The sequence below is a fragment of the Cetorhinus maximus genome, chromosome 2 (assembly GCF_964194155.1).
Source record: "Cetorhinus maximus chromosome 2, sCetMax3.hap1.1, whole genome shotgun sequence".
Taxonomy (NCBI): Eukaryota; Metazoa; Chordata; class Chondrichthyes; order Lamniformes; family Cetorhinidae; genus Cetorhinus; species Cetorhinus maximus.
Window position 1 is genome coordinate 22,194,782 of NC_135880.1, and position 72,089 is coordinate 22,266,870.

Genomic DNA, 72,089 nt, shown 5'->3' on the forward strand with positions numbered 1-72,089 from the left:
CAATGACCGCTACCATCTAGAAGGACAAGAGCAGCAGATACATGTGAACACTTCCACCCGGAAGTTCCCTTCCCACACACTCACCATCCTGACTTGGAAATATGTTGCCGTTCCTTCACTGTCGCTTGGTCAAAATCCTGGAACTCCCTCCCTAACAGCATTGAGGGTGTACCTACACCACAGAGACTGCAGTGGTTCAAGAAGGCAGCTCGCCACCACCTTCTCAAGGGAAATTAGGGATGGGCAATAAATTCTGGCCTAGCCAGTGAAGCCCACATCCTGTAAAACGAATAAAAAAACCTAACATCACCAATGAACACTTGATCTAGTCATTTATCTCATTACCGTTTGTGGTATCATGCTGTGTGCAATTGGGTGCCATGTTTCCCTACTTTACAACAGTAACTATCCTTCAAAAGTACATCATTGGCTGCAAAGTGATTTGCAATGTTCTGCGATTTTGAAAGGCACTAATATAAATGTAAGTTATTTCTTTTACAATGCTCACAAGGCCTATAGCTTGCTTTGGGATACATTAGTCTGCCTCTGGGGCTGAATTGGAGGATATGCCAATAATTCGTCAACTTTTGCAGTTCAAGCTTCATGACAATCCTGGGCTAGTTCAGGCAGTTATGAAAAATGAAATCTTCATTTTACATCTAATGTTAGACTCTTACCTCTGAAGCTGTGGAAAATCCCCACTCCAGGACCCAAGCTCATAATTTAGATTGACACATTGACATAATGAGAGGAAATGCTGCACAGTCTAGATGGAACAGTAAACCAAGGCCAAATACTTCTGTTGAGGTGGCTGTAAAAGATCCCATAACCTGAAGAAGGGCAGGGAGCGTTCTTGGTGTCCTGGTCAACCTTCTACCCTCAACCGCTCACATAGATTGATGGGTCCTTTGCTGTTTCTGGGACCTCTTGTGTGTGCAAAGTATGTGCTTGCCAACATGATAAAGGTGGCTGGATTTCAAAAATAATTATGAAATACTTTGGGACATCCTGACAACATGAAAGATGCAAGATAACTGCACTTTTTTTTTCTTCTCATCAGCAGTGTTCCAATGACTACAGTAAAAAAATAACTTCAACTGCAAATCCTTATAAAGTTTTGAAAAGTGCTTCTGCAGCAAAAAAATGGCCAACAAGGAAGATTGTAAGAGGGGTGTCTAATAGTAACTGAGTAATCTTTGGAACCATTCAATATGATGACTCCATCCAATGTCCAACAAGAGAAAATGAGGCATGTTGGTTATTTGCTTTGGGCAGCTTGTGTTAAAAATATGCTTTATTTTCACTGAATTTTCTGCAATGTACATTCTTTTGGGGTCCTTTGGAAAACAGACTGGGTGTTTTAACGCTTTTGAGTCATTAAAGCCACAAGACATTCTGAATTTTGCGGTCTTCATGCCGCTGGATAATTACAAAATAGCACAAGAGCTGAAAAAAGTCCGCCATGAAGGACGTCTATTTGACAGGAGTAACCATGACAAAGGAATTGACCTGTGAAAAGTTACAGTTAAAGTTACCTTAGCTGCCAGGAATTACGTCACAGCCCCTATTGTCAAGAAATTAAAGGATTGGGGATTCTCATCCCATAAAAATCTTGTTTGAGTTTTGTCAAGGCAACTAATAGTTGCTGACGTCTGTAGAAGCTGCACAGCTTGTAATAGTTGTGACTCAGTTAGTAGCACTCTTGCCTCTGCCTCAGAAGGCTATCAGCTCAAGTCCAACTCCAGAGACTTGAGCACATAATCTTGGCTGACACTTGAGTGTAATACTGAAGGAGTGCTGCATTGTGATGGTTCAGGGGAGACATTAAACTGAGGCCTCAACCAATATAGATTTTTCTTTTCCTACCTATTTCCATTATTTTTAAATGTATTTCCATCCATTGTTTTATCTCTACCTTTTAGCCTATTTCAATTCCTTCACCCCACCCCCACTAGGGCTATCTGTACCTTGCTTGTCCTGCTTTCTATCCTTAATTAGCACATTCCTTAGATAATATTACCACCTTCAACACCTCTTTGTCCTTTTGTCTATGACATCTTTTGGCTATCTCCACCTATCACTGGCCCTCTATCCAGCTCTACCTCCCCGCCCCCCCACCCCTAAACCAGCTTATATTTCACCTCTTTTCTATTTTTACTTAGTTCTGTTGAAGAGTCATATGGACTCGAAACGTTAACTGTGTTCCTCTCCGCAGATGCTGCCAGACCTGCTGAGTTTTTCCAGGTATTTTTATTTTTGTTTCAAATACTTCTGTTGAGGTAGTTGTAAAAGATAGATATAATAGATTCTCAAGTACTGTTTACAAAAAGAGAGTGGGGAGTTCCTCCTGGTGTCCAGGCCAATGTTTACCCCTCAACCAGAAACTGAACTAGATAATTTTTTCATTACCACAGAGATAGCTGTGCGTCCTAAATCTCAACAATAATTACACAACAAAAGTGTACAGTGTTTTTGGACATCTTGAGGTCATGTAAAGAGCTATATAATTGCAAGCTCTTTGTTTTCTTTCTACTTTTGGAACCCATGCCACAAGTGGTCAAATTAACCAGTGTAATTTGTGACTGTTAAGCGAAATGTACAGACATAATGTGTTATCAGACTGAATGAATATGAAAATAAGGTCTGGAGAAACAAGAACAGCTCCACGAGACTGCTCTTTCATTCAATAAATTCATGGTTGAACTTCTACATTGCTTCCCTGCCCTACTCCCATATCCCTTGATTCTCTTAGGTGCTCAAGAATCGATCAATCTCAGGCTTGAACATGCTCAGTGTCTGAGCATCTACGGTCTTCTGGGGTAGAGAGCTCCACAGATTCGCAACTCTCTCAGTGCAGTAGTATCTCCTTATCTTAGTCCTAAATGGCTGATCGCTTATCCTGAGACTTTGACTCCTAGTTCTAAACTCCCTAACCAAGAGAAATAATGGCCTGGATTTTCACCAGACCAAGACGATTAGGGAGCCCTTTAAAAATGGTGTGCAGGGCCCAATTCCAAGACTCCTGCTCCCATTCCCATTTCCGTCAATTTTCACCAGTAAGAGAAAAAGATGTGGGCAGTTAGCCTGCATGCATCACTCCCGCCCTTGGTGGCTGCCTTCCAGGGGTGAGCAGTTTAAATCTCCCTGCAATTTTAATGGAATCGGGCCCTTTCAATAAGTAGACACGGTTCACGACCTCTCAGAGAATGTGTAAACCACAGGGGTGGGGAACCTCAGTCCCAAGTGGGAAACCAAAACAGAACAGTCACCTACACCTGGAATTCTTTCATTGACAGGTTGTGTTCACATTTTGATTAACTGGTTTAAGACATTATTAAAGGATTATCGGTCTTTGATGTGGTTAGTGAATAGATTTTTGTTTGTTTTTACAACAGATTGACCACTTAAGGGGATTTACATTTTTTGAATGGGTTTCATGAATAAAAGACTTTTTCAGTAGGAAATGTGTTTGACTATTAAATTGTTCGAAGTTTAATTTTTATTCATCTCCGTTTCAAAGTCATGGCTCCTGAGGTGGCCATAGCGGATACTGGGTGAATACCTATAGAGGGTACATGGAGGAGGCATGGAGTTATGAACAGACAAGGGGGGCATGAGGAATATGAGGGGGCATGGGGGGGGGAATGTGGGGGTGAGGGTGGCTGAGGGGTGAGGGTTTGAAGCCCTGACAATCATTAACCAAACTAGGCCAATGTCCCAGTAAAAGGAGGTAGGCATTCAAGCCTGCCAGCCTCACCAACCACCCATCTCCGTTGCTGCCCCAGGCCTGCCTCCTCCAACTCTATCTCACCCCGGCTTCCCCGACACAAAAATATGGCAGGCTGGAGTATTTTAAAGGAGATGGATCTGCCAGGTTGGGAAGCTTTCCAGCTCGATCTTCCCACTTCCTCCATGAAAATCCAGTCCTATCCCCCATCATCCAACATGCCAAGCCTTCTAAGATTTATATATGTTTCGATGAGATCGCCTCTCGTCCTTCTGAGCTCCAAAAAATCGAGGTCAATTCTACCTCATCTCTCCTCATTGGACAACCCACTCACCACAGGAATCAATCCACTGAGCTTTCTTTGTACTCGCTTTAAGGCAAGTATACCCTTCCTCAGGTACGGAAACCAAAAATGTATACAACACTCCGGATGTGGCCTCACCGAAGCGGTTTAAAATTGCAACAAGACTTTCTTACTCTTATACTCCAACATGTAAAGGCGAACACACCATTGGCCTTTCTAATTGCTTGTTGTGCCTGCATGCAAGGGAAGAATTGTGGAATATTTAAAAGCAAATACTTTTCTCATGAAAAATAAAATTACTGTATTCAGTTTCTTTGACCTTCTCATGGTGCAAGTTTTCAGTGATTGCCATGCATGGGCATTTGCCCTTTTTTATATATATAAGTCGCAGAAGGCATATTATGATAGTTTTTTCTGTGAACTATAAGCGATAGGGTAACAAAAGTCTTCTCAAAACCCCATGCATTATTTCACCAGCATCTGATTCCATGTTGATTTAAAAGGATTACCCGAGAGCTTGGGGTACGTGTAGTTCCCCATTGCTTCCTCCATGACAACATTTCGGCCAATCAAAGTCGACTTGCCAACCAATTAACAGCCTTTCTCCTGTAGTATAAATTGTTGTGAGAGTTTGAAATTTGGCATTCTTGCTTTTGTCCTGATAGGTGCAAGATGAAAATCTTTGGCAACATGTCTCTCTCTTTCAGCAATATTTTAGAAGTCCAATGCCCAGCACACAAAAAGAGTTGAGGATAAGGAAAGTTGTCTCTCTTGTAGCTAAGCACTCCCATTTATGCACCCAACTCCATTGTGAATGTACTTATTGTGTTTGGCCTTGATGACCCGTCTGGCAATATGTTTTTGCGAGAGATAAGGCCATATCGGTGTGGTGCCAATCTTCAGACCTACTTGGCACATGTGATTGAGGAACCACACTTATTCAGTAAAGACGTTGTTCCTAATATGTGCAACAAATTTACATTTCACTACCTTAAATGTTGTTCTCTGATCCTAATACAGGCATTGTAGAAGACTATCAAAATGGTGGTAACCGCCACAGATACCCATAGAAAGGCCAACATTAAAGGGACTTGTGTATTCACTTCATTTTCTTTAGGGTTTTCTGCAAGGCTCATCTTCTTAAATGCTGACGAGATCCATTAAAAATTCATTCTTCTTCGAAAGTAAGAATAAGGTCAAAGTTTTGTCATTGCAGATTCAGAGCTCAAAGGTTGGAATTGCTAAATGCTCAGTATGCCACTGACAGCAAATTAATCTTTAGCATCACAAGATTATATTCAATATATATATATTATATATAGATTATATGCCACCCTTAGTAGCCTTGAGATCAGAAACCCACAAAATTTAATGTTGTTCACTAGGAGCATTAGGTTTCAGATTCCAATCTATGTGTTGTGGCAGAGAGGAATGAAGCGACAGTAATTTCCTGAAGAAGAAATATTGTGCAAGCGGGAGCTGTCACATAAAAACAATAACATGTGTGGGTGATTGTGAGTCTGCTACAGTTGTTACAATAACACTGATATCTTTTATATGAGCCATTAAATCAGCTCTCATCTGGTGTTAACTGTTGATGATCCTTTGATACTATTTGAGGAAGAACAGGGAGTTCTACTAGTGTCCTGCCCAGCATTCCTCACTTAACCAATGACAACAGCAGATTATCTGGCAGCGCCTGTGAGAAAAAAACATTTCACAGACTGGGGCGAGGATGTAAGTGGGTGGGCATGGAAATTCACACTGTCAGCCGGAATGCCAGTCTGCCAGTTGAGCTACTTAAACACCAGTTAAGGCCTACTAAATTCCAGTTGGCCTCCTGACCTCCAGCAGAAATAGGAAACAGCCCAGCTGTGTGAAAGCGGCTCCCTGACAGTAGAACAGTGGCGGGGGTGGGAGGTGGCGGTGGGAGGGAAGGCTAAGGCTCCAGGAAGGTTTTGAGGCCCACACCCTCCAACGACCACCTCCGTCTGACCAGAGCTGTGGCCGCTGGCCATCCTGCGGAGGGCTCAGCTGCTCAGTTTATTTTTATTAAAAAGTTGGAGAGAAGCAACATCCTTCTTGAAGTGCCCTCTCTCTCACTTACCTGCAAAGCAAGCTGCAGCTTCTTCCGAGCTGGAGGGTATAGGAATTATGGTTTTACTTAGTTTGTAATGTACCTTTAAGGATAATGCTTATTAAGTAAGATCGCATCATCTGTAGTAACCAATAAGAGAGTAACACGGGCTACCTCAGGAGGCAATGTGTAGAGATAGAGTTGGAGTTCAAAACACACGTGTAGCTGTGCTGAGGACCTTGTAAGTAAACTTAGGGCAAAATTTTTAGCTCGGTGGGTGGGCGCATGCCCAACCCGCTTAAGCGTAAAATGACGCGTAAAATGAAGTTAATGTACAGTTGCACGATATTTTGTTTGGTGGGCACGCGACAGAGTCAGCAGCATGCCCGCCGGCAATTAAAAGGCCTGTTAAGGCCATACAAATGTTATAAATTCAATTAAGTTTTTAGCCAGGCAGCCTTTGTACTTTTTAGGAAACCTCAGCCACGGATGGGATGAGGTTTCCTAAAGCAAATAAAAATAAAATAAAACATGTAAAATTTAATTCATAACATGTCCCTGCTCATGTGACAGAGTCACATGAGGGAACGTGTTTTATTACATTATTTATTTCTTTTTTTCTGAAAATGCTTCACCTCCCTGAGGCAGCGCTGTGCCTCAGGGAGATTATGAAGTGCGCAATTGCTCGCATACATGAAGGCCACGCTCACCCCGCTCGCCCTCCTCTCCCCCGCTCGCAGAAGCAGTGATGAGCGTTGCCGCTCGCGTTTCACGCGGGGCGGGCCTCAATTGGCTCGCCAATGTGAAACCGCCTTCCGGCCTCGATTGCGGATGGCGGTCGGCTTCCCGACCACCCCTTGCCGAGCCCGCCTGACAAGGGCAAGATTCTGCCCTTAATGTTTCATGACACTCAAGAAGTGTCTGCAGATCAACTCTATCAATAGCAGCAACTCAGCCATCCTCACAACAGAGGGCTTCTTATTGTCCCTCCAGCTTCTGGAGCCCGCCTCCCGTCCTTAACTGGACAGCGAGCCCACCCTCTGGCCACTGATCGGTCAATTTAGGGAAATCACTTTGAGTGACTGCTTCCCACACAGCGTGAGCTTCCGATTCCCTTTTAACCCTGACATCGGGGCTCCGACGCCTGAGGGGAAAACCCTGCCTGTTAACTCCGTTTTGGTTTCCGCTGCTGCTTGGCTTGCAGAGTATTCCCAGCATTTTCTGCTTCCATTTTAAATCTCGAACTTCAGCAGAACTTTTCTTTTGAATAAAAACAGATCAATTGGGACATACATCTCATTTTTGCTTGTGGGACTTTGCTGTGTGCGAAACAGCTTTTACTATTTACTTCTGCAACAACTATTCCTACACTTCAGAGTACATCATTTTATGAGAGGTGTAATAAGGCATTATGTAAATTGCAAACTTAGCTTCGCTTAGCTTCAAAAGAGCTTCCATTTTCAAAGGTAGAAAATGTTTCAATATGAAGCACATATCATTATCAGGACTAACATCTCAGTACTCCTATAAATGCTGGCAGAATATGGATACTAGCCTGTGAAGCCAACACAACCAAAGCAGAAACAAAAGTAAGAAACTATACAGAAAAGAACAGGTTTGGTTTTGCCCGTCTTGCACATGGATATGCTGCACGCCAATGCAATGAATACCAGGAAAACTTGGAGTGGATAGAAGTGCATGTCTATAAGTTGGATTGACTGCCCAGTTTAACAGAAAATCAGGCAGGCTTCCTTATACATGTGACTCTGCTGAAGTTGAACCTCCCCCTCAGTTTAACACTTTGGCTTTGCAATTCTTCATCAGAAGTCAGGCTTCTGAGCTGTTGTATAATTTGAGAATTATACGCTTTTATAACAATTGAACATTTTCCTGCAATAACAGTGCTCTCAAATAGGGCACAGTGCAACCTGGAATGTAAATTTTAAGCATGCAGGGCCGCAGCTCCATGCATTCTTTAAACAAAGTGACAGTGCATTATCGCATTATGGGACAGATTTGCTTTGACAAGCCGCTGCACCAAAAATAATTATTTCATTGCTTTTGCTCAGCTCCTTGTTTTGGTAGTTATCATCAAATCGGTCGATACTTAAGGCTTTTCTCAAGCCTGCAATCACATGCAAGTGCTTTGTGAAAGGAAAGCTTTCAGAGCTACTTCTTCTGCTGGTAAACAGAATCCCTCATTAGTCTTGGAGTTGACTTCCTAAGAGTGGCTGCTGGCTGTGATCACAAAGAGGTTCATTAGCATGATAAATGCCTCATTCTGTTAAAATCCGGCAGCAATTTTGGACACCAAGGCCTCTTTGCTCATCTACGATTTTGAAAAGCATAAGTAAGTAGAGATACCTTGGTGTTCAGCTTAACAAATCTTTAAAGGTGACAGGGCAAGTTGATACGATGGTTAAAAATAAATTTCAATCATTTGGATTTATAAATAAATAAAGGGATAGAAGGTAAAAGCAAAGGGGTCACTGGGGTCAATTCTGGGTGTCATACTTCTGGAAAGACATATGGGCTTCAGAAACAATACGGACGAGGGTTAGCAAGATGTTGGGCAGAATCATCCCAGATTTGCACTAAATGCTGTAGTGGGCGGGTAAAACGACATTTTACCCGTCGGCCGCGATGGCGGGTTTTCACGCCGTATCGCCCCAAACACGCCACATTAATTATGCACTCACAGCAAACACACTGTTTCCATGGCGGGCGGGCTCTCATTTGCCTGTCCGCCATCACCCCGCCACTGCATTGCACTGGGTGCCATATTTAAAGTCTGGCCGCAAGCACACATCTCAGTGCTTCCAGCTCACCACTACTATACAGAAGACATGGCCCTGAAACTGAAGAAGACTGCAGCCCTCAGGTTCAGCAATACGTCCCTCGAGCGCCTTTTGGATGCCATGGAGGTCCGCTGGGGTGTCTGCTACCCTGGCTCTGGCCGTAGGATGGGAAGCCACAGCACAAACCTGGCTTGGTGGGGGGCAGTGGCAGCGGGGGTCAGCGTAACGCCCTTCAAAAGAGGACAGCCAACCAGTGCCACAGGAGGATGAATGATCTCCTTCATTCCGCGAGGGTAAGTCACTCTTCTCATCACTCTCAACTCACACGCTCATAAACCCAGACACAGGGCCCTCACTCACTGCCAGTTCAAGGGACATCACCATTCACTCTCTCACGCGCACCTTCATTGTACTCATCCCATCCATGGGACCGCTCATCACCCACATAGGCCAGGCATACTTATCATCTGACCAGGCAGGCGACCTGCTTACACTCCCTCCATCTCTATTCATGCAGGACAAGTTGGCACACAACAGCAGGGGGAGGTTGCAGACCGGTGGAGGAATGCCTGAAATCAAGGTCCTCACCGATTTTGAAAAAGAGCCATCCAGCTGGTCAGTGATGATCTGGACCGTTCCTGTGCTGATGGTGAGGTCGGTGGGGCTGTACCAAGTGAGGGTCCAGCAGTGCAACATCCATCAGGTAACCATGCTGTGAGTGATGTGTCCTCTTTCACAGGCCACTGCCATGCACTAATTATCTCCCCTTGCTTCCACAGGCACATCTGGGAAACAGCCAAGAGAGCCCATAACCCAGAGCCTCCAGTTAATTCCCGAAGACACCTCTGAAGAGGAATCTGAAGGCACCCTCCCTGAAGACCCACCACAGCGCTCACCCACATCCTCCACCAATGCAAAGACACACACCTAGGTGGGACCCAGCTTTAGAATAGAACTGGGGGTCACAATCTGGTAGCACACCACACTGTCTGATCCACAGTAGGCGGCGGCAGGGACTTCCCAGGTGTCCGGCACTCAGAGGACTGCCAGAGGCCTGAAATTTGCTGAGTCCGAGTCAGGTGATGAGCCTCTGGATTCAGTCATATCACAGTTGCTGGAGCTGCAAAGGCAAGCTCGGGAACATCAGGAAGAGATGTCCGCTGTGCTCCTCAGATTGTAAGGCACGATGGAGGAGTCCATCCGCCTTCAGTCTGAGGTGATAGTGCTGGCATGCCAATGCACCGAGGTCAACATTGGCAGGATGGCAGCCTCCATGGAGACCTTGGTCCAGGACGTTGCTCCTGCACTGCTGCGCGGGCTTAACTCCATCGCTGAGGCCATACTTGGCTTCCAATAGTGTGCACATTAGAGGGGAATAGGGCAGCCAGATCTTACTTCAGCTATCCCTTCTCCTCAAGGAGTCAGCCTAGGGCACCCATAGGGAGAAGGATCAGCAGGGGCACACATCCGAAACCATCCACCCAGGTGACTCCGAGAGCGTCCGGCCCATCTGGTTCCCCTCTTCCTGTGACCTCAGCAGCTCCAGCTCCACAGGCCGAGGAGGGTGCCACTGCAATCCAGCAGGACCCTCAAAGCAGGCCAGAACCCTCCAAATCTTGGCCCTCCAGAGGACGCCCATCAAGGTCATCACAGACAGGGCATAGCAGTCACCAAGCTGCCTCCACCTCCGCTGTGGACGTCCGGGGAGCACCAAGACATAGCAGCAGGGTTAGGAAAGTTAGAAGAATGAGTTGCGCAGCCTGGGCTTGGGTGTTAATCGCTTGTACACACAGTTCACTATTGTCAATAAGCTCCCAAGAATGTCTCCCTGTCTATGGCTCCTTGTTCTGATGAGCACTGTTCTTATCAGATGTGAAATCTTTCTGCACAAGATAAAGGCAGGCATCTCAGTCCAGGGCCTCTTCCCTGTGCTTTGTGCAGCCTTCAGACCACAGTAATGGTCCAGCCTTACACCCCCTGGACACGTTACTGATGCCTGCACCTCAGCAGTGCTTGTCATTGCTGCCAGAATGTAGTGAGCAGGCACCACAGAGTTCTCTCAATCTCCCTGTGTGCTCTCAGCACCTTTAAGGTGGGGCTGGCCCCTATCTCTTCAGCATCTGTGACCAGTGACACTGTGCTCCTGAAGGGCTCAGGTGTTGAAGACAGACAAAGGATCAGATACTTCCACAGTTTTGTGGCTGCATCTCTGTGATATGACCCTGATCACAGAGCGCGAGTAAACTGCCCTTGGCTAGACAGGAGTCAGACGTTCTCAGAGGCTATGTGAAGATTTATGGAGTGTCCTCACTGCATGTCGTCATCATCTTCCTGCAATTGAGTGACTATTAGGGCATCCACTGTGTCTCCATGACAGGAGCATTTTCACAGAGGGTATTCGCGCTGCCATAAGCCAGACTGGAGTCAAACGTTCACAAATGCGATGTGAGGATCTATGGGGTCATCTCGCTGCATGTTGTCATCATCCGCCACAAATCTAGCAGGTATGAGGGCCACCCATGCATGCCTGCCTCATCTAGCTAGTGCGAGGGCCTCATCCACGTCATCGTCACCTCCAAGGACCTCCTCACCATCCTCCCCGTCAGTGTCTGCCTCATCGGAGGAGACATGCAGCTCCTCCATCTCCTCCACAGTCAGCTCCTCTCCCCGTTGGAGAGCCAGGTTGTAAAGGGCGCAGCAGACAATGATGATGTGTGACATCCTCTGTGGACTATATTGCAGGGCCCCACCAGACCGGTCCAGGCACCGAAACCTCATCTTCAGCATCCTGATGGTCTGCTTCACTAAGTTGCAAGCTGCTGCATGAGCCTCATTATACCGTAGCTCTGCTGCAGCCTGTGGCCGACGCACGGTGTCATCAGCCACGTCCTCTGTGGGTAGCCCTTGTTCCTGAGGAGCCTCTGTGGACCCTAGAAGACCCCAGGGATCTGTGACCGACTGAGGATGTAGGCACACTCGTGCACACTCCCTGGAAGCTGTGCGCACACTTGCAAGATGCGTTTCTGGTGGTTGCACACCAGCTGCACATTCAGCGAGTGGAAGCCCTTGCGGTTGACGTAGTTGGCCATGTGTTACAATGAAGATCTGAGCGCCCCATGAGTGCAGTTGTTGGCACCCTGTACCTGTGAGAAACCCAAGATCTGGGCAAATCCAATCATTCTTGCATCCTGGCTTTCCTGGTCCCGGGTGAAATGCGCAAAGTTGTGTGCCCTCGCCAAGACGGCATCCGTGACCTCATGGATACATTTGTGGGTGGAGGCTTGTGAGATTCTCACAGAGGTCACCTGCAGCCCTGAAAGGAGCCACTGGCATAGAAGCTGAGCACCGTGGTCACTTTCTCCACCACTGGCAGTGGATAACAGACCACTTCTCTAAACATGCACAGTCTTCGGCGAGATTGGTTCTCGGTCATCTGCAGGAATGAAAGGCAGCGTCTATAGACCCTGGGTGTCGCTAGGCACTGGCCTGCGACAACTCGCTGTGGCTCTTGGGCGATGTGTGCGGGAACCTCAGCCACCCCTTTTTCCTGAGGATGCTGCTTCTGCCTCTGTGGGAGTCTCAGTTGCGCTCCCCTCCGTCGTCTTCGCTCTCTGTAGGCCATCAGGCATACATCTAGTTCACCAGGCTGCATGATCCTGATGTACTCCTATTGCAGGATGAAAGATAGAGACACGTGGTTAGCATGGGTGTACTAAGAACCTGTCCTGGTCGAGGTGCCAGCCCCTTAACACTTCCCGGAGAGTGCTGGCAACTACTTGGATGGTCAGGGATTAGTGCTCTGCAAGGCACTGTTAGCTCGAACCATGGTGGAGACTGGTCCAAACCAGGATGCTGACATTGCAAGGAGCTATAAGGGCCTCCAGCAGTGACTACTCAATGGCCAGCTTTAGCAAGGAGGTTGTACAACCTGTGCAGTCGTCCAACTGCTCTGCAGTTCACTAAAATGCTCACGAATTTGCAGTCTGTGCCGGGGGTGGGAGGGAGCGTGAAAAGCTTTGGAGAACTTGGTGGCACTTTGATGCCTCAGCGTTGCTTGAGATAAGCTAGGAGCCTGACCCCAAATATATCAACGTGGCTGCGCCTGAACTGTCTCAGTCACAGGGGAATGGTCACTTTATACAAGTTTCCCTAATGCGTGGCCACTTCCCTCACCCACCCTTCCCTCACCCCAAATGCTTGTGCGCTAAATTCAACGGCAGGGCTGCCCTTGCCCCTTCCCACTGCCAGTCGCCTCAATGGCAGGGCTGCAATTGCAACCCCCCGCCCTCCGCCGCCAGTTGCCTCAATGGCAGGGATTGCCCTTGCCCCCCCCAACCCTGCACCAGTCGCCTCAACGGCAGGAATGCCCTTAACCCCGACCCCCTCCAATGCCCCTGAAGCATCAAGTACAACAGGCGACCCCTGGAGAATGCTACGCATCATTGCTGTGGACTCTCCTCCGAATTCCCCTCAAAGTGTAGCCTGTAAAGTGCATGCTTTTTATGTGCTGTTGTGAAACATGTGGGCATGCTTTCCCTCCGACATGGATGAACTACCCAGTGACAGGGGGGATGATTCCGGCAGGCTGGCCTGATAATGATATGCTGATGTATTACAATGAGGTCCTCGAAGTCCGATGGCGGGAAACGTGGCCCGGCGTCAGCAGGCTGAACGGACGATCGCAAACTGGTTTCACGCCGTCGTAAAACCGATCGCGCCATATTGTCCGCTCATGCCCTCGAACACGCCCGACACAGGCAGGCACGGAAAATTCCGCCCGTTGCCAAGGATGAGGGGGCTTCAGTTATGAGGAGAAATTGGAAAAGTTCGGTCTGTTCTGGAATAGGGAAGTTTAAGAGGTGACATAATAGAGGTTTTCCAAATAGTGAGACATTTTAGCAGGGTATAGATAGAGAAAAACTATTCCCTCAGATGAGCAAGTCAGTAACCAAAGGTCATAGATTCAAAATCATTGCCAAAAGATTGAGAGGGGAGAAGAAAAGAATTTTGCTTTCACTCTGAGAATTATTAGGATCTGGAACACACTACCTGAAAAGGTTATGGAAGCTGATTCCTATGTCCTATGATGAGAAGCTAAATAATTTGGGCTTATATTCTCTGGAGGTCAGAAGAATGAGAAGCTATCTCATTGAAATGTACAAAATTCTGAAGGGGCTTGATAGTGTGGATGCTGAGAGGTTCTTTCCACTGGTCAGGGAATCTAAAACACAGGGACACAGTCTCAGGATAAGGGGGCAAATCATTTAGGACTGAGATGAGGAGAAGTTTCTTCACTCAAAGGGTGGTGGCTCTTTGGAATTCTTTACTCCAGGGGGTTGTGGATGCTCCATCATTGAATACATTTAAGGTTGGGATAGACAGGTTTTTGGCCTCTCAGGAAATTAAAGGATATGGGGAGCAGGACGGAAAATGGAGTTGAAGCCCAAGATCAGCCATAATCATATTGAATGGTGGAGCAGGTTCGATGGACCATATAGTCTACATCTGCTCCCATTTCTTGTGTTCTTGTGTCCTTGTCATTCCTAAACAAGAGAGTTGGGATGTACTTGAGGATGAGGAAGTTATAGGTTTACAGACAAAAATGAAGGATGTGGGACCAAGCAAAACAGCTCTTTCAAAGAGCCAACATAGGCACAACAGGCCGAGTGGCCTTCTTCTGTGCTGGAAGTGCCTATGATTTTTATAACAACTGTTTTCCCTTTTCAACTATTCAATGAATGAAACTCTAAGAGGTAGATTCTTGCTTGGACGATCTAATAAAAGGTGATGCAAGGGAAGTAGCAAGAACCACATAGCGGCAAGGTACATTGAATTAAAGTGAGATCAAGTTTCATTCTTTCCTCATTGTGGTAACTATCACCTTGATGTGCAGCTGGTTAACTTTATTATTCTTTGATTTATTAGAGTTGGGTCCATCAGGCCTGTCGGTCATTCAAAGAATTTTCCAATCATTTACACTCTCCTGCTCTTCCGTGATAGCCTTGCAAATATTTTCTTTTCACCTGTTCAAAGTTTTAACGGTTAAGTAGAAAAAAGGAAAAAACAGAACTCAGACAGGCTCCTGCCAATGCACCTGAACTTTGTTTCAAAAAACAATTTATAAAATCTATTCTGGGCTATCAGATTACTGAATGGTTATCTTGTTGCTGTACCACTAATATCACAAGCATCAGGGTTTTAACATGATCAGATTATTTTATGGAGCTACCAAAACCTGCAAAAAAATGGGGGAGGGCTAGATTGGAAACAGGAAGACCAACGCTGACCATCTGTAAAGAAAACTATGAACAATCACAGCTGCCAGTTAATAGAAGGGACAGGCATCAGATTAGAGTTAAGAGCAATTAGGCAATGAAGGTCAAGTTAACTTGTCAATTAAGACGGCACCAATTATTTCACACCCTTCATTCACTTTCTGCTGATTTATACTGTTCAGCCGCTTGAGACTGGTCGAATTGGGTTTAAATGCTTCATGATTGTGAAAGTCACTCTGATCAGCCGCAAAAGACAAAATTTGAATGAGGCTTTTGTGAATTCGCTCCTTCCCCTCCTTAATCCTACATTGAGAGAGTTAGTTTAACTGCTGTTTGATCTTATCCATTTAATATTAAGGTGCTAATTTATGCAGTAACTGGGAACATGGTGGATCTTAATTGGGATTTAGACAGAACCATAGAAAGGCTTACAGCTCAGAAGGAGCGTTCAGCCCATTGTGTCCACGTCTGCCAAAAGAGTTACCTAGTTTAATCCCACATTCCAGCTCTTGGTCCATGGCCTTCCAGGTTATGACATCTCAAGCGCATACCCACATTTTAAAATGTGATGAAGGTTTCCACCATCCTTTCAGGCAGTGGGTTCCAGACTATCACCACCCTCTGGGTGAAAATATTACTCCTCTAACTTCCCTCTCGTGCTTCTACTAATAACATTAAACCTATGCTCCCGGGTTATTGCCCTCTCTGCTAACAGGACTAGGTCCTTCCTATCCTTTCTATCCAGGCCCCTCATAATGTTATCCACCTCAATTAAATCTTCCCTCAGCCTCCTCTGTTCCAAAGCAAATAAACCCAGCCTATCTAATCTTTCATCATAGCTAAAATTCTCCATTTCTGGCAACATTCTCGTAAATCTCCTTGGTACCCTCTCAAGTGGCGGTCACATCCTTCCTGTAATGCAGTGACCCGAACCGAACGCAGTACTCGATCTGTGGCCTAGCTCCTGTGTTTTGCATTATCAGAGAAATTCCCTGCTCCTATACTCTAAGCCAGCACCAATAGTTTTACCTGAATTGAATTTGTTGAAGTTTGACTGTAGATTAAGATTAGTACATTCTAGGCTCTTAGCATGTCTTTAATTTTGCTTCAGAGTTGCACAGTAACTCATTGATTACCCCTGTATTTAATAGGGAATATTTTCTGCTACTCCTGTTAGTATTATCCAGATAAATGATACAACCAGATGAATTTCTGCATGAACTTAAACCATTGAAATGCAAGTATAAATTTCTTCAATGTCAAAAGAAGTAAAAAATATGATTGTGAACTATGCAAATCAACAGGCAGAGGAGGATGTTTATTATTGTCATTATTGTTGCTTTGTAGAATTTTATACTTTTGCAACGATTGAACTCTCTAAACTCAGAAATGTTTAACCGAAATTTTGCTTCTTGTACCTTCGCCTCACTTCACTCCTCGGTTGCATACCCACTGGGTTATTGAGTGAACCATCCCGAAGATATGGGTTCAAATTCAAATTGATATGGAAATCTGTTCTATTTTAAAATTCTTATCCTTGTTTCCAAATCCCTCCATGAGCTCTATCGCTCCCTGCCCCTACCCATGTCATCTCCTCCAGCCCTACGACCCTCCAGGATCTCTGTCCCTTGTGCATCCCCGAATTCTTTCACTCCACCACTGGTGGTCAAGCCTTTAGAGGTCAAGGCCCTAAGCTCTGGAACTCTTATCCTAAACCTCTCTGCCTCTCCCTCCTTCGCTAAGGCATTCCATAAAACCTAGCAACATGTGCTAATATCTCCTTATGTGGCTCCATCTCACATTTTGACTGGCCATGCTCCCGTGAAGCACTTTGGGATGTTTTGCTGTGTTAAAGGCACTATATAAATGCATGTTGATGTTCTTGTTGTTCTTCTTGGCAACTTAATGGGTCATGGAATCACAGAACGGTACAACAGAAGAGGAGGCCATTTGGCCCATCTAGTCTGTGCTGTTTTTTTGAAGCACCTCAGTTGGCCTCACTCCTCGACCTGTCTTCATACAGCTGCATTTTTTTTCTCCTTCAAGTATTTCAATGAATCGTACAATAGGACAACACAGAAAGAGGCCATTTTTCCCACTGGATCTTAGCCTGTTCTTTCAAGGATCAATCCAGCTAATCTCACTCCCCCAATCCCTCCCATATCTCTGCATTCTTTTGTCCTTAAAGTATTTATCCAATTCCCTTTTTAAGACCACTACTAAATCTGTATCCACCACAATATCAGGCAGCGCATTACAAATCCTAACCAAAATTTGCATAATAAGGTTTTCCTCATGTCAGCTCTAGTTCTTTTGCCAATCATTTTAAATCTGTGCCCTTTAAATGTTGACCCTTTAACCATTGGAAACAATTTCTCTTTATTTGCTTTGTCTAAACTCATCTTGGTTTTAAGCACCTTTATCAACTCTCCTCTTGGCTTTCTCTGCTCTAAGGAGAACAACTCCAGCTTCTCCTGTCTATCCTGCTTAACTGTGATCCCTCAGCACCAGAAGCATTCCAGCTCATGGACAGTTTCACTGTGTACTTTGCTGCCACAGCGTCAGTTGAACTATATGACTAGTCAGGCCTAATGAGTGACCTCAGTCAGAGAAGCCACAAGAACATCTGGTGTGGAAAGTAAAGATGACTCACTGGTGGAGCAGGGCTGCTCTTCTGAGGTTGGAGGTGAAGAATGTTGCTGGTGCTTTAATCTGTAGCTGGTTGTATTATACTTTAACCGGAAGTACTCAATAATAACACTGGCTGCTTGAAATAAGAATGTGCTTTATTCCTCGTTCATGGTTATATGGATGTCACTGATTGGGACAGCATTTATTGCTGTGGTAATTTGATGTGTAATATACCTTTAAGACAAATGTTGTAATGTAAGATCGCATGACCTTGGTTTCTAATGACAGAGTAGCACGGGCTACCTCTGTAGTCAGTCGTCTTGAGTTAGAGTCTGAAGAGTAAAGACAGAGTTTTGAGTTGTAAGCACACAAGTATAACTGCTGAGTTCCTTTTGTAAATAAACAGAATGTGTTTCTTCTAAGAACAGTCTTAGAACCTTCTCTGATCTTCTCTGTTCTGGTACCAACTCAGTTACCCCAAAACAAGCGTGCAACCCGGATCCTTTAGCCCAACAAACCAGGGCATTGGATCTAACAATTACCCATCCCTAATTGCCTTTGAGAAAGTTGTGTTGAGCTGTCTCCTTGAACCACTGCAGTCCATGTGGTGTAGGTACACCCACAGTGCTATTAGGAAGGGAGTTCCAGGATTTTGACCCAGCGACAGTGAAGGAACAGTGATATATTTCCATGTCAAGATGGTGTGTGGGTTGGAGGGGAACTTGCAGGTGGCGGTGTTCCCATGCATCAGATGCTGTTCCAGGTGGTAAGGGTTGCAGTTTTGGAAGATACTGTCAAAGGAGCCTTGGTGAGTTGGTGCAGTGCGTCTTGCAGATGGTACACACTGCAGTCATTGTGCATCAATGGTGGAGCGACTGAATGTTTAAGGTGGGTACCAATCAAACAGGCAGCTTAGTCCTGGATGGTGTTGAGGCTCTTGAGTGTTGTTGCAGCTGCACTCATCCAGGCAAGAGCAGAGTATTCCATCACACGCCTGACTTGTGCTTTGAGAAGTTGGACAGGCTTTGGGGAGTTAGGTGGTGAGTTACTTATAGCAGAATTCCCAGCATCTGACCAGCTCTCATAGCTGCATTATTTATATGGCTGGTTCAGTTCAGTTTCTGGTCAATGGTAACCCCCGGAATGTTGATAGTGGGGAATTCAATGATGGTAATGCCATTGAATGTCAAGGGGAGATGGTTGGATACTCTCCTGTCGATTGCCCCTTCCATCGCTTTGCTGATGATCGAGACACTGATGGGCCAGTAATTACCTGCGTTAGATTTGTTCCAATTTTGTGGGCAGGACATACCTGGGCATTTTTCTACATTGATGGGTAGATGTCAGTATTGTAGCTGTACTAGAACAGCCTGGCTAGGGCCGTGGCTACTTGTGGAGCACAAGCTGGGGTGCTGTCAGGGCCTATAACCTTGGCAGTATCTAGTGCCTTCTTCATATCACGTGGAGTGAATCAAATTGGCCAAAAACTGGCATCTGTGATGCTGAGCCTCTCAGGAGGAGGACGAAGTGGATTACCCACTTGGCACTTCTGGCTGAAGATAACAGCAACTGCCTCAGCCTTGTCTTTTACACTGATGTGCTGGGCTGCCCCATCATTAAGGGTAGAGATATTTGTGGACCCTCCTTCTCCAGTGAGTTGTTTAATTGTCCATCACCATTCACAACTTGAAGGAGCAGAACAGCAGAGCTTAGTTCTGATCCGTTGGTTGTAGGATCGCTTAGCTCTGTCTTTCGCATGCTGCTTCCACTGTTTCGCATGCAAGTAGTCCTGTGTTGTAGCTTCACCGAGTCGACACCACATTTTTAGGTATGCCTGGTGCTGCTCCTGGCATGCCCTCCTGCACTCTTCATTGAACCAGGGTTGATCACTTGGCTTGATGGTGGGGGATATGCTGGGCCATGAGGTTACAGATTGTGTTTGAGTACAATTCTGCTGCTACTGATGGCCCACAGTGCCTCATGAATTCCCAGTTTTGAGTTGCTAGATCTGTTTGAACTCTATCCCATTTAGTATGGTGGTAGTGCCACACAACACAATGGAGTTTATCCTCAATGTGAAGATGGGACTTCGTCTCCAGAAGGACTGTGCATTGGTCACTCCTACCAATATTGTCATGGACAGATGCATCTGTGACAAGTAGATTGGTGAGGATGAGGTCAAGTAGGTTTTTCCTGCTTATTGGTTCATTCACCACCTGCTGCAGACCCAGTCTAGCAGCTATGTCCTTTAGGAATCAGCCAGCTCGGTCAGCAGTGGTGCTACCGAGCCACTCTTGGTGATAGACATTGAAGTTCCCCCACCCACAGTACATTCTGTCCCCTTGCCACCCTCAGGGCTTCTTCCTATAGGTGTTAAAAATGGAGAGGTATTTATTCATCAGCTGAGGGGTCTGGTGGGGGGCAGGGGGTGGGGTGGTGTAGGTGGTAATCAGCAGGATGTTTCCTTGCCCATGTTTGACCTGATGCCATGAGGCTTCATGGTGTCAGGAGTCAATGTTGAGGATTCCTAGGGCAACTCCCTCCCAACTGTATACCACTGTGCCACCACCTCTGGTGGGTTTATGCTACCGGTGGGACAGGAGGTACCCAGGGATGGTGATAGTGACATTGTTTGTAAGGTATGATTCTGTGAGTATGACTATATAGGATGTTGCTTGACCAGTCTGTTGGACAGCTCTCCTCAGTACTACATCCCATGTCTTGATGAACGCCAAGCTTGTTTTTAACTTGCAGAAATCAATGTTGATGGGCCGGAAATGGCTTTGAGCAGTAAACCCCATTAGTCTGAAAATTGAGGTTCTGTAATGAACACAGAACTGCTGTTTCTATCTGTTCCTGTATCTCGTTGCAAATTGTATCTCATTTCCAGGAAATAATACATCAGATGCAATTAGATAACCTGTAGAAAGATTTCCTTGTTCACTATATATAGAATGTAGTTGTAAATTCACTTATGAAGAGTCACCACAGTTCGTTTACAGCGTAATTCTTTGCCATTGAATGCAGGCTAAAAAAAGGTTGCTAACAGTCGCTAAGAATTCTGGTAACACTTTCAATAGGATCACTGGTGTTTAAGTAATTAATCTACAAACTCACTAAGTGATGTCTGCATGTAGATGCTTAAGGGCTCAAACTGAAAAGTGAAGTTTCAGGGTCACAGAATGCGATGGCCTTTCACCCCTGAACTATTGATATCTTGCCCCTGCAAATTACTTACACTGGCCAACCTGATAAGCAGAGAGAGCATTAACCTTCCAAGCAGGCATAACAAACATGGGTGGATTTACACTTGTGCTGCATTTAATTTACATGTAAAGTCGTTTCCATGGGAAATTTTTAAACCGTTTAGTGCCTGACCAAGGCTATTTAGAAAACCTTAGGAACACATCTTAACTTGGCATCTTGCAATCAGTTTCGTGTTAACATTATAATTCAGGGTACAAACTGTTTGCAAAGTATTCATTTTTTATAAAAACCATTCCAATCAAGTGCTTTTTTTAAACAGAAGAGTCTTGAAATTGTACAAATCCTGTGTCCATTTAATTGGTTAAGACTGGAATTTAATAGTTAGCCTTATCCTACAGAAATATGTGTCTCCATCATGAATTTTAAGCTATTGGTGAACTGGCAAGCGAATAACTCTTTGATGATTAAAGGATTTGATAGGATAGATTGAGAGAAACTATTTCCTCTGCTGGGGTGGGGTGGGGGGTGGGGGGGATGGGTGGAGGGGTCCAGAATAAGGGGTCATAACCTTGAAACTAGAGCTCGGCCATTCAGGGGTAATGTCAAAAAACATTTCTTCACACAAAAGGTGGAGGAAATCTGGAACTCTCCCCCCAGCCCCAAAAAACTTTGAGGGTAAGTCAATGAAACATTTCAAAACTAAGATTGGTAGACTCTTGTTAGTTCTCAGGGCATTAAAGGATATAGACAAAAGATGGATAAATGGAGTTAAGATACAGATCAGCCACTGCTGAACACACTTGAGGAGCTGAATGGCTTACTCCTGCTCCTATGATCTTTTGTAAGCTGTAATTTAAAATCAAAGCAAGGCATGGTTGGCTAATTTACCTTCATACAGTGACTACATGTCAAAATTGGTTGTACAGTGTTTTTCAAAGTCTTGAGGTATGACTATACAAATGCAAACCTTTATTTATTTTCATTGTTCTGATCTTTTCAACTGTGCTGATGTCCTGCATTATGAGACTTAGATATTTACATTGACTTTTCAATTACCTGAAGAGAGGCTCCAAATTGCAAAATTTCACTCAGTACTGCATTGGAGTGTCAACTCAGGCTATGTGTTCAGACAATGACCATCACCAACAAGAAAGAATCTAACCATCTGCCCTTGACCATTGCTAAATCCTCCACCATCAACATCTTGGGGTTTGCCATCACCACAATTTAACTGGATCGGCCATATAAACACTGTAGCCACAAGAGCCGGTCAGAGGCTAGGAATTCTACAGCAAATAGCTCACCTCCTTACTTCCAAAGTCTGTCCACCATCTATATGGCACATGTCAGGAATGTGATGGAATACTCTCCACTTGCCTGTGTGAGGGCAGCCTCAACAATACTCAAGAAGCTTGACATCATCCAGGACAAAGCAGCTCACTTGATTGGCCCCCCATTCACCACCTAAAGTATTCACTCCCTTCACCATCGACACACTGTGCCAGCTTTGTGCACCATTTACCAGGTGCACTGCAACAGCTCACCAAGGCTCCTTTGACAAGGAACCTTGCAAACCCACAACAACCAAAAGGACAAGGGCAACAAATGCCTGGGAACACCACCCCTTGCAAGCTCCCTTCCAAGCCACACACACCATCTTAACTTAGATCTATATCACCGTTCTTTCACTGTCGCTGGTTCAAAGTCCTGGAGCTCCCTCCCTAACAGCATGGTATGTGTACCTACACCACATGGGCTGCAGCGGTTCAAGAAGACAGCTCACCACAACCATTTGAATTAGGGGTGAGCAATAAAGGTTGGCCTTGCCAGTGACGCCAAGTCCAATGAACAAAACAAAACTTTCTGTGGTGGTTCTTGAACTAACACCCGTCTGAGGTTGCAATCACTGTTCCTAGCGGAGGTGATGGTGCAGTGGTCTTATTGCTGGACTAGTATTCTAGCGACATAGGGTAATGCTGTGAGCACCTGGGTTCAAATCCTGCCATGGTGGAATTTGAAATCAATAAAAAAATCTGGAGTTAAAAGTTTAATTCCATCTAATGGTGACCATGTTGTAAAAGCCCATCTTGGTTCACTAATGTCCTTTAGGGAAGGAAATCTGTTGTCCTTACCTGGTCTGGCCTACATGTGACTCCAGACTGACTGCAATGTGGTTGACTCTCAAATGTCCTCTGTAATTAGGCATGGGCAATAAATGCAAATCCTGATTACTTAAAGAAAGTAAATCCAGGGCTGACAAGAGAAAAAGTTTTTTTTCAAAAAGAAGCTTTAATTTTTAGCCATGGATCAATACTTTTTTCAGAACTTTATTAGAATGACCACTGCCCAACTGATAACAGCTGGGACAATCCAATTTGAACTTGTCTGTAACGGGCATCATTCAAGCCAGAGAACAAAGCAACCAGGTAAACAGCAATATAATTTAAGAGATTTACATGCAAATGTATTCCTGTTATCTATAAAAGGCATTTTGTCAGGGCGCTTGTGAACCCGGCTAACTGGATTTCCTTTCTTTAAGTAATCAGGATTTCCAGAGCTGTACTCTTTGCAAACGCCACTCAGTTGGGAATCTGCACCAGATTGTGGAATCACGCCAAGATGCTTAGCACTCTGATGGAAAATAAATTTGGTTGCAATTTGCATTAACGTTGTGCCGAGAGCTTTCTTCTAACGGCACAGAATAAGGTGCTTGATTGATCAAAGGATTGACCTTCAGTGTAGCTGATTTAATGCAGGGGACAATATTTGCATTGGGTCACTGCAGCAAGAGCATGTGGAAGCAATAGAGCACATTTATGTTTCACCACTGGGGAGACAACGAGATTGACCACCAGTTATACACCCTGCACAGTTTGCCTTTACATTGGAGTCAATCACCAATTTTCTGCACAGACGTGAAAATTAAAATGCATCCAATTGTCTCCACATGCGCATAGTGCAATGTTTCTTGTGTTATATGGCAGCCACTGTGGTTCCAGAAATGAACTGCCTACTGTATTGGCAGAAAAAGAGTGCTCCTGGCCCTGTGCCTGAGAAAGGTGTTGGGCTCTTTGTCTATGCAAACGAGACCCCTTACACCTATTTGAAGTCCCCTTTGCAAAATTGGCCTGCTGGCTGCCCACGTTCAAGGAAAAACAGATTTATATGTGGCCCAACTAGTTAAAGCTCCTGCTAAAGGGCGCCATCAAAGTGTGTAAGTTTGTTAAAAAGTACAAACCAGAATGTGGAGGCTGGCGGGGGGACAGGAGTGCTCCTCCCAGCTCCATGGCAGTGCTGAGGACTGTTTCCTGCTTCTGCTCAGCCCCATCCCACTAAACTCTAACTCCCACCTCTGGATCTACCTGAGCACTGCTGGCAACACAGACAGCAACACTCCGATGCCATTTTGCTGATGATTATTGCTGTAGTGGGAGTTTGCTAAGTTCATACTGGCTGTCACCTTTCCTACATTACTATAGTGACTCTACTTCAAAAATACTTCATTGGCTGTAAAGCTGTGGTTGTAAAAAGGGCCATATAAATGCAAGTCTCTCTTTATTCTTTTTGTAAGCTGCCTGGGGTGCTCAGCGCGCATTAACAGCTTACCAGCTGTATATGGCGAAAGTGCCTCGTGCCTACTCTTTGCAGCACAGGGATCGTTTCTGGGAAGCCAGTGCAAACCAAGCCAATAGCTTAGCCATGGAGTACCAGAAGTGACTGGTGTTCCTTGCAAGACAATTAATCAAATGAAGATGCCCCTTTAATGGAAGGGTGCACTGGGCACGGGCAGGGAGTAATCCTGAGGTTAAATGCTTGGTAACATTAGGTATACTGGGCACTAAATATGGAAATGCAGCTTGAAGCTAAGAAACTGTCATTGATAATCTTTTCTTTAAACAAGGCGATATATGCTTTTGGGTTAAGGCAACAAATAGTGGCTAACCTTCAACTGGTTTTGAATGGAATGTTGTTTTTGCTTTTCTACTTAATCTCTTTAATCTGTTATTGATCAGCAAGGATCATGGGGCAATGCAACCAGGCATGAAAAAATATAAGGCCGCTTTCTTTAGAGCCTGGCGTTATTTGTTCACATTATACGGTTAAACCTAATTACGAAAGCTAAGCTGTAATTTTCTGCTTTTATGTCTTCCTCCAGTAGACCTTTGTTGCAGTGAAACATGTGCCCTTTGAATTCACAGCATACTTTCAAAGCAGGCAGGCTGGGTGTAAGTTCCCCGTGACAATATTGTGCTAATGCAGAACAAGTATCCCTCAATGCAGATTGCCAACATACTATTTCATTAATCTTTTAGTGACAATTCTGAGAAAGAGCAGTATGCACAGTCATAGAAAGAGTTAAAATAGTTCCCAGGTGAGTAAAAAACCCATACAGGAGTATGTCCTCCTTCACCAACTGATTTAGTTTGCTGTCTGCTGCAACTTTCTAGCCCTGCAGATGCCTAGAACTAATTAGCAATAATAAGACCACTGGGATCAGCACTATGGGTTTATTGTGCTGGTGAAAGGCTAGACCGGAAACAATTTGACACCAAAAACCTCAGGTGCAAAATATTGTAGATTTTTACGCTTGATAAATCTGTCCATCACTCATCCTTCTTACACCTTTTGTCTGTTAACATGAAAACTGTGCTCTCTCACTCTCTATGGTTCTTTTGCTTTGAATGATCTGTCTTCTATAGGGCAATGCTGGCGTCTACCCAAACTGACCTCCCTTATTGTTTTCTGTGTCATTCATAGCCGGCCTCCTAACAACACCATTGTCACGTTGAGCACCTGGTGTTGGAATCTGGCCCGGTTTTATGGGGACTCTTCTGGACTATAAATCACCCACTCACTTAAAAGCCAATAAGTCAACATTTTGTGTCACCCTGGTTCACTCGTGGACTCAGGTATTTGCTCTTTTGTTCAACTCGGCTTCACAAGCAAAGGACAAAGAAAAAAAATCCGTTTAGTGACACTCATTTCTTACTAAAACTGGCGGGAAAGGCAGTGTTTAATCAAGTACAGCCATTTCACCGATAAAATACTCCTTCATTATGACTTTAAGGGATACACTCAATAGTCATAGCACTTGAGATGCAGTGGCCTATAAATTGGTTTGCACCGCCTATCAATATGGAGAGCGGATTGGAGTCTGTGCAGACTGAGGCACATTTGATATTGGGCCTCAGGCCTCAGTTACACTTATTGGATGCATTCAGGCTGCTCGCCTTGTGTGGTGGGGGAGATAATTGAGAGGGCAGGAAGCAATTGAGAGGGAGGGAGAGGGCTGACTTGGAGCTGGCAAACGTCTTCGGGGGTGATCCTGCAGCTCCCGACTCCACAATCAGGTTGGTACTTTTAAGCAAATTTACCATTTGGTGGCTGCCAATCACTGCCATTCAAAAGTTTCTCATCGGATGTGAAATGTTTTGTGAAGCCAGCTTCTGGACAATGGTATGCAAGTGAAACTTCTTTCAGCTTTTCTTTATATTCACTATGTGACAAAATTAGCATTTTGTTAAATTATACAGGGCTATGACCATAGAAGTAGATATGTTGCAACTTTATGTTTCTACATTTCTTCTTCTTTCTCACCTTCAATCCATCATTTTTGCACATCCACAGGCCTTGCCCCATTTGTCTGCATTTGGAGAGTGTGTTATCCTTCATTCGCACAGGGTCAACCCAGGCCAGAATCATCTCCACAGACACCTCTCCAAGCCAAGACTAAACATTTCCAAAGCTGTCATCATTTCCACCACAATGTGAAATTACTTAATGAAACAAATCCCAAAGCTTAGGACCAGGATTATCTCAAACATTCCACCCAGCTCCATTAATTTCACAGTACACATGCTGTTGTGCAACACGTAGAATATTGTATTCCCGCCATTAGTGATGGAACAAATTTTGTGAGCAGGTTGTGGATTAGGTGCTGTCACAATAATTTTGACCCTGAGTATTGCCGAAAAGATACATTTTGTCAAAGCTTTCCATCTTGCACTCATCAGGACAATGGCAAAAATACCAATGCTGGGGGAAGCAACAGCTTTACTTTATACTGTAGGAGAAGAGAGTGCTGATTGGTTGGCAAGTGGACTTTGATTGGTAGAGGCGTTGGCATGGAGAATGCACCAGACATTGGTATTCTTGTGATTGTCCTGATGAGTGCAAGACGAAAAAGCTTCGACTTTTCTGTCTTTTTTCAGCAATACTCAATTTTCACCCTCTCGGCCTCAGTATCTGTGATATACATAGCATCTCAGAGTCAGGAACCAAAAATCTGCCAGAACAGACATTACGTTCTAACATTATTGCTGCCAAATCAAAATGGAAAAAACCAGCAATATTTAAAAAAAGGTGTAAGGAGAGTCTAATTTACCATATATGCCTTTCCTCAAAAGTAAAATGGTCCTGCCACAGGCTTCTCCCCACTTACTTGGAGGCTCACCACCACCTTCTCAAGGGCAATTAAGGATGGATAATAAATGCTGGTCCTGTCAGTGAAACCCAAATCTCACGAATGAATAAAAAAAAAGTTAATCCCTTGAGATGACTGCGGCTTGCAATTTAAAAATAAAATGTAATGTTTATTATTAAATGGCAGTTATCTGGCGCAGAATGGCCTCCTAAAACTTTGGAGGCCAATATCTAATTAGTTGCTGTGTGAAGGACACTAATCCTCGGTAGTCTAGTGGGTAGAGATTGGGGAGGTGATGGGCGTTCAATACCCTTCTGCACCAAAGGCCTGAATTTATAGAAGAAATGATGGTCAACTAAAGAGGAGAAAAAGTAAGATGGGAGGTCAGGGGTTTTCTGCAAAGGGGTGTGCATTAAAGGAGAAATTTTTTAAAGAAGGGGAGGGAAATGGAGGGTTGGAAGTTTGAGGAAGAATTTACAAAGAGGGGAATTCTGAGGGGATGACCTCTCACCATATGTGCTGGATACAACAATGTTTTGCATTTATATCCCAGGCGCATCATCAAACAAAATTTGGCACTGAGAAGATCTTAGGACAGGTGTGGGTTGCTTTTTATGGAGAGCCTGAAATGGTGAGCGGGAGCCAGGGGGGGTTTAGGGTGAGAATTTCAGAGCTTAAGGCGAAGGGCCTAGGCAGCTGAGGGCACAGCTACCAATCATGCCTCCTGAGAATCTCTAGCATTGATGCCACTCAAATGTGAGAGGTCAAGGAGAGATTCTGTTATTAAAATAACATTGGTCGGTACTTGTATCTGTGGAGTGCCCACCAGCTGGAGAAATGCTGCACTTTGTGTCGGACGTTGCCAGCTTTGTTTAAACCATGACCTAGTGAAGAGGGCTAAAAAGTAATTTGGGGAGGCGGGTGGGAAGGCAACCCATAACCTAGGCTCAGCACTGTCACTCCAGGTAGGCTTGATATAATGCCACCCAGTAGGCCAGAATGCCTGCTTACATAGAGTATAAATGCCCCACCAGCAGATCCCCATGGCAGAATTTTGCCCTTGGTGGGCGTGCGGGCCCCACCGGCTCGGCGGCGGGCGGACAGCTGACACCCGCCACCGAAACGGAGCCTGCCGCCATTTTGAGTGGGCGGGCCAATTAAGGCCCGCCCAGCGGCCTGCCCGACAGGAAGCGCTATGAGCTTCCTGTATGGGGTGGGGAAGGGAATCCCCAACTGTCAAAGTGCGCTCTGTCGCTCATGCACGTGAAAGAGCGCACTGCTCCCTGAGACCAAGTGCTGTCTCAGGGAGATTAGTGACAGTCTAAAAAACTTTAAAAATAGAAAAATATTAAAATTATTAACATGTCCCCCTCATGTGACAATGTCACACGAGATGGGACATGTTAATAAGAAACACATTAACTTTATGACTCTTTTTAAAAACGGACATGAAACCTCATCCCACCAGTGGATGAGGTTTCATGTATTATCTGGAGCCTGCTGGGGCTCCTGGCCTGCCTGCCAGCCTTAAGGTTGGACGGGCAGGTCTTTAACAATTTTAATTAGCCTGTCAATGGCCTTAATTGGCCATTGACAGGTCGGTGGGTGGACAGCTGATTTCGCTGTCCGCCCGCCTTCCTGAAAATTGAAAGGGACCAGGATGACGTTGGGGGTTTCTCCCGACGTCATCCCGCGTTATTTTCCTGTCGGTGAGCGGGCCCCGCCCCCAAATCGCCGACAGGAAAATCCTGGCCCCTGTTTACGCCTCAGCCAGCACTGTTGTTTTTATTTGGGACATACAGAGGGTCTTACATAAAAACCCTGCCGAAACTGGTGGAAAGGCCCAGATATAGAGGCCCTGAGCAAAATTCCTCAATCCTCTGTCACAGTCCAACCTTAGGTCCAGCGGGATCTCCCAGGTGAACTACAGAATTCTGGCCCCCAGCTCCTTGGATTCACAAATCAGAACCATCAAAACTAAAAACAAACTGAAGAAACAAAATGATTCCTCAACTGCATGTTAAATCGAAAGTAAAATTTATAAATGTCAATGTTATTAAAGTGTAGAGAGTTAGACGTATAATTTTATTGAAGCTACTTAGCAAAAATAAGTCATGTATATATATTTTTTATTGGATCTGCTTAGCAGGGAAAGGTAAATGTCAAGGTTACACCACCAGTCACAACGTTCATACCTCTCCAGCACATGATGCTGAACCTGTGCCAAGCCTTTGTGATATTTATAGACTGCAGAGGGCTTGTTTAAACCACACCATTCATGCAATTAATGAACAAGTAAATTGATTGTTAATCCACCCTTTCCATCCACTTGGACAATAATTAAGGACTGTCTTGTAAACAACTGTTGGCGATTCCTTCTTTTCCCCTGGGAATACGAGGTGTCAGCTGTGGCTCAGTTCATAGCACCCTCGCCTTTGAATCAGAGAGTTGTGGGTTCATATCCCACTCCCAGAAACCAAGAACTGTGATTGTACTTGAAAGAGTTGCAATCTGTGACTGTTGGTAACTCGAAAGAGTTTCCCTGGGAATAATTGGAAATAGTTTGGCTTCAAGAGGCGATGATCAAAATTGACAGCATCAACCAGCAGCTGAAATAAAAAGAAAAGTGAGCATTCCACCAGGATGGATCATTTCTGCCTAAGTTATATTTTTTTCCAGATTCTTATTAATGTGCCCCGCATTCCAGGGTTTTGTGCCTTTATTCCAAATTTCCACTGTTATGGGTTTTTCTTTTATCTCTTTATTATCTCCATGACATCGACAGATGTTGATGTAAACTTTAAAGAATTGACAGCCAAGAAAGGTGGTGATTGAGCATGGAAAATAGAAGTGGACAGGCAGAAATAAATAATGGAAATCAGTGTCTGTGTTTTAAATGTACGTCTAGTATATTGCAATACTACACAGGTCAGGAGCCCTTGGGCCACATCCTGCAGACTTGCTGTGCACTGTTAGGTTGATTTTTTTTATTCATCGATGGGATGTGGGCATCACTGGCAAGGCCAGCATTTATTGCCCATCCTTAATTGCCCTCGAGGAGGCAGCAGTGAGCTGCCTTCTCGAACCGCTGCAGTCCATGTGGTGTAGGCACACCCACAGCGCTGTTAGGGAGTGAGTTCCAGGATTTTGACCCAGTCACAGTGAAGGAATGGCGATATATTTCCAAGTCAGGATGGCGAGTGACTTAGAGGGTGTTGTAGAGTTGATCATCCAGGCAACTTTTCTTGGTGGACACGTTTAACTTTATTTACAAGACAGCATCAGCAACTATGTGGGCAGAATTTTGAGTTCGGCGGGCGGGTGTGATTGGCGGACCCGGGGGTTGCTGGGAAAGGTGCCACAGCCTGCAATCGGCCCCTGACCACGATTTCACGCTGGCGGGCAAATTAAGGCCCACCAAGCATGAACGGCGCCTCCCCAGTGGTCGCGAAGGGGCGGGCAAGGGCGGGGGTGGGGGCCTGTCGGCCTCCGGGTTCAATGGCGACCCAGCAGCCGGTTTAAAACAGGCACAGTCAGGCCCTGGAAGGCTGCCAGCGATGAAGACATCTTCGGTGTTGTCAACAGGAGATTATAAATTATGGATACAAATGCGGCCGCAGACGCCAGGCGGGAGGGAAGGTTGGGTGGGCACTCGGCCCACCCCCCCCTCCCCGGTTTTCTGATGAGTGTCTCCCGGTCCTCCTGGAGGAGGTGGCTGCCAGGAGGGACACCCTTGTCCCCAGGGATGGAAGGAGGAGGCCACCGCACCTCACAGAAAGAGCTTGGGAAGAGGTGGCAGTGTTGTTCAGCAGCCATGATGTTGTTTGGCGCACATGGGTCCAGTGCCACAAGAGGTTTAGCAACCTGCTGCGCTCAGGGAGGGTGACTACCATGTTGGCATGGATCAGTGTGTTGAAGTGTTAAAGGCTGCCCGTCCCCCCGTGGAGCTCAGTGGTGTTGGAGTCTGAGTGCCAACTGTCAATGATGCCGGAGCTGGCCCTGGCTGCTCAGACTGAGTGCCTTGTGGCTCGAGGGCCATGGCCTGGATGTGCCCTGTAAGGTGCTCCTCAGTTGAGGTTGGTCAGGCTGCAATGGCGCTGCAGGTAGAGAGTGGATTAATCAATGCTCCTCTGTCCTTTCAGGAGAAGTTGGCCCATAACAACATTGGAAGGTCATGGACCGGCAGAGACCCCAATAACCTCCTAATCCTAACCAAATACGAGCACAACACCTTGGAGCTGGAGAGCCAGCATGCACCTCGGTCAACCAGCCGCGGAGAGGCTGGGTGTCAGACGAAAGTAAGAGTGCGGTGCACAGACGTAAGAGTTTCAGATGGCGCAAACATTCTTGTGTAGTCTCATCATTGATGGGAGCATGAAAACTGGATTCCCCATTGATCATGGAAAGGTGATGGCACCATGATGCAGATCTCCATTTTTTCGCCAGTGTGCCTGGCACGCACAGTGACAGTGTGATGACTTAAACTAATGATATGTCATTGTTCTTCCTTAGCTTTGCCACCATGCACCCAATCACAGGACCCTGAAGACCCACCCCTGATGCCAGAGGACTGCCAGGCTCCACATGCATCACAACCACTGTCTGAACCAGGCACCAGCACAGATGCCAGCACCTCAGTGGGCGTTAGACGTTCAGCCAAAATGTTGGTGCACAGCGGTGAGGGCACTTCACACTTGCTTGAAGTGCAGGCGGAGGCAGAGAGTTGGAGGACTGCTGGAGACCAGGACGATACTTAGTTGAAGACAGATGATGAGCCTTTGGAGTCATCCATTAGGCAGTAAATGCTGGACGTCCAGTAGGATGTGCAGGAGGATCTGGCAGAGATCCATGAGGGTACGCGTGCCATGATCTCTGTTGTGGAGGAGTCCATGCGGAGAATGAGCCCTATATTGACCCTCATGGCCCAGCACAAGCATGACTCTCATGGAGATACAACTCCATGGATAGAATGAGGGGTCCCTGGGGATGTACGTGGACCTACAAGCCCTCACACAGGCACTGCCCTCAGGCGGTCAGTGACCGTGTGGGAGATGGATGAGGCACCCAGTATCCTAGTTAGATGCCCATTCATCATGGTGAGCAGGGAGGTCCAGAGTGACCTCACATTGGCGCACGAGCTGCCTGTCATCTCTGCGGACTCCACTCAGGGCATTCTGGATGATGGTAGCAGCTCCTCCACCGCTCTGCCAGCGATTGTGGTATCTGATGAGTCTGTGGCGACTGGGGTGATGCCAGCCATGGAACTGGCTGCTCCCTCCCAGGTGGGGTCAGCAGAGGCTCCACTGGCCAGAGGATGACCGCCAAGGTCATCAAGGCCAACCGGACAGTAGAGTCAGCAGGCTGTCTCCAATGCTGGTGCCAGCGAAGGGTGAACACCAAGACGTAGCACTCACAAATGTAAATTTAGGGCACCATGAGCACAAGAGGGACTGGTCATGGGTGATCTGTAATGTTTTGTTTATATTTACTGGTCTGGGGTTGAAGACCAGAGAAGGTTCTGTTAATTAGTTTTGACTGGCAACATGAGATCAATTTTATTTTGTTGTTATGGCCTGAGTATGCTTCACCTTTTTTATTTAATGTGGTGCGGGATGTAATGCTGGACGTGGGTGGCTCTATTCTATATTGCACAGGCACTGAGTGGACTCTGGAGTCAAAGGAAAGAGTCATTTCAGACGTCCGGGATGGAAGCAGCAGCGTGAGGTGGTAGAGCTTATTTGGCAGCCTAGCTGCTGGAGCATTGGATCAAGGCATCCCTGGTGTCCCTGCCTCCCTGGAAGTTACAGAGGTCTGCCTCCACACCCTCAGCATTCTCTTCATCATGCTCCTCTTCTGACTCACTACTGCACTACTGGATTCATCCTCTGTGGCCTGTGCAGCTGCATCAAGATCCCCTTCCTCCAGTGGGTCCCCCCTTGCCAGTGCCAGATTGTGCAGCATGTGACCACTATGAGTGGCACCCGCTCTGGGGGGTATTGTAGTGCTCCCCCTGAATGGTCCAGGCGTCGGAAGCGAATCTTCAGAAGACCTATACTTCTCTCTATCACCGCCCTTGTGAAGCCATGGCTCCTGTTGTAATGCTGCTCTGCCTTTGTCCTTGGCTGGCGGAGCCTTTTTCAAGGGATAGCCCTTGTCACCCAGCAGCCATCCATCCAGTCGGGCTGGAGCACTGAAGAGCCTCAGCACCTGGGAGTGTCTCAGGATGTATGCGTCATGGGAGCAGCCAGGGTACCTTGCACAGACATGCAGAATATGCATCTTATGGTCACACACTATCTGCACGTTCATGGAGTGGAATCCCTTCTTGTTTATGAAGGCACCCGGCTGACCCGCTGGCGCCTTGATGGCCAGATATGTGCAGTCGATTGCACCCCGGGTGCGGGGGAACCCAGCAATCGCTGCAAAGCCTCTGTCTCACTCAACCTGGTTGGCCTTGTCTGTATGGAAACAAATGAATGTCAATACTTGCCTGAACAGAGCTTCTGTCACCAGCTTGACGCAACAATGGACAGCTGATTGGGAGACTCCACACAGATGCCCCACTGAGCCCTGGAAAGAGCCGGAGGCATAGAAGTTGAGGGCTGCTGTGACTTTCAGAGCCACTGGCATGGGTTGTCCACCCACACAGTTGGAGGTGATCTCAGGCCCAATCATCTGACAGATGAAGGTCACACTCTTCCTTGAGAGGAGGAACCTGCTTCAGCATTGCACCGTGGGCATACTGAGGTAGCTGCATTGCTGCCTGTAAACCCTGGCAGCAGGATAGTGGCATCTTCTGTGGCCTCTAATGCCTTGGACTGCCTGCTGGCCCTGCGCCCCTTGTGCCTGTGCCTCTCCTCCCACAGATCACTCCCCTGGGAGCTGCATTGGGCACCTTCTGCCCCTCTCTTCCTCCTCAGAGGAGGTGCCACCAGCAAAGATCACAATCCCCACTACTAGGGTAACAGAAGGCTGTCTGATACCTGGAAGGGTCCACATGGCCTGAATTTTCCGGGGTCCTTGGAGGCACCAAGGAGTCCTGAAATGAAACCTGGAAATGCTAACAATGAAGCCCTGAACAGAGATGAAGCTGCCATATGCCAATGTCACCAGCAGCAAACTACCTACGACGAGCATGAAATCGCACTGGCAATGGAAAATCGGCGTCAGTTGCCTTTTTAATGGCCTTAACTGGCCTCTTAATTAATGGCGGGTGCAGCTCCAGCATCTGCACATATTCACTGACCAAAATATCACGCAGGTGCATGATGACATCGGGACACTCGCTTGACATCATCATCCGCTATTTCACGCTGGAGTGGGTTGGACACGCGCCCGCCCGCTCAGCGAAAAATTCTGCCCCATGTGTGCATCTAACTCTATAACTAAAGAAGAATTCTCTCCTCAAGGGTCCCCGCTCTGCTCATTCATTGGTTTACGTGGATCATATGACCTTACAACACCGGATTATTCTTAAAACTACAGCCCTGCGTTTATCAAAACTAAAATTACTACATTCCTCTCCCTTTAACTTTTCTGTACATTTTGTATTTACAAGGATATTCATCTTGTGACATTGCAATATTTACACAGGTCATGGAATTACAAGTTCAGTCTTTCAGGTGGTTTCTGGATCCGTGTAGAATGTCGTAGCTCCACGACTTCCGATTCTTTGAAAGGAACCTCGTTCTCTGGAACCACGTTAACATCAGTTACCTCATTAGACACATGCAGTTCAGTGTCTTCCACTCTGACAGAGACATCGGGCATGTCTGTCCTTGGTTCAGCAACTTCAGCAGGAACCACAGATTCAGCAATGGTTGCAGATGGAACATCATATTGTTGGAGTATCTCCCTCCTTCTTAAATGACCCATGTCCTTACAGGTGATCTGGCCCTTCACTTCCACGTGGTATGACAATGGTCCAGTCACAGTGCTACTTTACCAGGTAACTACTTTGGTCCCCCACCAAAATTCCTTACCTATACAGCTTCTCCAACAGTAAATTGGCACTCACGACTATGCAAATCATAAGTCGCTTTTTGGTTCCCTTGACTTTTCTCCACCTTCCCCTCCAAACTGGGGAGTATCAGGCTTAGTCTTGTTTGAAGACGGTGCCTCATCAGTAACTCTGCAGGTGTTGCACCTATCACAGCGTTTTCTTTTGTGTTTTTTGCAACTCTTGGTTGAGTGCAACAAATGTTTTCTGCAGCTCCTTGGCAAGTTCTAGATTATGAATGACTTCTTCATATTTGTCCACAGTATCTGGAATCCTTTCCAGTTAAGGCCTTGGAAGTAACTTGTACTACTTTGATTTTATCTGCAGCATCATCATCCAGCAACCCATTGTGAAGGACTGGAATAATATCAAAGTAGGCACAGTTCAATAATTGGCTTATTGCCTCCTTCAAGTGTTTATAGTTGCTACCAGCCACCATTCTATCAGCTCCATCTAACAGGTCCCACATTTGATTTGACTCAAATTCTACTTGATCTTCAAGGGGCATTCTTTCTTCCCTTTCAGGGCAAACAAGTTTGCAGAAGTCCTTGAGGAGGCTGATTTCCTTCTGAGAAATAATAAATGCACCATTAATGCCATCCCTGAAGTCATTCTGAACCTGCCCCTGCTTGAAGTTCTCCAGTGCATATTTAATATATAATACTGTATGAAGACATCACTTCTCCATTTCTGTACTCATAAGTTGTTCATGTCGTAGTGTGGGGGTGTTATTCCACAGTGAAATAGGAAATGAGCAAGTTTAGTTTCCAATGATTCACCTGTTAACTTTTTCATTCCCACCTTCTATTGTCTTTTCCCACCTTTTTATTTTTTGTCTTCTTCTTTGTACCACAGAGTTTATTCTCGGCCTTCTTTTTGACGCCGCTGTCAGCCAGACTACTGTCAGATGCAATCTCAACTTGTCTTAGTTCAGTAGTTGAGCTACCCATGATTTCCTTATCTACTCTCATCTTGGAAAGTTCTATGACTTTTGCTTTCAAAGCCTCTTTAGCTTCATTCAGCTGATTCTTCCGCTCTTCTGTCTCCTTCTTGCATCTGTTGGTTTCCTCCTGGAACCTTAAACATTTCTGCATCTTCTCTGCCAACTGGTTCCTCAGTTTGTTCAGAGTGATGTTAAATTCTTCCTGTTTCTTTTTGTAGTTTCCCAAAGGTACAAACTTTGGCCTGAGAGATCCTTCTAGTGTGTGAGGGTCTTTCAACAGGTTTTCCTTTTCTTTGCGAAGTTCACTCACTTCATCTTCAATTCTGTCATTCAGCAGAGTCTCCTTGGGTTTCTTCTGCTGTTCTTCCATGTCGTTGTTTAAAACAGTCTTCATTTCTTCAGGTTGCTGCATGGCCACACATTCCTTTTTCATCCAGTTGTGGTCCGTGGACTCTCCAGGATCTTTCTGAAGTACCTTGCATTGTTCCTTTTTCAAGACAGGAGCTCTTCCTGCTTCCTTTTGAAATCTCACTGGCCAATCAAGATTAATTTCTTTCAACCAATTTCGACCTAGAAGGCTTGGTCCTCTTCTTTTTAATACCATCACTGGTAGTTGTGCTGACTGGTGTCTATAATGAACAGTTACTCTGGTGATACCTTTCATCTGGATTTCTTCGCCTGTGTATGTTTTCAACTTGGTAGAGGTTTGCTCCAGATTTAATTACTGAGTACCTTTATTTAAATATCTGAAAGTGTGTTCCCCTTCTACAGTGGTAGAAGCACCAGTGTCTACTTCCATTTTTAATGGTTTACCATTCACTTGCAATGTGAGAGTAATTGGCTCTGTCTTCCCAACTTTCATGTTGAATAAGAAATAAATGTCAGAATTGGCTGTTTCTGTCTCTACTACACTATATACTTCATGGGACTTCAACTGTTGCCTGGAAGTCTGTTTTAAGCTTGCTTTGCAATGTTTCAATATGTGTCCAGCTTTGTGACAAAAATAACACTCTACCTTTTAAAAATACCATTCATTAGGAGTATGATTTTTTCCATGTCAATAAAAATTAGTTTTTGACTTTACCGCTAAGCTGATTCCTCTAAAATTTTGGTTAGCGGGGGCTGTTTCCCGCTTCGTGGTGGAGTCCTGGCTTTTCGCGCCACGTTTGGCTGACCGTTCCCACCCAACTAGCAAAACGGCACCATTTTGCGCACCTTGAATCACTTGTGAATCCCTTATAGTGCTTTCCATCGCAAGCGCTATTTCTAACGCTTTCTTAAAATCAAGATCCAATTCCGCCAGCAATCTTCGCTGAATAGCATCCTCTTTCATGCCGCATAACAAACAATCCCTGAGTATGTCATTCAGGGGTTTCACTGAAATCACAATATTCCGTTAGTTGTTTTAATTTTACCGCTTAGGTAGCAATGGTCTCTTCCGGGGTTCTATCCCGTGAATTAAACCTGAACCTCTGCATTGTGACTGAGGGTTTTGGTTGAAACTGTCCCTTAACGAGGTCTACAAATTCACTGAAAGTCTTTGAATCTGGGGAACTGGGGGCCGTCAAGCTTCGAATGAAATTGTAGGTCTTGCTCCCACAAATACTCAGGAGAATCACTCTCCTCTTTTCCTCCCCCCTGATTTCGTTGGCTTGAAAGAAGAATGCAAGACGTTCTATATATTGAGACTAGTCATCTGTGAATGGCTCAAAGGGATCGATTCTGCCACACTGTGGCATCTCGGATGAGTATATCTTCCTTCCTTTTTAATTATCTAAGATGGGCGAGGGACAGCACTGGATCTGATTTATCCTCATTGCCAGTTTGTTTTAGAACTGATCTTCCAGGTAACTATTCTTGGTGGACACATTTAACTTTATTTACGAGACAGCAGCAGCAATTGCCGGCAAAATTTTTTGTTTGGCAGGCGGGCATGCGCCCAACCCGCTCGAGCGTGAAATGACACGCGTTGACGTCGGGCGAGCATACCGATGTCAATGTGCTGTCACGCGATAGTTTGGTTGGCGGGCGCATGCCAGAGTCAGCAGCGCGCCCGCCAACAACTAAAAGGCCTGTTAAGGCCATTAAATAATCAATTAACTTAAATTTTTTGCTGCCTGTCCAAGGCTGGTGAAAAGGACAAGCGACCTTTGCATTCTTTTGGAAACGCCACCCATGGGCGGAAATCTCCTCAGGGAGATTTTCAAGCGCTCACTCGTGCGCATGCACGAAATTCGCACTCGGCCCTACTTCCACTCCTCCCCCACTCCACCCATACAGCCAGTGCTGAGCACTGCCGCTCGCGTTTCACACTGGGCGGGTGTCATGAAGCTATTAATCAGCTGAGGGGGCACGGTACATGGTAATCAGCAGGAGGATTCCTTGCCCATGTTTGACCTGATGCCATGAGACTTCATGGGGTCTGGAGTGGATGTTGAGGATACCCAGGGCAACTCCATCCCGACGGTATACCACTGTGCCACCACCTCTGCTGGGTCTGTCCTGCCCCGTGGGACAGGACATACCCAGGGATGGTGATGGTGGTGCCTGGGACATTATCTGTAAGGAATGACTCTGTGAGGATGACTATGTCAGGCTGTTGCTTGACTAGTCTGTGAGACAGCTCTCCCAATTTTGGCACTAGCCCCCAATGTTAGTAAGGAGGACTTTGCAGGGCTGACAGGGCTGAGTTTGCCGTTGTCATTTCCGGTGCCCAGGTCAAGTGACAGGATTAAATATTATGGTGGGCCTTTCCACTTGGAAGCTAGTGCAAATCAGTTAATATGGTTCAGTGCACCAGCATTATTATTCTGAAGGGGCTTGACCGGGTAGACATTGAGAGATTGTTTCCCCTGGCTGGGGAATCTAGAACACAGGGGCAAATGGATAAGGGCCAATTATTTAGGACTGGTATGAGAAGAAATTTCTTCACTTAAAGGGCTGTGAATCTTTGGAGTTTCCAACCCCAGAGGGTTGTGGATGCTCAATCGTTGAATATATTCAAGGCAGATTTTTGACCTCTCAGGAAATCGAGGGATATGGGGAGCAGCCAGAAAATTCATTCAGTTAGTCAGGGCCAGTTAAATCCTTTGAGGAAAAGTTCTGCACTGACAGTTGTCTGAGTCCAAACAGAATTAAACAACGCTTAAGAAAACTTAGAACTATTGCTCACTGGGTGCTGCATATGCCTGCGGTGCCCCAGGCCAAGCTGCTGACAAAAGACAGGATGAGTTCAGTCATGATACGTGTGGAGACATAATGTGCTGCAAGTGCTTCAGGATGAGACAGTGGGCTATCTGACGTCAGCAGCACTTAAACGTCTGCTGGTCACCCTAAAAGTTATCCTGCTACAAATGAAGGGCTGAAATGGATGGTTCAGGGCAGCAGTGCAAAATTATTCCATTTAATGAAGCAGGTTTGAAGCTCTTGATCAGGGAGGTCCCGAAAAGAGGAGTGAAGACCACATTCGGTGAAGAGAACAGTTTGGTTGTGGCAAGAGTTAGTATGATCTCACCAGGAGCCAAACCAGGAGGAAACCTGCTAAGGTAACTACTACTGAGCCTTTGCTTCAGTTTTTAATGTTACTTCACAATGTATTTGGCAATATATTTATAGAGCCTCATGTTAGATGGGCACCGGTGCTGCATGGGAATGCAACCAATGGGTGGGCAGAGATGCAGTTCGGCTCAGATGGACAGCTGAAAGAGAACCCCAGCAGGCAGCATTGAAGATACTCGGGACAGTGAGATGAGTGTGATAGATGAAGGCTCCGCACGCATGGGAGAGTATTTGCATGAGGCTCCCTAAGGCCCTGCCACACACCCGCTTCTCCCTCCAGAATCACTCGTGGGCTGGCTGCGTGCAGCTGAACTACTAGTTGGGGGGATGCAGTGGGAGGACTCGCGAATACATTTTCAGGTTATAAAGTGACAAAATGTGTTGAAACATGCAACCACTTTTTGTGATCAGAATTTCTTAATTGTTCTGGGCTTGCCACTTCTTCTAGGTGCTAGAAACATAGAAAATAGACACAGGAGCAGGTCATTCAGCCCTTCGAGCCTCCTCCGCCATTCAATATGATTATGTCTGATCCTCTATCTTAACGCCATATCCCCGCTCTCTCCCCATACCCCTTGACACCTTTGCAGTCTAGAAATCTATTTCCTTCTTTATTATACTCTGTGACTGGGCCTCCCTCTGTGGTAGAAAATTCCACAGGTTCACCACCCTCTGAGTGAAGAAGTTTCTCTTCATCTCAGCCCTAAACGGTCTACCCCGTATCCTGAGACTGTGACCCCTTGTTCTAGACCCCAGCCAGAGGAAATATCATCCCTGCATCCAGCCTGTCCGGCCCTGTCAGGATTATATTCGTTTCAATGAGAGCCTCTCTCATTCTCCTAAACTCCAGTGAATACAGGCCTAGTCAGTCCAATCTCTCCTCATACAACAATCCCGCCATCCCAGGAATCCGTCTGGTGAAGCTTTGCTGCATTCCCTCTATGGAAAGTATATCCTTTCTTAGGTAAGGATACCAAAACTGTGCACAATGCTCCAGGTGTGGTCTCACCAAGGCCCTGTACAGCTGCAGTAAGACATCCTTGCTCCTGTACTCAAGGCCTCTTGTAATGAAGGCCAACATACCATTTACCTTCTTAACTATTTGCTGCACCTACATGCTTCCTTTCAGTGATTGGTGTACAAGGACACCCAGGTCTCTTTGTACATCAACATTTCCCAATCTATCACCATTTAAATAATACTCTGCCATTCTGTTTTTCCGACCAAAGTGGATAACTTCACATCCACAGCAGGTGTGGAGACAGCTTGTGCAATTGTTGGCCCTGTTATCTCTGATGACTTTGGCGTGCGTCATCAGGAGAGCAGTGGAGGTGTCAGCTGTGGCTCAGTTCATAGCACCCTCGCCTTTGAATCAGAGGGTTGTGGGTTCATGTCCCACTCCCGCAAACCAAGAACTGTGATTGTACTCGAAAGAGTTGCAATCTGTGACTGTTGATAACTCGAAAGAGTATCAGGAGAGCAGAGGCCTTGAGGGCCTGGCTTGCTTTGGCTGTCTTCCTGTGGGCCAGCTGTTCCCTCTGCAGTGATAGAGGATGGGGTTGAGGGGGTCACAGGCAATGGGGACTCAGAGGGAGTGAACAGCCAGTTCCAGGGGTGACCAACTGCTGCTCCTCTTCCCTTTAGATGCCTGAGGGCCTTGGCCTGACTCCTTGAGGGGAAGGAGCACCTGGAGGGATGCGAGGTGCCCCATTTCCCTTTTGCGTTGCCACTGCAGGAACTCACCAATGGCTACCGTGATGGAGTGCAGGTCTGCGTGCAATTCTGCGCTCTGCTGGACCAGGGTCTCCATGGCATCTGCCATCCTTCCCATGGAGACTGCCATATGTGTACGTGTGGGCACCACTTCATCAGACAGCAGGCGGACACGCTCCTCTGACTTATGTGTCACTCTGTTGAAGGCTTCTGACAGCTCTGGTTGATGTTCCCCTGCCTTCTGTTGACTCTCCACGATGAGTTGGAAGGCTGAATCCAGAGGCTCGTCATCTGCCTCTTCCCCAGCAGTCCTCCAAGTGCCAGGGAGCGCAGCTGAACCTCCTTCCTCCTGCTTCAAACACTTGTCCATGTCGGTGTAGACTCGATGGGCCGAAGGGCCTCATCTGCACTCTGTGATTCTGTGATTCTGTGTAGCTACCACCAAATTGTGAACCCAAACCTGCTCTAGATCTAGGGTCCCACGCAGAGCTGGTGCAGGTGTGGGTAAGTGCAGTGAAGGGTCTTCCAGGCTGCTTATTTCCAACTCTTCAATGGAGGAGGTGTCCTCTTCACTGAAGGTGAGGACCTGGATGGAGCTGAGGGATTGGCTGGCTGAGGGCTTCGGTTGCTTGGCAGAGCTCCATGTGAACCGAAGTAGAGATAATTATTGCAATGCAGCAGTGTTAAAAGCAGGAGAGAAAGCACTCAGAGTTGAATGAGAGAGGGATAATGTGGTGCAGCATTCTCCCGTGGGTGTCCGCCACCAACCTCACCATCGCCGCAGGCACGGCCCACATCCTCACCAGTCAGCGCGATGACACGCTCCTCAAAGTGAGTGAGGGGCCTAATGTGGGCCATTCCATCCTTGGCCTGGGACCTCTCCCTGCTGTTGTGAGTGAGCTTCTCCTGCATGAATACAGCTGGAGAGAGTGCAAGCAGGACGCATGGCACTGCGTGAAATGTTTGCGTGGTGACCGGAGCCACGGACAGGATGAGGATTGAAGTTCCAGAGGATATGAGCCTGATGGAGATGTGAGGGTGTGTGTGAGAGATAGTGGTGTTGTCCCTTGAGGTGTGAGATCCCTGTGGATGTGTGATGGGTTTGGGAGAGTGTGTTGAGAGTGATGAGATGATTGACTTATCCTGGCGGAACGGATGAGAGCATCATCCTCTTCTTGCACCAGATGGCTGTCCTCCTCTGTACTCCAATGGTGCTGACCGCCACTGCCACCACCTCCCAGGCTGGATTGGTGACTCTGGTGAAACTCCTGTGGCTGGAGCAGGGGTGGAGGACATTGCGGTGGCCTTCCACTGAGTCCAGCAGGCACCCCAGGGAGGCACCACTAAATTCTGGGGCTGCCGTCTTTTTTGCCTTTGGGGCCATTTGTCCCCCCGAGCAGTCCTTGCTTGTGGGCATGAAGTGGGCTGCGCCCTGGTGCGCTTTAAATGTGGCGCCCGGAGCAAGGAAGCGCTGAAGTCACGGCGTGGCGGGCAAATCCGAGCCCGCCCGCCAGTGATCCGGTGTGCTCCCTGTGAATGCATTATTAATGAGGCGGGACGTGCCGGCAAGGGGATGCTACAGCGCCAAAACCTGCCATTGCGGCCGCTGTGTAAAACGGCTATTTTCAACACCTGCTACCGCACTTAGTGCAAATCTGGGATGATCCCGACCATGTTTTGGGAGCCACTGAAGGTGACAGGTTTTCAGTCTGGGCCCCTTGACTTCCAAAGATGAAGGTGACTTGTTAATTTAACGTGCTTTTCAAAGAAGACCTCAGTGAGATTCTTAGTTGGCCTCTATTGCCGAGTTATGAGGACTATTTTGATGAGGATACCTCAGATGATTATATGAATGCATGAACATACAATTTAGGAGCAGGAGTAGGCCACTCGGCCCCTCAATCCTGCTCCGCCATTCAATAAGATCCTGGCTGATCTGACTGTAACTTCAGCTCCACTTTCCTGCCTACCCACGATAACCTTTCACCCTCTTGCTTATTAAGAAGCTATCTCCCTCTGCCTTAAAAATATTCTAAGACTCTGCTTCCACTGCCTTTTGAAGAAAAGTGTTTCAAAGACTCATAGAAACATAGACATGGAAACAAGGAGCAGGAGTAGGCCATTCGGCCCTTTGAGCCTGCTCCGCCATTCATTATGATCATGGCTGATCATCCAACTCAATAGCCTGCTCCCGCTTTCTCCCCATACCCTTTGATCCCTTTCACCCCAAGAGCTATATCTAACTCCTTCTTGAAAACATACAATGTTGCGGTCTCAACTACTTTCTGTGGTAACGAATTCCACAGGCTCACCACTCTCTGGGTGAAGAAATTTCTCCTCATCTCAGTTCTAAATGGTCTACCCCGTATCCTCAGACTGTGACCCCTGGTTCTGGACTCCCCCAACAACGGGAACATCCTTCCTGCATCCACCCTGTCTAGTCCTGTTAGAATTTTATAGGTTTCTATGAGATCCCCCCTCATTCTTCTGAACTCCAGCAAATATAACCCTAATCGACTCAATCTCTCCTCATATGTCAGTCCCGCCATCCCAGGAATCAGTCGGGTAAACCTTCGCTGCACTTCCTCTATAGCAAGAACATCCTTCCTCAGATAAGGAGACCAAAACTGCACACAATATTCCAGGTGTGGTCTCACCAAGGCCCTGTACAATTGCAGCAAGACATCCCTGCTCCTGTACTCGAATCCCCTGGCTATGAAGGCCAACATACCATTTGCCTTCTTTACCGCCTGCTGCACCTGCATGTTTACCTTCAGCGACTGGTGTACAAGGACACCCAGGTCTCATTGCACATTCCCCTCTCTCAATTTATAGCCATTCAGATAATAATCTGCCTTCCTGTTTTTGCTACCAAAATGGATAACCTCATATTTGTCCACATTATACTGCATCTGCCATGCATTTGCCCACTCACTCAGCTTGTCCAAATCCAATGACTCACAGTCCTCTGAGAGAAAAAATCTTCTCCTTATCTCTGTCCTAAATGAGTGACCCCTTATTTTTAAACAGTGACCCCTTAGTTCCAGATTCTCCCACAAGAGGAAACACCCTCTCCACATCCACCCCGTCAAGTCCCCTCAGGATCCTAAAAGTTTCAACCAGTAAGTAAGAGTCAGAGAGGGGAGACTTTGGCCTGAGTGAGATGGAGACCCAGTGAGTATCATTGGGAATTTGGTTCAATGTGGGAATTTGGTGCATTGGGGGAAAGAGGTGCTTTAGGTAAGGTTTACTGCAAGAAGTAAAGTGTGTTGAGTGGGGAGGAGGTGTAGGGTAGGGGGGAGGTGCTTTATTTTTCTCATCTATTCTTTTTCAGCCTCCAGTATTTGATTTCCACTTTGGGGAAGCAGAAGGAGCAGTTAAACCAGCAACTGGTATTATTAGTTTTATCAGCATTGTAAGTACTCTATTGTTTTAAAGAAACATAGAAACATATTTAATAGAAGCAGGACTAGGTCATTCGGCCCTTAGCGCCTGCTCCGCCATTCAATATGGCTGATCCTCTCTCTCAACACCATACTCCTGCGCTCTCCCCATACCCCTTGACGTCTTTAGAGTCCAGAAATCTGTCTATTTCCTTCTTAAATATATTCAGTGACTTGGCCCCCACAGCCTTCTGTGGCAGAGGATTCCACAGGTTCACCACCCTCTGAGTGAAGATGTTTCTCCTCATCTCAGTCCCAAATGGCCTACCCCATATCTTGAGATTGTGACCCCTTGTTCTAAACGCCCCAGCCAGAGGAAACATTGTCCCTGCATCCAGTCTGTCCAGCCCTGTCAAAATTTTATATGTTTCAATGAGATCCTCTCTCATTCTTCTAAACTCCAGAGAGTATAGGCCTAGTCTATACTCCTGCCATCCCAGGAATCAGTCTGGTGAACCTTCGCTGCACTCTATGGAAAGTTTATTCTTTCTTAGGTAAGGAGACCAAAACTGCATACAATACTCCAGGTGTGGCCTCACCAAGGCCCTGTACAGCTGCAGTAAGACATCCTTGCTCCTGTACTCAAGTCCTCTCGCAATGAAGGCCAACATACCATTTGACTTCTTAACTGTTTGCTGCACCTGCATGCTTGCTTTCAGTGATTGGTGTACAAGGACACCCAGGTTCCTTTGTACATCAACATTTCCCAATCTATCACCATTTAAATAATACACTACCATCCTGTTTTTTCTACCAAAGTGGATAACTTCACGCTTATCAACATTATACTCCATCTGCGATGTATTTGCCCAGTATTGTAACGTTCACTGGCAGTGCCAAAACCTATTGGGAGGTGTGGGCTTTATTAATTGTAATTAATTCACAATTATCAATTAATTAACACATATTGGAGATGGCAGGGCAGATGCTGTACTGCGATTGCAGGATGTGGGAGCTTCTGGATACTGGTACGATCTAGGGCAGACACATCTGCAGGAAGTGTTTGCTGCTGCAGGAACTTCAGCTCTGAGTTATTGAGCTGGAGGCAGAGCTGCAGACACTGCGGCACATCAGGGAGGGGGAGAGTTGCCTGGACACTTCATTCCAGGAGGTGGTCACACCCTTTAGGATAGACTCTTCTGATTTGGTCAATGGTCAGGGGCAGGACGGTGTGACTGCAAGTGAGGTAGGTAAGGGGGCTCAGAGGGCAGGAGTCCAGGAGCCTCTGCCCTTGCAATTGTCCAACATTTTTGAGGTTTTTTTCAGCTTGCTTGGATGAGAGTGGGGCGGATCAGCTAACTGGCCATGGCACCATGGTACAGGAAGCCATTCAAGCGGGTGGAGTTACAAGGAATGTAGTGGTAGTTGGGAATGATATAGTCAGAGGGATTGACACCGTTTTCTGCAGCAAAGAGCTTGAGCCCAGATGACTGTTTTGCCTGCTCTGTGCCAGGGTTCGGGACATTTGCTCGGGGCTGGAGAGGAATTTGCAGTGGGAAGAGGATGACCCAGTCATCGTGGCCCATGTTGGTACCAACAACATAGGCAGGACAAAGGAGGAGGCTCTGCAAAGTCTGTATGAGGAACTTGGCACCAAATTAAAAAGCAGAACCTCAAAGGTCATAATCTCTGGATTATTACCTGAGCCATGTGCAAATTGGCAGAGGACAAATCGGATTCGGGAGATGAATGCTTTGGTCAATGCTTGGTGTGGGAGAGGTGGGTTCTGGTTCGTGGGGCACTGGCACCAATATGGGGAAAGTGGGATCTGTACCATGGGGGCAGTCTACACCTGAACCGTGCTGGGACTGGTGTTCTTGCGAGCAGCATAACTAGGGAAGTAGAGAGGATTTTAAACTAAGTAGTGGGGGCAAGGGTACAAATTTGGGAAGATGTGGTAAATCAAAGAGTAGAGATAAGAGAGAAAGGTATTATTGCAGGAAATGAAAAACAGACCTGATAGTAGGACAAGTAGAGAAACAGCAGATGGATTCTGAGGAGGTGCAAATGCTCATAGTGGAGTAGCGGGAGGATGGAAGTGTGGAAAAGCTAGAAAAGAGAATTCTGCTCTTGTAGCCATTTCTGGGTGCTGGCGCACCCTGATGCCCAATGTGGTTTTTAATGAGCAGGCCAACTATTGGCCAAGGTGCACATTCGCCCTCCAATTAAGGACAGGGGTGGGCTCCCAAGGCTGAAGGGCCAACAGGAGGCCCTCCAACACTGAGAGATCAGCAGCCCCACCTTCAGAGGTAGGAGCTGCCAGCGCAATAATATTAAGGGTATTTTATTCAAGAAACAAAGTGCATTCGCAGCCCAGAGGCTGAATTGCAGCATGACTTATATTGAAAAAATCATTAATAAACTAAATAATCAGGTTACCAATATACATTAATATGACAATCAGGTAATAATAAAAATAGACAAACCAGATCAGTAGGTAACAGGAAAGTGGTGAATAAAATATCAAAAGAAGGAATATCAAATTAAAATTATATTAAAATTACCAACTGGTACACCGGCCGGGATTTTCCATGCCTGCCGGTGATGGGCGTATTCGGTGGCATGAGCAGACAATATGGCGCGATTGGTTTCATGATGGCGTGAAGCCAGTTCGCGATCGTTCGCTCAGCCCGCCAACAGTGGGCCACGTTCTCCACCATCGGATGTCGGGAACCTCATTGTAGCACATCAGCATATCATTATTAGACCTGCCGGCCAGAATCGCCCCCTCTGCTGGATCATCCGCCCACGTCGGCGGGAAAACACACCGGTGCAGAACACGCCTTCACAAGCGTGACATGCAGAAGTCGGGGCTTACCGCCAGGCTCACATTGTGGACATCTGAGGAGCAGAAGATGTTGGAGCCCAACACCAACAGCACTCGGGAGGAATGTCCATGGCATGCTGGGTGGATTCTCATGGACATGTCTCTGCTGCGAAGGGCTACGATCGGCTGGGAGAGGGGAATGAAGGTGTCAGGATAAGGAGAGGTTGGGAGGGGGGAATGAAAGCGTTGGGAAGGGGTGAGCTTAGGAGTGGGGGAATGAAGGTGTTGGGGGTGGTTGAGGTTGGGAGGGGGGAATGAATGGGTCGGGGGGAGGTTAGGGGGTGAGGGAGAATGGTGGGGGGGGAGGAGGTAACGGGGGATACGACCGCAACTGGGAGGTGGATGTAACAGGGGTGGAAGGTGCAAGGGAAGAGGTGGGAAGAGAGAAGGGTGTTCGGGGTGAGGAAGGGGTGGAGAGGGAAGGATGTCCTGGGGAGGAAGGGGAGTGAAGAAGGGAGGGTATCCGGGGAGGGAAGAGATGCAGAGAGGGGAAGGAGTAACAGAATCACAGAATCACACAGTGCAGAAGAGGCCCTTCAGCCCATCGAGTCTGCACCGACACATGAGAAACACCTGACCTACCTACCTAATCCTATTTACCAGCACTTGGCCCATAGCCTTGAATGTTATGACATGCCAAGTGCTCATCCAGGTACTTTTTAAAGGATGTGAGGCAACCTGCCTCCACCACCCTCCCAGGCAGTGCATTCCAGAGCGTCACCACCCTCTGGGTAAAAATGTTTTTCCTCACATCCCCCCTAAACCTCCTGTCCCTCACCTTGAACTTATGTCCCCTTGTGACTGACCCTTCAACTAAGGGGAACATCTGCTCCCTATCCACCCTGTCCATGCCCCTCATAATCTTGTAAACCTCGATCAGGTTGCCCCTCAGTCTTCTCTGCTTCAACGAAAACAACCCAAGTCTATCCAACCTCTCTTCATAACTTAAATGTTTCATCCCAGGCAACATCCTGGTGAATCTCCTCTGCATCCCCTCCAGTGTAATCATATCCTTCCTATAATGTGGCCACCAGAACTGCGCATATTACTCCAGCTGTGGCCTCACCAAGGTTCTATACAACTCCAACATGACCTCCCTACTTTTGTAATCTATGCCTCGATTGATAAAGGCAAGTGTCCCATATGCCTTTTTCACCACCCCACTAACATGCCCCTCCACCTTCAGAGATCTATGGACACACAAGCCAAGGTCCCTTTGTTCTTCAGAACTTCTTAGTGCCATGCCGTTCATTGAATACTTCCTTGTCAAATTACTCCTTCCAAAGTGTATCATCTCACACTTTTCAGGGTTAAATTCCATCTGTCACTTATCTGCCCATTTGACCATCCCATCTATATCTTCCTGTAGCCCAAGACACTCAACCTCACTGTTAACCACCAGGCCAATCTTTGTGTCATCCATGAACTTACTAATCCTACCCCCCACATAGTCATCTATGTCGTTTATATAAATGACAAATAATAGGGGACCCCTATTTGTTGAGGAAGAAATAAGAGTAGAGGAAGGAGTCAGGAAGGGGATTAGGAGTAAGGCTGGAGGAAGAAGTGAGGCTGGATGAAGAAGTGAAGCTGGAAAAGAAGTGAGGCTGGAGGAAGGAGTTGGGAGTGGGGAGGGACTAAGGGTGGCTGAAGAGATAAGGGTGGCAGAAGGAGGCATGAATGCGGATGGAGTCCGGGGCGGGGGGTTGGGACGACTGGGAGCGGAAAGGTTTCCAGGGGCACGTGGTATGAATGAAGGGTGATTATGACTGAGAGCAGAGTGAGGTGGTAGGGTGGGAGGGTGAGGGTTCGACAGTAGCAATAGGAGGGACAGCGAGTGTGGTTGGTCTGGACCCGTAGGCAGGCACGGACCCTGGGGGTGGAAGGAGGAAGTCGGGAGGTGCATGTGGATGGTGGTGGGATCTTCAGGAAGGAAAGAAATGTGAACGTTCACCTGGACATCCGTGAAGGAAAAGGGTTGTGACTGGTAGGTAACTGAGGGGAGGTGGAAGGTGATATTGGAGGTAGGGGAGTAAACTGTGATGGGGGAGAGGAAGAGATGGGGAAGCGAAAGTAAAACCAAATTAGCAACATGCTGTCCAAATCAAAAGTGAAACGATAGTCATGATGGACGAGATCAGGTGCGGCATGGGAGTGTGACCAGTGGGTGGGCGGAGATGCAGGTCAGCTCAGATGGACAACTGAAAGCGAATCCCAGCAGGCAGCAATGAAAATGCTCAGGACATTGAGATGAGTATGAAACCGCATGCGTGGGAGAGTGCTTGCACGAGGCTCCGAAAGGCCCTGTCGCATACACACTTTTCCCTCCAGAATCACTCATGGGCCGGCTGCTCCATCTGTGGTGACCGGTCTTCCAGGCTGCTTACTTCCATCCTCTGCATTGGAGGAGGAGTCCTCTTGGCTGCAGATGAGGATGTGGATGGAGCTGAGGGAGTGGCTGGCTGAGGGTGTCAGTCGCTTGGCAGAGCTCCCTGTGAACCAAAGTCGAGATAATTAGTGCATGGCAGCAGAGTCAAAAGCAGGAGAGAGAGCACTCACATTTATGTTGAGAGAGGGGTGATGTGGTGCAGAATCCTTAGATCGGTGTTCGCTGCCGACCTCACCGTCACCACTGGCAGGGTCCACATCCTCACCAGTCAGCACAATGGCACATTCCTCAAAGTGAGTGAGGGTCCTATGTGGGCCATTCCACCCCCAGTCTGGGACCTCTCCCTGTTGATGTGAGCCAGCTTCTCCTGCGTGAAAACAGATGGAGAGAGAGTGAGCAGGACACATGTCACTGCATGGAATGTTTGTTTGGTGAGTGGCACAATGGACAGGAAGGAGGATGTGAGCTCAAGAGGATATGAGCCTGATGGAGATGTGAGGGTTTGTGTGAGGGTTAATGGCATTGTCCCTTGAGGTGAGATCCCTATGGATGTGTACTGGATTTGTGAGTGTTTGAGTTGAGATTGATAAGAAGAGTGAGTTAACCTGGCGGAACAGATGAGACCATTCATTCTGTTGTGGCACTAGGTAAGCCTGGTTAAAATGCCACTGCCCATCCTGCAGCCAGAATGGGGGTAGAGGGCATCGTGGCAGGCCTCCACGGCATCCAAAAGGCGTTCAAGCGGCTTGTCATTAAACCTGGGGGGTGCAGTTTTCTTGCCCTTGGTGGACACCCTCCCTGCAGTAGTCATGGGCTGGAAGCACTGAGATATGTGCGCGTGGCTGCACTTTAAATATGGCGCCTGGCGTGATGAAGCGGTGAGTTGATGGTGCAGTGGGCGAATGAGAGCCCGGTCCCCCATCGAAACTATATGTTTCCCGGGAATGCCGGGAGGGCACCTTAAGGTGGAAGTGCCCTCTGAAGAGCTTTTACAAACTTTGTAAATTCAGAAAGGCAAACAACTGCCAGCCCATCACTATGGAGGGACAATCCTCTACCACTGGGAAGCTGCCTCCATCCTTCCACTGTGTTTTATCCTCAGTTGACATGCTGACTGGAAAATTCCTGTCAGTGTTTGCGGAGTGGCCTTAATACACTCTTTCATTAACCCAGTCGGCTACACACTGCTTGTGGGCAAGTAACTGTAGCCCAGCACCATACACCCCCACCCCACGTTCGTGCCTGAATCAAAATGGCCTGGAGGAGGAACCATGGCAGGAGATTGACATGCTGACTGATGGTGGAAAACTGCAGCCTGCCTGCCTCTGGTCCCGCCTCCTCAAGCGAACAAAAGGTCTGCTCTTACTGTCTGTGTATAACACAGGCAGTTGGCATCTATGTGCTTGTTTTGTGTATTCCGTTCTCTGTAGCTCTTATATGCATAAAGGTAAGAACAAATATAATGGATAACATTGAAAGCCTCATGCTGTGGTACAATTCCATGGGCACTACCCATTCACAGATATCACGTTGAACTGTCCATTCATCATGAAGGAAGCTGGAACATGAGTATAGAAAGGCTCTTTAATCATGAGGTGGGGTTTCTCACAGATGAGATTGATCTTATCTTCACCAGACATCTCCATAGCTGCACTTTTCAATAACTCTTCCAGATATGTGCTCTAGTTTGGAAGTGACAAGGCTGGTGTCAATCTCAATCAGACGCAACCATTCCACTGCTGTGCGTTGCAGTTACATGCGGTATCAATGCAATCCCTTTCAAAACGTTCCCCATACGTTTTCATTCCAATGGATATACAGAGGAAATGAAGGAAGTCTACACCGAGGGTGAAAGGTGTGCATGAAAGATAAGTCTGATCATGAATTGGGAGCGCTAGGGAAATTAAAACCGTATTAGAAAGATTAAGTTTTCCTATTACAACGTTTCTCACATTGCTGGTATCGAAATTGTTGAGTGAAGTGGAATTTCAACTCTGAACTTAGTGACTTTAAGCACTCACATAAGTGGTATTAACATTACCTCGCACTACTCTACCTAAAGTTACAGACACAATTTTCCACCTATTAATGTTCTGACCAGTAGTAAGTTTGTGAAAAAGGCATGAAGATTATTAAGAATTTACTAACTTCTTGTGCTAATAATGGATTGCAGAGAGTGTGTTGGCAGAACTCCATGTGTGACTCAGGCTGCCCATCTTTACATCCAGTCCAGTCTTACATCTGTTTTCACAAATGCATAGTCACTCAAAAATGCCTGACATATTTAAAACACAACACTTTTACGGTGTCTTTTAGTCAAAATACCAGTGATGAAGTTTCCAAGAAACATTTTGTTGCTTGTGGATTAAAAGCTGCTTGACGTAGAATTTTCATTTACGCTGTATAGTCATATGGCAGCAAATCAAGCTTGTTTTAATAACTGAAAAAAGGCATAAACAATTGGCTGACTATCAGTATCCCTTAGCAACCTGATAACATGCCCAATGTTACATTCATTTTGATGTATCCACTAAGCACCGTGGCACATATCCCAAATAGGGAAGGAAGACCTAAAACAAAAATAAAAATACCTGGAAAAACTCAGCAGGTCTGACAGCATCTGCGGAGAGGAACACAGTTAACGTTTCGAATCCGTATGACTATTCAACAGAACTAAGGAAAAATAGAAAAGAGGTGAAATATAAGCTGGTTTAAGTGGGGGGGTGGGGGTGGGACAAGTAAAGCTGGATAGAGGGCCAGTGATAGGTGGAGATAGCCAAAAGATGTCATAGACAAAAGGACGAAGAGGTGTTGAAGGTGGTTATATTATCTAAGGAATGTGCTAATAGGTGACATTAAGGGTAGAAAGCAGGACGAGCAAGACCTGTCTGTCTTCTGCCACAACTTTTTGTTTCTAAAATGGACAAGGGCATCAATGCAAACCATAAAAGAGAGCAGGCAAATAATTTTATGTCAAGCCTTGCCCTTGGGGATCTGTTGTGATAATAATTTTGATATTTGTTTCAATTGATTATTCACTTTTGCACTGGTTTAAGCTTTATGTTGCCTGTTTAGTTAACTCCATGGTAGCAACCTCACTTCTGAGTCAGGAGATTATGAAAGGCCTGTGCTAAAGACCCATTGAACTATTCAACACAGGACAGTGAGATTCTTCTCATGTACAAGTCAGTATTCACCCCTTCACCGACACCACAAAAACTACATTAATTGGTGATTCATTCCTTGTATGTAGAGTGATTCGAGACATTTCTAAGAGACATGAAAGGTAGCTATATGCATGCATGTGCATTCTTCCTCATTTGTTTCTACTTTATCAGGAGTTTAGGGACATACCATTTGACTTCAGGGTACAGCTCAATCCCTTCTCACTACCTATATCTGGTTTGGAAGGAGCTCTGATTGAGTCAGACAAATGTAGCTAATTAAGTTAAAGCAACATGTCTAGCCTCTTGAACATCTCCAATTTATTACTGCACAAAATAAGAGCTCATGAAGTAGTGGGTAACATATTAGCACGGATAGAAGACTGGTTAGCTAATAGAAAGCAGAGATAAGGCATAAATGGATAATTCTTGGGTTGGCTAACTGTAACAAGTGGAGTGCCATGGGGATCAGTACTTGAGCCTCAACTATTTACAATCAATGACTTGGATGAAGGGACTGAATGTATGGTAGCTAAATTTGCCGATGACGCCAAGATAGGTAGGAAAGTCAGTTGTCAAGAGGAGGCAGAGACTCTACAATTAGTTTTTTATTCATTCATGGGATGTGGGCTTCACTAGTAACGATGGGGATGGGCAATAAATGCTGGCCCTGCCAGCAAAGCCCACATCTCGCGAATGAATAATTAAAAAAAATATAGACAGCTTAAGTGAGTGGGTAAGAATTTGGCAGATGGAGTATAATATGGAAAAATGTGAACACGTCCACTTTGGTAGGAAGAATAGAAAAGCCGTACACTATTTGAATTGAGAGACTGCAGAATTCAATGGCACAGAGGGATCTGGGTGTCCCGGTACATGAATCACAAAAGGTTAGAATGCAGGTACAGCAAATGATTGGGAAGACAAATGGAATGTTGATGTTTATTGCAAGGGGATTGGAATATAAAAGTAGGGAAATTTTGCTGCATCCTCAGGGCCTTGTTGAGACTCCATTTGGAATACTGTGTACAGTTTTGGTCACCCAAGACATAAAACTTTTATAGACGAGTAACTCTGATGAGTTACTAGCTAGTTTAGCTTCCTGCTACAGTAATTAACACCACTTTAACTAGCTGCTTTCAGTTGGTTGATAGATAAATGCCACTCCAAGCACTGTTTAACAAGCTAACCTAACTTACCTATGTCAGATCTTGATTCTTAATCTATCATTAAAACCTGAAAAGAACTTTCCAGAACTTACCACGTGAACCTAATTTGCTACTCACTCAGTCTCCGTCTCACTCCGGCGTAGTTGCCTGTCTCCTCCTTATGGAAAAAAAGATATAATTGCATTCAAAGCAGTTCACGGAAGAACACTTGATTCATCCCTAGGATGAAAGTCTTATCTTATGAAGAAAGGTTGAATAGGTTGGACCTTCATCTATTATAGTTTAGAAGAATGAGAGTTGATCTTATTGAGGGGACATGACAGGGTGGAGAGCAGAGGATGCTTCCTCCTATGGGGGAGACAAGAACTAGGGAAAACATTTTAAAATAAGGGATCTCCCATTTAAGACAGAGATGAGGAGATTTTTTCTTCTCTCGGACGGTCGTCAGTCTGTGGTATCCCCTTCCCCAGAAAGCAGTGGAGGCTGAGTCAATGAATTTGTTCAAGGCTGTGTTAGATAGATTCTTGATAGACAAGGGAGTCAAGGGATATGGATAGCAGACAGGAAAATGGAGTTGACACAATCAGATTAGCTGTGGCCTTATCAAATGGCACACTTGAAGGGCTGAATGGCCTACTCCTGTTCTGAAGGCCTATCTCCATCAACTGTCAAGAACCTGGCCTCTGGAATTCCCTCCCTCCCTGTCTCTCTCTTTCTCTACCTATCTCTTTAACCAAGCTTTCAGTCACTTGTCCTTAGGTGGCTCGGTGTCACTTTTAATTTGATAACCCTCCTGTGAAGCGCATTGGGATATTTTACTGCAGTAAAGGCACTATATGAATGCAGGGTGTTGCTATTGGTTTGCAGAAGGTACAACAAGCTGCACTTTGCATGTGGATGTAGAGCAAAGTTCTTAGTTTAAGCAATAAGTGTAAACTGGAGAAAAATGAAGTTTTACAGGCGGTAGAATATTGAGCTGCTGGGATAAGCAGGTATTCTGTATTTCTTATGTAGCTGTTTCTTCAGCAACTCAATGTTACTCACATCATTACATTTGCTCATTGTATTCATCTCTCATTGTACTTGCATTGTACAGAGAACAAAAGGGAAAGGGCAAGTTAGGGAATGTAGGGAAGAAAGAAGGAACAAAGAGTGATGGAAATGGAACATAAAGACCAATTCCCTGATGGTGAGAAAATTTCCCTTTGATCTTTCTGCTCTGGGCCATATCCATGCTTTTGAAAGGCATGAACCTGCCAGGATAGGTGAGGTTCGTTTATTAAAATATTTTGGATATGTTCCCTGCACAAACTGAGCCTCGTACTGGTGGGTGTGTGAAATCAGGAGTGTGAAACCCTTAAGTGGCTACAGCTCATAAATTAAAAGCATGTAGCCACTTAAAGGTCAGTTGTCACACAAAGGTGAAAAAAGTATTAGAGCCTTTTTGAAAGTAAAACTGAGCAGTGGTTAGGAGCAGTGGGGTTTGCCTTTGCAAATACTGTATCTAGTAATTATGGTTTTGTTAAATGTGGGACTGTACCTTTAAGAATACTCCTGTGATGTAAGATCACATGATCTATGTAAACCAATGTGTTAGCAGCGAGGGCTACCTCCACAGTCAGTGTAGAGATAGAGATGGAGTCGAAAGCACATTTGTAGTTGCTGCTGGCTGTTTTGTAAATAAACCTAATGTTTCCACTTAGAAAGTTGTCTGCAGATCAACTCTTTTCTAAATAGGTGATAAGGCTACACTACAACAAATTGGCGATGAGGATAAATCAGAATAAATCGAGATAAATCAGATTCAGCACTGTACCTCGGCCAGCGATTGTGAGTATCAACATTGTTAAAATAACAGAAGATATACTCACCCAAAATGCTACAATTTGGTAGAATCAATCCCTTTGAGCCAATCACAGGTGATTGGCCTCAGTATATAGAACGTCTCACATTCTGCTTTCAAGCGAACAAAATCACGGGGGAAGGGAAGAGGCGAGCGATCCTCTTGAGTACTTATGGTAGCAATACCTACAGTTTGATTCAAAGTTTGACGGCCTCCAGTGCCCCAGATTCGAAGAATTTCAGAAATTTGATGGGCCTCATGAAGGGGCATTTTCAACCCAAGCCGCCAGTCATGATGTAGAGGTTCCAATTCAATTCAAGAAATAGAGCCCCGGGTAAGACAATTGCTAGCTGCATGGCAAATTCGAAGCAACTAATGAAAGACTCTGAAAGACATGTTCAGAGATCATTTAGTGTGTGCTGTGAAAGGAGACACTATTCAGAGCTAATTGCTGGCTGAAGTGAATCCGGATTTTAAGAAGGCATTAGAAATAGCATTGGCCATGGAAAGAGCTGTAAGAGATTCACAAGCCATACAAGGAACGCAAAATGGCACCGTGCTCCGAATCAAGTGAAAATGGCGCGAAAAAGCAAGGCTCCACCACGAAACAGGGAACAGCTCCGCTAACTGAAAAATAAGAAGAAATAATTTAGCAGTTAAATCAAAGAACAACTTTAATCGATGTGGAAACAATCAGCCTTCTAGCAATTGGCAGTTTTAAAAAGTAGAACATTACTTTTGTCGCAGAAGTGGATGTATAATGAGACAGTGCAAAGAGAGATGTAAATAGGCTTGCAAACAACAGAAGAAGACCAATGAAATCTACAGTATAGAGGAGCCTGAAATAACAAAGTATGACATTTATTCAGTGTTTAACATGAAAGTAGGGAAGACAGAGCCAATATTTGTTACAGTACAAGTGAATGGTAAACCAGTAAAAATGGAAGTAGACATGGGAGGTTGCACTGTCGTAATTGGAGAACACACTTTTAGATATTTAAATAATGGTGAACATCAATTAAATTTGGAACAAGCATCTGCCAAGTTGAAAACGTACACAGGTGAAGAAATCCAAGTAAAAGGTATCAGCAGAGTAACTGCCCATTATAGAAACCAATCGGCACAGCTATCAGTGATGGTACTGAGAGGCAGAGGACCAAGCCTCCTAGGGCGAAACTGGTTAAGGGAAATCAACCTTGAGTCACCAGTGAGATTTCCAAAGGAAGCTGGAAGAGTTCATGTCTTGAGAAAAGAACAAGGCAAAGTATGGCAGAAAGAGCCTGGAGAGGCCAGGGACTGCAACAGGATGAAAAAGGAATGTGTCAGGACTCAACAACCTGAAGAAATGCAGCCTATCTTGAACAAAAACATGGAAGAACAGCAGAAGAAACTCAAGGAGACCCTGCTGAATGATAGAGTTCAAGACAAAGTGAGTAACATTCGCAAGGAAAAGGAAAACCTGTTGAAAAACCTTCACACACTACAAGGTTCCCTCAGGTCAAAGTTTGTGCCCCTGGGAAAGTACAAAGAGAAACAGAAAGAATTCAGCACCTCTCTGACCAAACTAAAGAACCAATTGGCAGAGAAGATCCATCAATGTTCAAACTCCCAGGAGGCAGTCAACAAATACAAAAAAAGACAGAAGAGCTGAAGAATCAGCTAAATGAAGTCAAAGAGGCTTTGGAAATAAAAGTCGGAGAGCTTTCCAAGAGGCGAGCAGATAATGAAGTTTTGAGAGACTCAGCTACTGAACTAAGACAAGTTAAGGTTTCACCTGAGAGAAGTCTGGCCGTCAGTGAAGTCAAAATGAAGGATGAGACTAAACTCTGTTGTAGAGAGAAGAAGACAAAAAGGAAGAAGCTTCTGGAAAGAAAATAAAATGGTGGCTGGCAGCACCTTTAAACACTTGAAGGAGGTAATAAACAATTATTGAACCGTGCCTAATTTGATATTATTCCAGTCCCTCACAATGGTTTGTTGGATGATGATGCTGAAGACAAGATCAAAGAGGTACAAGTCACTTCCAAAGCCTTATCTGGAAAGAATTCTAGATGCTGTAGACAAATATGAAGAAGTTAACAGGTGATTCATTGGAGACCAGGCTTGCACGCTTTCTTTTTCACTACAGAACGAACTCCTCCACACAACGACAGGAGCAACAGTTGCAGAATTGTTGATTAGATGCCATCTTAAGGCAAATTTGGAGGGGAAGGTGGCAAAGAGTCAAGGCAAGCAAAATGCTATACATGGCTTACATAGTCATGAGAGACAATTTATTGTTGGAGAAACAGTGTATGTGAAGAATTTTGGTGGAGGACCGAAGTGATTACCGGGTAAAGTAAGTTCAGTGACCGGACCATTATCATACCATGTGGAAGTGGAAGGCCGGATCACCTGTAAGCATCTGGACCATTTAAGAAAAAGAGAGATACCACAACAAGAAACAATTCCACCTGTAACCATTACTGAACCAATGTTTCCTGTTGAAGATGCTCAACCAAGGACTGACATTTCTGAAATCTCTATCAGAGTGAAAGACACTGAACTGCAAGTGCCCGCTGAGGTACCTAATGTTCGTGCAGTTCCAGAGAATGTGGTTCCTGAAAAAGAATCTAAAGTCGTGGAGCTGCGACACTCCACATGTGCGAGTGCCAGGCATTGACCATCTCCAACAAGAGAGAATCCAATCATCTCCCCTTGATATTCGATGGCATTATATTATACATTATATTATTGCCTCCTCCGAGTGGCCAAGGAACTGCTTCCAGAGTTGCAGTGTGGTTTTTGCCCATTGAGGGGCACCATAGACATGGCGTTCACTGCCTGGAAACTTCAAGATAAGTAGAAGGAACAGTGCCAATCGCTGTACACGACCTTTTCCAACCTCATGAAAGCCTTTCACTGTGTCAACTGCAAAGACTTATGGAGTATCCTGCTCAAATTTGGCTGCCCTCAGAAATTTGTCACCATCGTCCATCTACTTCAGGATGACATGCAAGCTGTGATCCTCACCAATAGAACCTTACCTCAGTGAAGACTTGGCTCTGTCACAAGGCGCTAACTCTCTTCCCCATTTTCCCTAGCTGCAAAACTGCACCTTACCTCCAGCAAATTACCCATAGGTGTGAAGATAATTTACGGAAGAGACGGGAAACTGTTCAACCTACGCCGCCTTTAATCCAAAACCAAAGCCACTCCAACTTCAGTCATAGAACTTCAGTATGCAAATGATGCTTGTGTGTGTGTGTCACTCAGAAACTGAGCTCCAGGCCATATTATCGACTTCTTCTTTGAAGCATATGAGAATATGGGCCTTTCACTAAATACCCAGGAAACTAAGGTCCTCTTACAAACAGCTCCCACAGCACAACACCTCCCCCTGTCGATTAAGATAAATGGCGAGATCCTGGGACATGTGGATGATTTTCTGTATCTTGGGAGCCTCCTCTCAACAAGGCAAACATAAACGACAAAATTCATCATCACCTCCAATGTGCCAGCTCAGCCTTTGTCCAACTGAGGAAAAGAGTATTTGAGGACCAGGATCTCAAGCCCATGACTAAAGTCATGGTTTACCAAGTAGCAGTGATCTCTGTGCTCCTATACGCTTCGGAGACTTGGACAACCTACAGCAGGCACCTCAAAGAACTAGAAAGGTACCTGCCAGTGATGCCTTCACAAGATCCTCCAAATCCAGTGACAAGAAAGGCGGTCCAACAGCAGGGTCCCCTTCCAAAACAATTTGCCCAGAATCGAGGTGCTGTCACTGAAAACCAGCTCTGTTGGGCGGGATATGTCGTTCACATACCTGACTCCAGATTCCCAAAGCAACTGCTCTACTTGGAGTTTTGCTGGCAGCAGGAGACTCCCAGGATAACAGCGCAAAAGCCTTTGAGATGTTCACAAAGCATCTCTGAAGAGGTCAAACATCCCCACCGACTCATGGGAGGCCCCCGCTTGTGACTGACCAAATGGAGAAGGTCCATCGCAAAGGCACTGAACACATGGAGAGACTTCATCAGGAACGTGCAGAGGTGAAGTCAAGGAATCAGACAAAACTCCAAACAACCCACCTACCTAACCCTTCAAGCACCATCTGCCCCGCACGTGTCTGCAGATCACTCATTGAACTTAGCAGGCATTTCAGAACTCATCGAATTGGAGTGGAAACAAGTCATTCTCGCTCCTGCAAGGCTGCCGTAGAAGGAGAATGTGAAAGAGAAGATACATGTATCTTCTAAAGGCATGATGATGGATACATAGGAGCAATTGCTCACTCATTTTAGTTTGGGACATGCACCTATGTGCACATGTGTGTCATTGTGATCAGAGGGAAAGGAGGCAAAAGTGTTGACCATGTTGGGTCAAAGTATCTTTTTTGACACATATGTGTCCTACACAGTATCTGATATTACAATCCCAAGTAGGACTGAGCCAGAAGCATGACAATTGAGAGCCTTATTGCGAATCAAAGTATGATAATCATTAATAAATACAATAAGCAATGCAGGAGGAATTACTTTACACAGATAATGGTTAGAATGTGGAACTTGCTGCAATATTGAGGCAAATAGTATAGATGCATTTAAGTGGAGTGTAGATAAGCGCTTGAAGGAGAAAGGAATGGAAGAACATGCTGATGGGTTAAGGTGAATTAGGGCGGAAGGGGGCTTGTGTGGAACATAAGCACTGGCACAGACTAATTGGGCTGAATGGCCTGTTCCGAAGCTGTAAAATCTATGCAAACTATTCACTATATAACCTGGAGAACTGCTCGTGTGCCATCTCTATGTTGAAATTTTGCTATAAAGTGTTCATGCTGCTAAAAGACAAGCTTTGACCCGAAGCAAACTGAAGCATTTGTTCTGATAATTGGCAAATTAGTGTGTCAAGAGCTGCTGCATGGACAAGTAAGGACTTGCTGATCCCCCTGGCGAGCTTTCTTTCATCCTGTACCTTCAAACGGAATGGATATTGAAGCAATCTCGCCTTAAGGAGTGAGCAAATATGGTCGACAAAAGTTTTCCCCCAAAAGATGAAGATTTTCGGAAAAAAAATCCAGAGATATGAATCAACTGTTTCACTGAAAAGATATTGTAAAGCATGACAAAAATTAACTTCAAAGGTTATTTATGAGCTTAGCCTCCATGGAGTTTTCCTTACACAGGTTCCAAATGGGCTCATGGGGAATTGGAATGCTCTGTATTTACATATTTTTGCGTCAGGTCTGGGCCTTAATGAATTGTATACATCAATAGGTATAAGTACTGAGCTCTCAATTCCCTGCTCCAGTTATGTGTTTGCTTTTGCTGGTGCATTAAATTGGGGAATTGACTTTAATATCTCCATTTATGCCTCAAAATGGTACATTTATACTTGCAAAAATATGACATATCCTAAAAAGTGGAGGAATGCTTTGAACAAAAGGCATTCCCAGTTTTCCTTCCCTCTTAAGCAGATGTAACATACTTCAACTAAACATTTCGCTTTGGCAGAAAGGAGACATTGCTGTCGCTTACAAATCTTTGCTTTACCTCAAATACTTCATGAGGTAGCACGATGAGACTGAGCTAGCCCAAGAATATGCTGCATCAGGAGATGACAGGGAACAAGTATGCCGCAGGGTCTTTTTTTAACAAGATGCTGGTATAGTGGTTGGAGTTATGTCAGATTTCCAGTTGAAAATCACTCCTGACGAAGTTTGCCCAGCTATATTTTGACCCAATAGAAACCATAAAATAATTGTGTTAAAAAGGGGAAGGGACTTCCAAATATCACAAAAAGCTTCATAGCTCATGAGTTAATGTTAAATTCTCTAGGCAAAATTTTCTGTATTGAGAAGGATGACATGTGCTCATTACATTTGCCGTTAAGTAAACCAACCTGACAGTTATGCCTTTTCCAATTTCTTTGATTACTCAGGTAGTACATAGCCACGTGACTATTAGATTACATAATTATTGCGAAATTTTACGGACTCATTTCGGTAGGAGCGGGGCCATAAAATGCAGCGAGCCGTTCAAATGTCCATTGAAAAATCCTACTGGTGTAAAATTCCACCCAAATGGAAACCATTTTGTGTTGAATTGTGCAAGATTACCACAATCCTTACAAACCTTTGGAAGTTGCATCTTAAATTACGTGGCACACCTATATACCTGATAGGATTTCACAAAAGTCTAATTCTGGAGCAATGTAAAAGCATTGAATTGGTGAGCACGGTACACAGTTTGACAACCTAGAATAGCAAATATGGCCGATATTTCAGGATTGATATATTTTACTGTGGTAACTAATGAAGCTGCTAATAGCACCCAATAAGGCCATTGCCTAATTAGCAGTAAAAGGGCTAATAAATTATTAATTTAATGTCACTGCAAGAAAACAGCATAATCTCTTCTTACAAATCACATGTAATTACAAGTAGAGATGACATAGCTCAGATAACTATTTCTGTCCCTAAAGGGACATTGTTGTAGCATTGCAGATTTTGGGAGGGTTACAGAATGGTGTCTCTGAAAGAAGTTTTTGTAATCTTCAGTAGGTTAACTGCAAGCCTTTATTAACAATAGAGCTTTTTAAATTTTCATTTGCAGGATGTGGGTTTCACTGTCTAGGCCAACATTTATTGCCCATGCTTAATTGCCGTTGAGAAGGTGGTGAGCTGCTTTCTTGAACTGCTGTAGTCCGTATGGTGTAGGTACACCCACAGTGCTGTTAGATAGGGAGCTCCAGGATTTTGACCCAGCAACAGTGAAGGAACAGTGATCTATCTTCAAGTCAGGATGCTGAGTGGCTTTGAGGCGAACTTGCAGGCGGCAGTGTTCCAATGTATCTGCTGCCCTTGTTCTTCTAGACAGTAGCGGTCATGCTGCCTAAGGAGTACAGGTGAGTTTCTGCAATGCATTTGTAGGTGGCACATACTGCTGCCACTGTTCGTCGGTGGTGGAGGGAGTAAATGTTTCTGGAAGGGGTGCCAATCAAGCATGCTACTTCGTCCTGGATGGTGTCAAGCTTATTGAATGTTTTTGGAGCTGCACTCATCCAGGCAAGAGTATACCATCACTCTCCTGACTTGTGCCTTGTAGATGGTGAATAGGCTTTGGGGAATCAGGAGGTGAGTTACTCACCACAGGATTATGAGCTTCTGACCTGCTCTTGTACCCACAGTATTTATATGGCTTGTCCAGTTCAGTTTCTGGTCACTGGTAACCCCCAGGATGTTGCTAGCGGGGGATTCAGTGATGGCAATGCCATTCAACATCAAGGGGCGATGGTTGAATTCTCTATTGTTGGAGATGGCCATTGCCTGGCACTTGTATGGTGTGAATTTTACTTGCCACTTGTCAGCCCAAGCCTGGATGTCGTCCAGGTCTTGTTGGATTTGGACATAGACTGCTTCAGTATCTGAGGAGTCATGAATGGTGCTGAACATTGTGCAATATTGAGCGAATATCCCCACTTCTGACCTTATGATGGAAGGAAGGTTATTGATGAAGCAACTGAAGATGGTTGGGCCTAGGACACTACCCTGAGGAAGTCCTGCAGTGATGTCCTGGAGCTGACCTAACTGACTTCCAACAACCACAACCATCTTCCTTTGTGCTAGGTATGACTCCAACCAGTGGAGAGTTTTACCCCTGACTCTGGTTGACTTCAGTTTTGCTAGGGCTCCTTGATACCACACTTGGTCAAATGCGGCCTTGATTTCAAGGGCAGTCACTCTCACTTCACATTAGGGGTTCAGCTCTTTTGTCAATGTTTGAACCAAGGTTGTAATGAGGTTAGGGGCTGAGTGGCCCTGGCTGAACCCAAACTGGGCATCAGTGAGCAGGTTATTGCTCAGCAAGTGCCGCTTGATAGCCCTATTGATGACCCCTTCTGTTACTTTACTGATGATCGGGAGTAGACCGATGGGGCGGTAATTGGATGGGTTGGATTTGTCCTGCTTTTTTTTTACAGGACATACCTGGCCAATTTTCCACATATCTGGGCACAAGATGCCAGTGTTGTAGCTGTACTGGAACAGCTAGTGGCACAGCAAGTTCTGGAGCACAAATCTTCAGTACTATTGCCGGAACATTGTCAGGGCCCATAACCTGCACAGTATCCAGTGCCTTCAGCTGTTTCTTGATATTGCGTGGAGTGAATTGATTTGGCTGAAGGCTGGCATCTGTGATGCTGGGGACCTCCGGAGGAGGCCAAGATGAATCATCCACTTGGCACTTCTGGCTGAAGATTGTTGCGAATGCTTCAGCCTTATCTTTTACACTGATGTGCTGGGCTCCTCCACCATTGAGAATTGTGATATTTGTGGAACCTCCTCCTCCAGTGAGAAGTTTAATTGTCCACTATAATTTATGACTGGATGTGGCAGGACTGCAGAGCTCAGACCTGATCCGTTGGCTGTGGGATCGCTTTGCTCCATCTATCACTTGCTGTTTATGTGTTTTGGCATGCAACTAGTCCTGTGTTGTAGCTTCACCAGTTTAATACCTCATTTTTAGGTATACCCGCTGCGGCTCCTGGCATGCCCTCCTGCACTCTTCATTGAACCAGGGTTGATCCCCTGGCTTGATGATGATGGTAAAGTGGGGGATATGCTGGGCCATGAGGTTACAGATTGTGTTTGAGTATAATTCTGTTGCTGCTGATGGCCCACATCACCTCATGGATGCCCAGTCTTGAGTTGTTAGACCTGTTCGAAATCTATCCCATTTAGCATGGTAGTAGTGCCACAAAACACGATGGAGGGTATCCTCAATGTGAAGGTGGGACTTGGTCTCCACAATGAATGTGCGGTGGTCACTCCTACCGATACTGTAATGGACAGATGCATCTGCAGCAGGCAGGTTGGTGAGGATGAAGTCAAGTATATTTTTCCCTTTTATTGGTTCCCTCACCACCTGCCGCAGACCCAATCTAACAGCTATGTCCTTTAAGGCTTAGCCAGTAGTGGCGCTACTGAGCCACTGCCCCCCACCCAGAGTACATTCTGCGCCCTTATCACCCTCAGTGCTTCCTCCAAGTGGTGTTCAACATGGAAGAGCACTGATTCATCAACTGAGGGAGGGCAGTACAGGGTAATCAGCAGCAGGTTTCCTTTACTATGTTTGATCTGATGCCATGAGAGTTCATGGGGTCCGGCGTCAATGTTGAGGGCTCCCAGGGAAACTCCCTCCTGACTGTATACCACTGTGCCACCACCTCTGCTGGGTCTGTCCTGCAGGTGGGACAGGACATAGCCAGGGATGGTGATGGTGGTGTCTGGGACATTGTCTGTAAGGTATGATTCTGTGAGGATGACTATGTCAGGCTGTTGCTTGACTAGTCTGTGAGACAGCTCCCCCAATTTTGGTACTAGCCTCCAGATGTTAATAAGGAAGATTTTTCAGCCATGACAGAGTTGAGATTGCAATCGCCATTGTCATTTCCAGTGCCTAGGTTGATGCCAGGTGGCCCGTCCCATCCGGTTTCATTCTTTTTTTTGGGAGTGGTTTTTTACAACTGAGTGGCTTACTAGACTGTTTCAGAGGGTATTTAAGGTCAAGGTCAAGCCGCAATGCTGTGCATCTGGAGTCACATGTGGGCCAGACCAGATAAGGACAACAGATTTCCTTCCCTAAAGGACATTAGTGAACCAGGTGGGTTTTTACAACAATAGACAATGGTTTCAAAGTCATCATTAGACTTATAATTCCAGATTTTTATTGAATTTAAATTCCACCATCTGCTGTGGTGGGGTTCGAACCCAAGTCCCCAGAGCATTACCCTGGGTCTCTGGACAATATCACTAAACCACCACCTCCCCCATGAACACCCCCCCTCCCCATTGCCTCATGACAAGAGCCAGATGAAAATGATCTCAGCATCATTTAGTAGATGGACATTGCTGATTGCTGATTTTTAAAAAAAATCATTTACTGCCCTTCCAAGCAGCCTTGGTGAGTTTCTGCAGTGCATCTTGTAGATGACACTTCTGCCACTGTTTGTACAGCATCTGGTATATCTTAGCTGGGTTAACTTCCGAAGAAGTATGTTGGACTTGAAAAGTTAACTTTGTTTTTCTCTCATAGGTGCTGCCAGACCTGCTGAGTTTCTCCAGCACTTTCTAATAGTTATTATTTTGGGTTAACTATTGTTATTTTACTGCTGTCTTTGCATGCACTTAGGACGGAGCAATACATGTAGAAATCCACATCTCCTTAGCTGTACTAACTAACATCTTTTTGTTAGAACAAGATAGTTGGCAACTGCATTCAAGCAATAGAGAATTTAATGTGAAAGCATCCAGAGCTCGCAAAGGAAATTAAACCCCAATGTGAGGTCTTTAGATGCATCCTGCTTTTCAGCATTCATTTGCTGTTGGAACTGCAAGGGTAAATTTACGTGACACAGTTTTCTGGTGGATGTTTTTAAGAACATGATTTTAAATGGTCAACTTTGATTGTTGTCACAAGGCAGAAACAAAGGTCATTTTTGTGTAGTTGTTTGTTGATGGATTAGTCATCTCCTGATTAAGAAGCCCCCATGTGTTTGGTTGCCTTATTTTGGAGAGAATTCCTCATTTTTGGTAGTATGCAGTGTGCGTGTACTTCTGTCACTGGACAGTAACAATGAAGCAATAGTTTCACCAGAAAACTTAGCACTGGAAACGGCAGTGTTTTTGTTGGAATTGGCATTTCTTCATGCTTCAGGCATGTGGCAATATTTTTATTTGTGATGTGGAAGGTCCAAATAATCGCAGATAGTATATCAAGGCTTTTCTCTTGCTGTGTTACTTATTGTTAACTATAAATTCACCTTCTATAAGGATTGTGTCTAGTAATCTGCATCTTTTGATTTAGGGATATTTAATTGTTACCTATATTTTTATATGTGCACTGAACGTTTTGTTGTCTTTCCATTGGTTTGAAGTTCACAGTTCACTGTTTTCATTCAGTTACTAAGTTACTGATTTTGTCACATTCCAAATGCTACATCTTATACCTCCGTCACTGTACAGGTTCAACAGTTAGAAAGGTTCTCACTAGGGCAAAATAGAGTGTGATGTACAATGGCTGTTTCGAGCTCAAGACTGCAGTGCTTTCTCAGTGTAAGTCTTTATTGAACTGATTGTAAAATGGCAGCCTACAGAGAGCGTCCCTCATGGCAGAGGTTGCATGGTTACAGCAAGCCAGATAGTGGTGCATTTCAAAATCCAAACATCCCCCTTTCCCTAATGAACAAAAGACAAACTTTCATGCATGATCATGTGAATTATCCAAGTTACCCGCTATACACCCATTGTTCTCATGCATTAACAACTGTTTGTTCTACTAGTCAATCTCTGCACCTGCATTGCACACGTAGTCATTAAATTGTGCAGGTCTCTTAATGGTATGCGTACACGTCATCATTGGCTGTTCATCTGGGTGATGTTCTTTGTCGGGAGAGTGTCGTTCCGGTGGCAATTGTTACCGTGGTAACTGTTGTTCCATTGCCATTGTTGGGGACATGTGGACCTCTGGGATTGATGGTTATTCTGTACTCTGTACAGATGATGAGATCTTTTCTCCCTGACTGGCTGACTGCAGTGAAGGAACAGCTTCGCTGGGTGTTTGTAAATGCGTGCGGTTGCACCAGTATATTTGGTTGTTCATTTCCACCATGTACGATCGAGGTGACAATTTCTGTACTGTCACAAAAGTATAATAATTCTCATAATATTATTCTGATTGATAGTAAAAGTAGGTTAACAGTGGGATTTGGATGGTTTCTGTGTTTGTGTGTGTGTGTGTGTGTGTGTGCGTGTGTGTAGGATCTAAGTGAATTGGAGACAGCTGCTCTGGAGGCTTTGACTCATCAAAAGAAACTAAGTTTGAAATGCTAAATTTGTAAACGTGGCTGAAGTTTTGGAATTTGAGGTGAGCAGATTTTGCATTTTTAGATAAATCAGGGTAGTTTAAATTTCAAAGAGATGGTAGGATGTTACACCTAGCCAGAGAAGCTAGGACAAGCAGTGTGTTTATTTTTCCCAAAGGTTACTAATAACATCAGCACCATGAAATGATTTATAATATGAGAAAGATAAAGTTCCAAAGGCACATGGGAACAATGGCATTTGCATTAAAATGGAAAAACATGTATAAAGGGAAATTAGGTTATATGTCAGGGAAGGCATTGCAAGATCTACCAGAAGCATGAAAAGCCTCCAGTATTTGTGCATTAAGTTGCTGTTCACAGAAACCGAAATGGAAAAAGTCACTTTGAATTCTACAGTGCAGAGTATTGGGTTGACTTGCCTGGACCTGTTTAAATCTATTTTTTTACTGTTACCTTAATGGAGGTGTAACTGAAATCCAGATTAATTAAAGGTCATTATAGTAGTAATTTGTAGACCTGTGTATGAGCTTGAAATCTTTTCTTTTGTTAATAAGTATTTAATTTAGTTTTCAAAAAAAGATCCCAGGAGTCTGGGTGGACTTATTACTTCTGAATTCAGGGCATGCATCTCAAAATAAAGACAAATTGCAAAATCGTTGTGACCGCATGATTAAGTTTTCCTCATGGATTTGATCTGCCTGGCACACGTCATCTGTCGCGTCATAACAAATTGGGGGCTCTTTGCAGGATATTTGAAATTCCTTAATTGGTTTGGAGTTGGTGAATCTTAAAGATACGAGTATGAGAAGCACTTTGAATTCAGGCGTTAGCATGAGGGATTTTCAAATTGGTGAGACTACAAAAATGTCTGTATCCAAGGCTAAAACTTTTTGGAATTAGAAGATATAACTCTGATTGGGTTACAAAAAGAATCTAAGGGTAAGTTAGCAGATTTGGCAGGTAAGTTACAGTTGAGGTTACCCGTAGGGGCAAAGAAAGCAGACATAGTTGAAGTGATTGCACAGCATTTAAAGCTGGAAGTGATACCTGACACTAGTGAGTCACAGCTGGAGGTGGTGGGACTTCAGCCAGAAATGAAGAAGCTTGAATTTGAACAAGTAAAGGAACTGAAAAATCTTGAATTGGAGGCAAAAGAAAAAGAATTGGAATTGAAAAGGCTAGGGGCAACAGAAAAAGAAATGGATAGACTATTTCAAAAAGAAATGCAAATGCGAAAACTTGATCTCCAGAGGGAAAAGTTAGCAATGGAGGAGAGGGAGAGAAGGAAAGAGACAGAGAGTACCGACTTTAGCTGGACTTTAAAAAAGAGACATCAGATACCGAGGAAAGTCCTGATGATGAGAAAACTGTTAACCTAAAACTTTGGGGAGATGTTTAAGTTTGTGCAAACTCTTCCAAAGGTTGAAGAAAGAGATGTGCAGGCATTCCTTACTTTATTTGAGAAGACACCTAAACAAATGAAATGGCCAGAAGAAAACTGGCCATTGTTGTTACAACCTAGGTTGGTGGGTAAAGCAAATGAGGTTTATGCTTCACTGTCAGGAGAAATGTCAGTGGATTATGATGTGGAGAAAAAAGACTATTTTGAGTGATTATGAGTTGGTTACTGAGTCATGCAGGCAAAGGTTTAGGAATATGAGAAAACAGTCTGGGAAAACTTATATTGAGTTTGGAGAAATAAACAAAATAATTTTAACTGGCATTAAAGATAGAGACAACATTTGCAGCTCTTAGAGAAGTAATTCTTTTGGAAGAATTTAAAGATTCAATTCCTTTGGTAGTGAGAACTCATGTGGAGGAACAGAGGGCTAAAACGGTAAGACAAGCAGCAGAAACAACTGATGATTATGAGTTAGTTCATAGATCTAAACCTTTTTCCATCACCCTTTTAAATCAGAGATGGATAGAAAGTGGAAAGGTGAAAGAAAGGTGGGGAGTCAGGGAAAAAAAGGAGTAGGTGGAAATTCCCAGGAAGTTTTTTTCTCAGAATGAAAAGGAAGGTGCTGAGGGTAGAAGTGACACTCAAAAAATGAGACGTTTTCATTGTAATAAAGTTGGACACACGAAGCCAGTGTGTTGGAAATTACAGGGAAAATCTGTTGGAATTATTGGGATGCAGAAAAGTTCTGGAAGTAAAAGTGCTGTGGGTTCTGAGGTTCAGGCACAGGAAAAAACAATGGTTTGTGCACAGGTAGAACATGAAGAATCATTGATAGTGGAAGAAGTGAGAATTTGTTCACAATTTACCCAAGGGAGTTCTGAGGAGCAAGTTGCTGAAATGTTTAAAGATTTTGTATGTGAAGGAGAAGGGCGGAGTAGGTAAAGGGATTAAAATTTTAAGAGATACAGGGACTAGTCAATCCTTAATGTTGTGGGATCGTGATATTTGTTGTTCAGCGGGAGTATTACAAGAACAAGTGGGGCTCATGGAGATGCTAACCCTATTTCATTGTGGAAGGTAAATTTAAAGAGTAAGTGTAAAACAGGTGATGTGCTGGTTGGAATTTTGGAAAAATTGCCCGCTGCAGGGTTTCAATTTATTTTAAGTAATGATATAGCTGGGTCACAGGTGTGGGTGATGCCTATGTTAGTTGAATAGCCTGTAGAGGTGTTTTCATCAGAAGTGTTTCAGAAAGAGCATCCTGGATTGTTTCCAGATTGTGTGGTAACAAGGTCACAAGCTCACAGGTTGAAATAGGAAGGAGAGGAAGTTAAAAGGCAGGGAAAAGGTATTGAAATTCAATTAGCTGACACTGTCTTTGATATGATTGTTCAGGAAGAAAGAATGGAAGACAATGCAGTTGAGATAATTAGCTCAATGCAGTTGGCAGGGTTACAGGAAAAGGGTCCACTAATAAAACAGTTATAGCAGACAGCCTACTCAGAAACAGAGGCAGAATGTATTCCAGAATGTTAGTACCTTAAGGGTAATATGTCAATGAGAAAGTGGCAGCCATATCAGGTATCAGCAGATGAAAACTGAAGGTAAGTACATTAGATTGTTATACTATTTGGATATAGAAATGAGACTCTGAGGGTTACTCATGAAATTCCAATGGGGGTGACATTTAGGAATTAGAAAGACACAGGCAAAAATACAAAAACATTTTTATTGGCCTGGATTGCATAGCGATGTAATCAAATTCTGTAGAACAGAAAGCACAAAGCAGTGATTAAGTCGGCACCTTTAATTCCAATTGAAGCATTTGAAGAATCTTTTACTAGGGTCATGGTTGATTGTGTAGGACCCTCCCTAAGGCTAAAAGTGGAAATCAGTACTTACCGACAATAATGGATCTGTCCACAAGGTTTCCTGAAGCAATACCCTTGAAAAATACTACAAAAAAGAGAATTGGGGAAGAGTTGGCTAAATTTTTTTACAAGATATGGTTTACCAAACGAAATACAATCAGATCAGGGTTCAAATTTCATGTCACAGCTGCTAAAGGAAGTAATGAACAGTTTGGAGATAAAACATTTTAAATGAACAGCTTACTATCCTGAATCACAAGGGGCTTTGGAAAAATGGCATCAAACTTTAAAAATTATGATGAGGGCTTATAGTCAGGACTATCCACAGGATTAGGATAGGGGAATTCCATTCTTGTTACTTGCTATCAGGGATGCTCCTAATCCATCAACTTGATTTAGTCCTTTTGAATTAGCCTATGGACATGAGGTAAGAGGACCACTGAAATTGATTCGTGAGAAG